A 63,730-nucleotide genomic window follows, 5' to 3' on the forward strand; every position below is an offset into this window, starting at 1 on the left:
TGAATGTCTATGCAATGTGTTCTCTTAGCCAGAGTTATAGATTTCTAAAAGACCTTAATACAATGAATTGGAACCTGTGAAGGAGCTTTACTCTAAAAGACCTCTTGAGGTTTCTGTGATCTTGCAAAGTTTGATACATTTTCCTCTGTATCTAACCTCGGCTGTGCCTGGTGATAAGGTTTCGATGTGGCAGTACCAAAGGATCTTTCCCCATATTAAACCGCTGCTGTCCCTGTCCTTGGACTATTGAACTGGACAATGTCGAGGAATATTTACTCTGCTTCTAAGCTCAATGTACCTTCCTTTTAAAAGTTTGATGTGATGTTGTCAAGGAAGGTTTAATCCGTATCTGGTCTCTGCTGTAGCTGACCTGGGTGTGTTTTATGACATTATGTAGAAGGCTGTTTCCCCTGTACCTAACACTAATTTAAATCTGCCTCCCGAATCTCTAAAGGAAGAGTCCAGAAGACGTTATGCGTAGAAGAGGGCTCATGCTCTTTCTGCCATCATTTTGTTTCAGCAGACTTTGTAGAGGGAGTTCCGCTCTATGTCTAGACAGTAAACTGTTCTGACAATGTTTGGTTTAGGTAGAATGGAGAAAGATTCTCTTTGTATGTAACTCATAATATTCCTGCCTTGCGAGTGTTTAATTTGGCAATGCAGAGGGAACGTTGTATTCTGCAGCTAACTCCATGTTACTCCTGTCCTGTAAGTTTTTGGTGGGACAGTCAGCCGTCTCTACAAACTTCCTGGGGATTGAACCAGTACCTTAATGTTACAGTAATTTTACCCTGTATCACCTTATATTACGAGGCCATGCTTTTGTTTATTTTTCACGAGACCCTAACTCTTTTTACACTGCACGTAGAAGTATATATTGCCTGTCTCTACCCATATTAAACTGGATGTTTTATCTGTTTATATTATGTTAGGCTCTGTCCCTGTTTATACTATACGTCACTATATTTCTGTTTATATTAAGCTGGACTTTGTCTCTGTTGGTATGAATATACACCTGTCTCTGCTTGTATCAAACTAGATGCAGTCTTATTTCTGCAATTGGCCGTGTCCATGTATACATTGCATTGGACATGGTCTCAGTTTTTCCTGCACTGGTCAATGCCAGTAATAATGAAAGTGGTTGGGGAAACACAATTCTCGGCGTCCTTCTGCAAGTGCAACGTCTATGAGGTTTTGGGCTCTGGAAAAGAAGAAGCAATATCTGAAATCTACTTTAGCTGGATGCGTTGAAAATGGATTCCAAGCCCTGTGTAGCATGCACTGTCAACAAGGAACGAAAAAAAAAGCAAAGAAAATTATAGCACAGGAAAATTATAGCACAGCCCTCCAAGACAGCACCAACCAAATACTGTCGATCCGATTCTGCCCGATTCTGGATCCTGCCTGATAGCAATGTTTTATCCCAACATATTATCTCTTCTTCTCTCAGAACTGTGGAATAATAGAGACGTAATTGGAACACAGACATAGTTAATTTCAGGAATAATACTGGCAAGGCCTAGTGAAATACATGCAGGGTCAGTATTAAATATTACATAACCAGAGAGACTGTCTACTGCAAATCTACTGAATTGATGTAACTTGTATGTGACTCGAAATAGTGTATATCATTAAACAGTAATTAATTAAACAATTCCCATCTCACAGGAAAGTTATGAAGCTTCTCTGACACCTTGTTGGAAACAATGATGACTCTCCAACGCACCAGGAATACTCTGTGAAGCCTCATCCAGACTCGAAACATTGGCTCTATTCTGTCTCCACAGATGTTGTAAGACCTGCTGCGATTTTCCAGCATTTTCTGTTTGTTTCCAGTACTTCATTCTTTAGAACAAAGAACAGCATCAGCCCGGGAAACAGGCACTTCGGCCCAACGAGCCCGTGCCGCCATCTTAACACCACCAGTCCCCCCTCCACCCATGACCCCTATCTAATGTTTTATGGCCATCCAGATTGAGGGAAACTAATTTAGGGACAATTTATTCCTGCCAATCAGCCTAACAGCACATCTTTGGGGTGTGGGAGGAAACCGGAGCACCCGGAGAAAACCCACGCAAGCACGGGGAGAATGTGCAAACTCCCACAGACACCGGCCCAAATCCATGTGTCTGCACAGCAAACAGTGATAGTCACTGAGCTGTCGTCTTGCCCAGTATCTGGTCCAGTTTAGGCACACACTAACGACATGAAGCACTAAACCAATCTCGAACAACCAAGAGCAGCCCGAGTACGACCCATCGCGTGTATGCCCCTCGTTGGACACAAGGCGGACCAACTTAAAACCTGTGAATGAAAAGAGAAAAAAAACATTATTGTTGTACCATATCCATTTACCTTATCAGGGACCCAACATACATAAGAATATAAGAACATAAGAAATAGGAGCAGGAGTAGGCCATCTAGCCCTTCGAGCCTGCCCCGCCATTCAATAAGATCATGGCTGATCTGTCGTGGCTCAATTTCACATTCCCGCCCTCTCCGCATAACCCTTAATCCCCTCGCTTATCAAAAACCCATCAACCCGCGTCTTAAAAATATTTAGCGAGGCAGCCTCCACCACCTCAACGGGCAGAGAATTCCAGAGATTCACCACCCTTTGAGTGAAGAAGTTTCTCCTCAACTCCGTTCTAAACCGCCCCCCCTTTATCTAGAGGCTGTGCCCCCTAGTCCTACTGTCCTTTCTAAGCGGGAAGAGTCTCTCCACTTCTGTCCTATCCATCCCATTCATCATCTTATACGTCTCAATGAGATCTCCCCTCATTCTTCTAAACTCTAACGAGTACAAGCCTAGTTTATTCAGCCTCTCCTCATAGCTCAACCCCCTCAACTCCGGCATCAGCCTAGTAAACCTCCTCTGCACTCCCTCCAAGGCCAAAATATCCTTGCGTAAGTGCGGCGACCAAAACTGCACACAGTACTCCAGCTGAGGCCATTTACAGTTCTTGTATCTCTTTAGTCTATCCCTCTGACACAATCTTATAGTGCTGTCCTTCTCTGGGTTTTCCAAAAGGCATCAATCATAGGACAGTTGCACCACAAATTTCACTTGGACGCACTCCACTTGTTTCCATCCAATGAATGCAGTGCAGTAGAACTGGCATTTGCCCATCTCCCGTTTTAACTGAACAATCATTTTCTTTCTTACTATAGAGCATTTAATGCATCAAATGCATCAATGCATTTAATGCATACAACATACAATTGAAATTTGCCTCATATGACATACTGATATTAACATTTATTGACATAATGTTAGCCTCTCTGTCACCAAAGAATAAAATCTGTCCCAGAATTCAGTGGGGAATGGAATTAATTCAGACTGAGGATAATGAACAGCTACCCAGCAGCCTCTGCGCTTCATTGACAAGTCATCACCTCATCATCACACAGAAAGTCCTGGGACGTAGCTGGAGTGTGTGATGGTTTTCAAAGTAATGATATAAATGAAGCTACCTGTACATCAGGTGAAATTACTGAATCTTGAAATTCCGATTTATTATTACACTGTTTTGGGAAGTAATGTCACACTTGTAGTTGCCCAGTGAGCCTCACAATATTTCTGTTACAACCTTGCTCACTTTTCACCCTGTTACCTTCACTAATTTGGGTGAGGCCATGTTGAGTGATTTGTTGCACGCGAAAGAACTACATGTTTCAAATATTACAACCCTCCCTCTTCAACCTAATCATGTTCTCTCTCTTTATATTGGATATGAAGGTTCAGCATCCACAGAGAAATGAACCATCTGAACCGCAGGAATGTCTCGTCCTTCAGTTCGTGAGGATCAGCTTGCAACCTCCCGATAAACTCGGGATGGATTTCACCCAGACACTCTGGAAGTATTGGAGGTATTAGATTGACACAAATAGAATAAAGGAGCTGATTCGATTTGAGAAATGATCATGCACAAATATGGAAATGTAGAACAGCATTTTCCAATGTTATTTATCCATGTATCCATCAATCCATTCATTGATTCCTCAATTAAAATATTCAGGCATCAAACTGTCATTCAGCCAAACATTATTCATTCAAATGTCATTCATTCCTGCATCAACACAATAATACGTTTATTGTTTGCGCAGATTGTGACATAATATTAATTTAATTGATCCAATGATCCAGAGGCCCAGGACGCTGTTGTAAGGACAGGGATTTAAATCGGAACATTGCAGCATTTCAACTGGTGGAATTTGATTTCAATTAATAAATCGGGAATGGATACTAATGGCGACCATTGGAACCTCTCTGATTTCCCAATGGAGGAAATCTATCATCGCTACTTGGTCTCACAAAAATGTCACTCCATGCGGACAGCGAAATAGCTGACTCTTCAATATAGTCAGTAGTGACCTGGAAAACTAAGCAATTCAAGGGAATTTGGGACAGGCAAGAAGTGCTACCCTTTCCAACCAAACGTCCCATGAAAAGGTAAATGGAAAGAAAATACAAACATACATGTTCATGTATCGTCTCTCTGACACACCTCTCAGTTTGCTTCTAATTCTTTCTATCCATCCATCACAATATCCTCATGTGTTGGAGAAGTCATTATTGTTTCTAACAGGGTACCAGAGAAGCTGCATAACTTTCCTTTCTATAGAGATGGGAAAAGAATCATCTAGATTTACAACTTTTAAAAATTAAAGTGCCTCCAATACTGTTGCTGGGTAGAGTTGTATATAAATAGGCCTTATTGATAATGTGAACGGTTTTAAGTTGTCTTGCAGCCAAGCCGTCAGTACTGAGGAAACTGATCTTTGATCTACTGCACAAACACCCCCAGATGCTTCCTGTCAATAATTTTGAGCATTTGACAGCAGCCTGGATTGCTGCCAAATACTGTGTGGGGCAGATTAGCGTGAAGCTGAATGGACAACATGGGATTCAGACATTTAAACAGTAAATGTTTCATTCCCACAAGACAGACACATTTAAAATCGTAATCATTCTAATCAAATATTTTATTCAATGTCCTGCTCATTATGTGAGTAAATAGTATCGCAAAACAATAAAGTGACCAGATGATTTTTCATTTGTATAAATTCCTAATAAATGTCATTTCAATAATTAAATCCTGTTTCTCCCCCAAATCGTGAAATGCGAGCGCGAGAGAAATGCTGATGGTCCCAATTCCCCAGTTAATTGAGATCAGAGCAATGGAAAAAATGCATCGAAATATTATTAAAATAATATCATAAAACTGACATGAACAGCGGGGATTCCTAAAATACTCTGGAAGTTCTGTATCTCATTTAAACAGCAGTGTCTCTTGTACCTGATTAGCACCGTGTTCTATTGTACAGTATAATCTGATTTCCATTCTTTAAGAGTTCCTCTCATGGCTGCCCACGAGTGGAGAAATGTTCATAACCTGATTCAATGGAAGATAAAACATTTATTCTTGTGATATTGTGCAATGTGCCGCAAAGCCCTGATATCCTGTATTCCCAATACCAGTGAATGTTAGCAAGCCGGTGGCCAATAGAGTGAGCTGTAATGATCTGGATACTGAAGGAGAACTTTAACGATCTCCGTGTCCGTTCCGATTCATTAACTTCTCGGTCAAAAGTCGATGTTAGGTTTATGTTTCTCTGTCAACTCGTTATTTAAGTATCAGGAGGACGGGAGTCCTATTATTTTCAAAGGATTACCTTCGAGATTGCGGAAGTTTGACAAATATAAGGAGTAATATTGGATCGTGTGAGAATTTCTTCTCATCTCCATTCCCAATTGTACAGTGATAGCCATCCACTCTGTAAATCAATCACTTTGCTCATCCCCACATTTAGTTACAGAAAACCATACCAATTCTTCTGAAAAATTATGCTTTATTATTGTCATGTGACAGAGACCCGGAATTGTTGCAAAATAGACTGACGGTCTCTTTATTTTCTGGTAATGTTATTTCATCATTTTTAGATTGGTCTTCTTGTTGGGAGCCTGGTAATAAAATCACCATATTTACAATGGAATTAGTTATTTAAATAAAGAAATGATGAACTATAATATCACCATCAGAAATAATGGGGAAAATACAATGAACAGATTCAGCCAAACGAATATCCTGTTACTAATAAAATGTCCATTTTAATATTAATCTATTGTAAACCTCTGAGTCCATTCTGTTGGGGGTGTGGAAGGTGGGACGTGGATCCAGGCGCCGCCTCCAGCAGGGAATCAACAGGCGGCGCCTGGAAAGCCGCCCCCTTCTTCCGGGTATTTAAATACCGCTCACTGGGACCGGAATCCAACAGTCCGGGAGTTGGTTTGTTCACTGAGTTCCTGACACAACCATTTCCCCCAAATCACCAGAAAGATGAGGTCGGCCATTTCTTTCAGTTTGTTGCTGACTTTCTTATCCGGTGAGTAGCTTTTTTTTGCATTATTGTCCAAATCTCTCACTGTTACTGACTCAATGTTAGTCTACGTCTAGAATGTTCCAGAGTCAGCAATCATTTCACTAAGATTCATCCTCTTTTTTTTTAATTTATTTTTACAGGTGTCCAGTCGGAGATTGTACTGACTCAGCCAGAGGCAGAGACCGGGCGTCCCGGAGGCTCCATGAGACTGACCTGTAAAACCAGCGGATTCAGTATTGGCAGCACTTATATGTACTGGGTCCGACAGGTTCCCGGACAGGGGCTGGAGTGGCTGCTGTGGTACTTTAGTTCATCCAGCAACAACTACACCCCAGCAATTAAGGATCGATTTACTGCGTCCAAAGAGACTTCAAACAACATCTTCTCTTTGGACATGACGAGGCTGAAGATCGAAGACACCGCCATCTATTACTGTGCAAAAGACCACAGCGAGAGGAACCAGGGATGGACCCGAACAAGAACAGCTCAAGAGGGAATTCAGCAACTTCCATTATAACCTGAAGGTCAGTATCTGTTTTAAATATAATAGTAACGACAGTGATCAGAATCAAAACACAAACTACTTCTGACAAACCTAACTTAGTGAAAATTAAACATTAAATCAGTAAAACACACAGACATAATGAGCCGAGATTTTCACTCTGTTTATATTTACTGTTTCTGCTGGATATATTGCTCGTTTTACTACTTCTGATACTTGGTGGAGGTGTTTCTAGATTGTGTTTTGTAAACAGCTGCATAAATTGTAAATTACATTAGGAATACGGGTCTATTTGAAGTAAATATTGAGCGGCAGTACTGAACAGAGAGTGAGTGCAGTTTTTGTGCGGGTGTGTGTCACTGTGATGCTACGGGGGTCACAGTGATGAGCACAGTGACATCCTCATACAAAAACCTCAGGGAAAGATATTGCACAAATTAGCAATCAGTACCACAGCAGGATTTTCAAAGTAAACGAGGCTTCAAAGAAATAATGTGTGGACGTAATATTAGTTTGTGATTAGGTATAAAACTCTTTCCATAAAATCGATATTGACCGACATGCTAAATCTACGCGGAGAGTTTAAAAGCAATCCGATACCCTTTCTAAATATAATGACCAGGTCAAGCTGAAATAACTCACTCATTCGCTCTTGGATGAGGCAGAATCAGATTTTTCACGGAGCAGTGAAATTAAATCTCTGTATTTTCCAGTTAGCAGATGGGCACAGTATTTGACACGCTGTGTCTCACTGTGATAACTGGGTGGCACAACAGTTACTGTCAATACAAAACCCCACAGCGCTAATTGACCGAGCCTGTTTTACAATTCAGCATTATTTACAGTGCTGTATTATTTATATCCCAGCACTACACAAATAGCGAGAATTAAGACGGAAAATTTATGATAACTATTTGATTATCAGCTAGTGTTTTCAATAACTTGATCATGTGATCCTCTGTGAAATATAAAACATTAAGGTTATTTATGTTGAGCGAACGGTATCCACCAGGGTAGTAAGAATGTCATGAAAAATGCAGTGATTTACTTTCTCTCTGGCTTGTGATTTTGTTTAAAAACTGATGGATTTCTGTCTATTTTGTGCAGGGCTGGTTATTGTATGACCCAGCCTAGAGAATGTGACACTGTGACGGCATGGGCTACTGGGGACAAGGGACCATGGTGACGGTGACTGCAGGTAAGAACCATGCATTTATTTAGTCAGTGTTTCATTTGAGCTTTTGTTTTATATTTTTCTCGACTTTATTAATTCACTTGTTCACTGAAATGTGGTTTGGTGGATTCTGTGCTGAAAAATCTTTACAACGTTTCAGGTGCTCCTGCTTAAATTGGGGTTACAGAATTCTACTGTTAATTGATAAGAGGTGAATTCAGTCTCTTGTTGTGATTTGGTGTTTATCTGCTGAGGACAGTGTGTGTGTCTGGGTTACATTAAATGCCTTCCTTTTGTTAAACAGTTCGGCGTTTCTGCAATGTTTAATCTCAGTGACATCTAGTGGCTGCGAGTTGCACCATCTACTCCACAAGTGTTAGAAATCGAACCCAGTCTGAGCAAAATGTGTTAAAGTTACTGCATTAATGTCATGAACATGTTCGGCTGAATCACAATGCTGGTTTTGTTATGTTATTGCTGTGCTCAGTTTAATTATTAATTACTTTGGTGATGGGCGGATTGGCTGGATTTTAAACTGAGATTTTCCGCCAATGTGAAATTTGATTCTGTTGAAACTGTTTGTAGAATTGAGCTGTTTCTGCATGAACCGGGGTTCAGTCCCTCAGTGATGTATTTTTCTGGTGAGGAGATTGTCTGTCTTAGTGACATTGAAGAAGTGAAATTTGTGAAATGGTTTGGCAATTCTGCATTATTCACACTCCGTCATACTGAGCTGTTAAACACTTTGTGATTGAATCCAGAGTCTGCGGGTTTTAAACTATTTAACGTGTGCCTACACAGAGAAATCAGGCAGGTTTTGTTGCATTTGTATTTTTTTCAATCGTAACTGATAATTGCTGGTTAAATCAAACCACCGTTTACGCCACTCGTCCAAAACACAGTTTGCCACTGCATTCCCAATTTGGGGTACGTGCAATGTTTTACCTGATGGCTGCAGGTAAATGTATAAATATGTTTGAAATCTTTTTGAAATATGACCCAATATGAATAGAATGTGGTAAAGTTTCAATGTTAATTTGTTGCACATATTTCACCTCCTCACAATGCTGTTGCTCTTATTCCAGATTTCTGTTTAGTTTAGTCATTCATATATTTGGTGACGAGTTAGTTTGCCGGATTGGATATTTTGATTTTCTTGCGATGATATTTTTGATTTCATTGAATGGCTACATTCAACGGATTCATTCCCTCATTGATTTGTTTTGGTGTGTTTCTGTTGAGGAGGTTCTGTGGTTCGGTCACAATGAATGTTTAAAATGTGCGAAATGGTTTGGTGTTTCGGCATTCTTTCTGCATTGTTTAAACTCGGTGGCACTGAAGTTACATGTTGTCTGGTTAACTGCAAAGAATCGATGAGTGTGAAAATCCTTGTAGGAGAAAAAGGCAGGTTTTGGAAAAAAATAAACATATTACAGCATTTTTTAATTAAATTTTAACTGCCGTTTACAAACTAAAATAAATCGTGACATACAACGTTCATTCGCACACCAAGTCGTTGCTGCATATACAGACTTCTCATTAACAATTTTAATCGTAAAATTAATATAAATTAAATATTTTTAAATCGGTAATATAATTCCATGTTCACCACAGATTGTTTTATATTAATATCATTATTCATTAATCCCTCCAAATAGTTGTACTGTACTTCGCACACAACTGACATGACCTTAAATGTTTTTAGGCTGGAAATATTTTGTGATAATTCAGGAAACTGTTTCAATGATAACAAGCTGTTTCCACAGCATTGCTGAGTTCATCAAGATACTTTGCATTAATTGTTATGTCCCAATGAAGTTCGTTTTCACGTAAATACGAATTTTAGAGAAGAAGACGTGGCTATTTGGCATTTTGGGTCCGATTATTACATTCTTTCTGTGGAGGCACAGCATTCCTTCCAATTCATTTGTAGTTGGATGACAAGGCAGTTACTTACTAATGTAATCTCAAAATTTTTGAAATGGTTTGGTGTTTCTCAATTGCTTCTGTATTTTTTCAGTACCGTGATCCTGAGCGGTTACACTTTTTTCCAGCTAAATTAACAAAAAAAAAGTTTAAAATATTATTTTCAGGATAAAACAAACAAGTATCAAAAAAATAAAATAAATGCACGCCAGGGCATTTTATTCATGTTAACTAATAGTTGCAGATTATAATAAAACATGAATTATAATTCTTACTGCGTCACTATATCTCTGTTAGGGACATTACACTACCGTGAACCTGTTACATTTGATGTGCTTATTTTCAGAAAAAAAGGATATATTTTATGCCCAATTTTCTAATTTAAGACAGAGAGGTACAGGTAGTTAAAAGTCGAAGGGGATTTTGAAATTAATATCAGTTTAATTTAAAATAAGTTATTAATTCTTTGTTGTAATTTGACAATTGACCACTTAGAATCCCACATTTTGAACAATCTTGACAGAGTGAACACAGTTTTCTGACAGGTGGAATTCGTTAACACTAAACAATGGTTCAATTAATGGTGTTTGAATTGTTGTAAGTGTCAATAGAAACTGGATAGAGATTGACAAGTTAGTACATGAAATTCAAAAAGATTAATTTATATACAAATATTATAATAATATTATAATAGTAATATTTGTTCTACGCTTAATCATAGCATCATGGCCCCATTACTGCTGAAAACAGAATAAATGTTGAATAAAGATGAATACATGACAGGATAGAAGAATCAATTCTATTGGAATATTATGTTTAATTCTTATTAATTATTATACTGAAGAAAAAGTCTCGACTTATTTTGTGCATCATGCTTCAATGTTGCAGAGGATTTGAATCAATTGTCCTCATTGAATTTTTCCGTGTTTAATTCAGATCTTCTTAAATTAATCAATATTTTCAGTCAGTAAATTATATGGATGATCCAAATTATTCAATCTAAGAAGCAGATTCATCGATCTCAAACTGCCAGGCCGTTACAGCAAATACAAATACAGAAGCATGCATTTTAACATGTTTGTAGGTTATAATAAGGCATTGGCAGTAAAAGTGGAAATGAAAAACATTACAACGTGATTCGATTTTAGCAAATTAATTACAGATGTTTGAATATTTCCATTCAGTAATTTGAAGTTTATTGTTTAAGATTTAATTGAAATCTAATTACTTCACAGTGTTCGAGTCAAAGGCAAGTTTTGAATGATTGAAAACTGATTTTATTACGGAGCACAAATCAGTAACAGGAGAACAAACCACCAATTAATAATAACAAAATATATTATTGGTGCTAATTAATTCAAAACAAAAAACCTTGAATATTGCACTGGTGTACAAAATACAATCCGTTTTAGAGAATACTTAATTGTATCAAAAATGAATTCAGAAACAAAACATTTCGTTACTCAGCTCTGCTCAGCTCGATAAAGTTTTTTGCCTTTATTCATGTGTTGACTACATTTAATGAAGAAATTAGTTCGTATCGTGTAATGATTTTCAAGGTTAATGTTTCCATGCTTGTTTAATTCTTATGATGTTATGGCATCTCTGTTAAAGACATTGAACTGTCCTGAAACAGATATTTTTGATTGCTCATTTTCAGCGAAATTACATCTTTATGAGAGGTGATACAGATAGAGATAAATAATTAAAAGTCAAGGGAATTTGTTTTTTTCAAATGACTATCAGTTTAATTTAAAATAGGTTATTTTTTTTTGTTGTTGTAAGTTGACTATTGATCAATGAGAATCCAAAAGTTTGAATGAAGTTTACAGATTGAACAGATCTTTCTGCTGGGAACTCGGCTGTTGCACCGTTTGTGTCTGTTCTGTTTCTGAGCGTGTGGTCACCGTGTTGGGGGCAGGAATCTGTCTGACTGGTTATAAACCTTCTGGCCCCTTCTGCTGTATTTCGGGGACTGAAATTTGATTTATTTCTTCAATACACTTGTATCTGTGAGAATTATGACTGTTTGGCTCGGCGTCTCAGAAATTAGATCCCGAAAGCATATGGTGTCCATCAGAGAAGCAGAAACTTCAGACTGTAGAGGGAGAATTGGGTGATTTTTAAGCAGTGATGTACCCGCCTTGGGAATGTTCGAATAACAAATGCAAAGTGAGATTTACTATGTCGTGTTCCGTACTACAGCAGCCGCTGAACTGTTTAGTATGACAACTGAAGGGTCAAATTCATTTACATCTTATTTTTAATCTTGTAAAGACATTTTAGAGTCATTTGCTCGGCCAGAATTTTTAATCTTCCCTAATTGTTCCTTGAGAAAGTGTTGATATGAAACATCCTTGAATAACAGCCGTCCATCTGCTGCAGACATTCGCCGTGCTGTTGGGCAGGAAGCTCCAGGATTTTGACCCTGCGACCAGGAATGAACCGAGATATTGTTTCAGGTCAGGATGGTGTGTGTTTTGGGGGGGAACTTACGGGTTGTAGTGTTTCAGATGTGGCTGCTGCCCTTGTCCCGTTGGGATGTGAAGGCAGCGGGTTTGGACAGTGTAATCTATGGAGCCTTGGTGAGTTGCTGCAGTGCATGTTGTATATAATACACACAGTGCTGACACTGCTTGTTAGTGATGGAGAGAGTGAATAGGGTGAATGAGGAGGTGGGTAAACTTGTGGATGGCTTTGCCCTGGATTGTGTCAGATTGCGTGAGGTTTTACAAGTTTCTCTCATCGAGGAAAGAGGAAATTATACAATTGTGACTGACTTGTGAAAGATTTAAATGTTTTTCAAACACTTGCCCCACAGTCCGCATTGTGCTCGCTTGTCACTCCCACTTACTGTGTGAGTGGGTGAGTATGTGTGGAGTGAGGGTGCTTTTCCAGACTGAATCAGCCAGATAGAGACTTACACACATCACACACTCTCACACACATAAATACACACATACAGACGCTCATATTCTCTCACAGATACATACGCACACTTACTTTCTCTCTCAAACGATATTTCACACACATTCTCTTTCTCTCACGGTCTACATACTCTGTCTCAAATACAAATACAGACACACTCTCGCTCTCTCAATCAGTCTCTCACATCTCATACACAAAAACACTCACGCACACACTTCCACACACATTCTCTCTAACGCACAGACACACACATACACACACATACACACAGGCATAGTCTCACGCTCTCGCACACGCACTCTCTCTCCCACACTCTGTCACACACACTCAAGTGGTCTCACATTTATTCGCACACATTCTCTCTCAATTCCTCTTGCACACACATCTATCTCTCTTTCTCTGTCTCTCTCTCACACACATATATTTCTATCCCTTTTGTACGCACTATTTCGCGCCTTTACATTCTTGCTCTCACACACTAGCTCTCTCACGAACACTGTCTCACAAACATAGACCGAGGCACACACTCTAGCTTATACAGCAAGATGGTAATGGTTGTTGGAGGTCAAACATCCAAGTTGAGATATCACTGCAAGAGTTCGGCAGGGGACTGTTCTGGGTCCAACAATCTTCTATTGCTTCATCAATGACACATTTCATCCAACGTGAGGTCAGAAGTAGGGATTTCCATGTGTTACACCGGACACAAAGACACAATCAATAAGGAGGGATCTGGCTGAGACTAAGTCCGCCTGGCTCCCCAATACTGGTGTAAACTTGGTGTTTGATTCCTGTGTGAGCCTAGTTTTGCTGGAAGCTTCCCTTCCAGCTCCCTCAGTCTGTCTATTTGTTCACTGATCCGTGTTTCTGAAAGAAAGGCCCCGACATTAAAGCAGCTGCCCGGTGATCTACACTGATTCCTGACTTTACACAGCCCTGTTACTGAAAGCTGATCAATGGAGAGAATCGGGAAAAGATCGATGGAGAGGGAGAGGAGGAGGTGGCTCACTGACTCTCTCACCCTCACCCACACTGACTCACTCACCCTCAATCTCTCATCCTCACTCAGAGAACTTCACTCACTCACCCTCACTCACCCACCTTCCCTCACTGACACACTCTCACTCACTCACTCTCACTCACTCACCCTCAATCTCTCATCCTCACTCAAATAACTTCACTCACTCATCTTATCTTACCTACCTTCTCTCGCTGACACACTCTCTCATTCAATCTCCCTCACTCACTCACCTTCACTAACCTTCACACATCCTCACTCACTCTCCCTCATTCTTTCAATCTTGCTTACCTACACTCATCCAACCACCTTCACTCACCTACCCTCTCTCACTCACTGTCATTTACTCACGCTCTCTTACCCTCACCCACACTTACTCACCCTCAATCGCTCATCGTCACTCAAAGAAGTTCGCTCACTTAAACTCTCTTACCCACCTTCCGTCACGCATACACCGTCACTCATCCACTCTCACTCATTTAATCACTCACCCTCACACACTCACATTCTCTCACCCACACTCACAAAATCTGTGTGGGGAAGGTCTGCAACGAGAGAGAAGAAAGATCTCAAGCGGCAGTTTGGTGTTTAAATGTGGGAGCTGCCCTGGGAGTGCAGAGAACTGAAGGGAGTCGCTGGGGGCTCGGGGCCAGGGACAATGACAAAGAGTCAGGGGGGAACAGGAGGCGAGGGAAAGGGCAGAGAGCCGGGGTGGGGGGAGGGCAGAGAGCCGGGGGAAACAGCAGAGAGCTGGGGGAAGGGCAGAGAGGCCGGGGAAAGGGCACTAGTGTGGAGATGCCGGGGTGAGTTTGGTGTGGGCACAGTAAGGATCTCACTGCACCACGTTAAAGTCCAACAGGCTTATTTGGAATCACAAGCTGTTGGAGCTCCCTCATCAGGTAAGTGGATGATATGAACGAAGAGAAAACTTCTTCATCACAAAGTGTTGTTTGAGAAATAAATGGTTGCTGCAATAATGGAGAAAAACTTTGCTGTTCACTGTTAATCCAGTGAATGACATGTCATTGTGAGAATAACAGAATGTGTTTTTTTTCCTTCCTAATTTGATAGAAGTGGAGACAGGGATATGAGTTTCTACAGAGATGACAATTCCCAAATGATAAAAGTAACATAATCTCAAAGGCGGAAGAAAGTTTTAATCCGGAAGTGTTAGGAAAGTCCATAATTTTAATCAATGTTCGAGATAGAAACATAGAAAATAGAAGCTGGACTAGACCATTCGGCCCATTGAGCCGACTCCGCCATTCACTTTGGTCAGAGCTCATCAATATCCTGATCACACCTACTACCCATATCCCTGCATCCCTTTAACACCAAGAGCTATATCTAATACAGAAACATATTTGTAACAGTATGTTTGATGACTTAATAAACGCAAATAAGAGTCTAACTTGTTCAATCGGCTATCCTTTCCCAGCGACACCGTCTCCGCCCACTCTCTACGGCCTGGTGTCCTCCTGTCAGCAACAGAACTCCGACGGCTCCATCACTTACGGCTGTTTGGCGATGGATTACCTTCCAGATGTTTCCAAAGTGACATGGAAGAAAAATGGGCAGCCGTTCACCACTGGGTTTAAGACGTACCCTTCAGTGAGAAACACGAAGGGAACCTACACCCTGAGCAGCCAGTTAACCATCAGCGACTCAGCGGGAGAATGTCCCAGAATAGACTGTGAGGTTCGACACATCAGCACAGTCAAGAGCGTTGAAATACCATGTAAGTGTTGTGGAGCTTGTGTAAAACAGAAACACTGTGGTTAATACGTAGGGCCTTGGTTATAACTCAGTTAAATAGATGTGCATAATCCAGACCCCTGGATTGTTCCGGCTAGTGTCTATTGACTGCAAATGAGTTGCTAATGTAGTCAAAAGTTTAATTGATCCACATCTTCTGGAAATGACGAATGTGCTTTTTTTCGGAAGGTCCTAAAGTTTTCCATCCAACCATTATCCTCACCGTGAGTTCGAGTGAAGAAATCTCAAGCAGCAAATTTGCAACCATCGTCTGTTCAATCATCGATTTCCAGCCAGGGTCACTGACGGTGAAGTGGCTGAAGAATGGGGAACCCGTGCATTCAGGAATTGTCACCTCTCCCGCCTGTCAAGTGAACGGGAACTTCTCGGCCAGCAGCCGGCTGACAGTCCCCGCTGGGGAATGGTTCAGCAAAGCGGTCTATACCTGCCAGGTCACTCATCAAGGATTCACTCAGAGTCAGAACATCAGCGCATTTCAGGGTAAGAGACTCAAACAGAAGACAAAATATATCATTCCGATATGAATTGGAATTAAGGATCTGTTAATTTTGGTTAAAAGCGTAGAACAACTATGTTATTGTCATGTAGTTTGCTGCATTAGGACAGTGCCTCGTTCAGAATTTCATCAGAAAAAAAACAATTTTTTGGTTATTCCTTCGTGAGATTTGCATTTATTTCCCAAACCTGAGGGCACTACAGTGTCAACCACGTTGCTGTGCATCTGCAGTCACATGCATGCCAGGCCAGATAAAGACAGCAGATTTACTTTTCTAAGGAGCATTTGTGAACTTGGAGGGGTTTTGCAACAATAGCTTCATGATATCCATTCGAACTTTTAATTATAGAACACAAATTCCAAACTTGCAGTGATGAGATTCGAATCTGTGTCCCCAGAAACTTGCTTTTCGTTACAAGTCCATTGACAACAGCATATGCCACTAACTCCCCTTAAAAGAGTGCCCTTTCCCGGTTTGAAGTAATACAATGAGCGAGGTGGCCTTGCTGTTAGCTTTTTCCTGAGACAGCTGGTAAGATTTGGAGAGACAGAAGGTTCGGATTGTTTCACACGTCACAGCACAGGGGTAAAATATTGGAAAGTGCATCCATCCTATTTATAAACCAACGGTCAGTACTTTTTCCCTGAGTTCAGGATGGTGTATTTGTTTGGGAATCCTGCAATGTTGAGTCATGAAAATTGTACCGCTGCAACAATACTTTAATAAAGGGAATAAGTTCATAGAACAAGTTGATTGTTCATCGCCTGTTGAAGCGGAAAGGTGATAGTTCGAGATTGAAGGTGACTTCGTCTTCTTCAGGCTGAAGAATGCTGTCCTGTTTCTGAAGGGTGAGCTTGAGTTGATTTTCATTTTTCATTCTCAGATCCTTCCCAGTGCCATGTTCCTACAGTGAAGATACAGCCACCACCAATACAACAGGTCTTACTGGAGGCGACCGCGACCTTAACCTGCATCATTTCTCATGCTCCTGATGGAGTTAACGTGTCCTGGATCGGAGAGAGGAAGTATTTGAAATCAGAGATTGCCGAAAACCCGGGAGTGGATCCTGACAGCGTGATCAGCAAATTAAACATCTCGACACAAGCCTGGCGGAGAGGTGCTGTGTTTGAGTGCATGGTGAGCCATCAGGATGTACCGACTCCTTTAAGAAAATCCATCCACAAGGAAACAGGTGAGCTGAGAGATTGAAAGAATAAATGTGTTACTGTGTCGAGTAATGGTCAATATTTAGCAGTCAATGCAATAATGGTCACCCCTGAGTAGAAACTCGATTAACTAAAGACTCTGGGCCTATAGAATTGTTATAGATATTGATATTGTTACGGGGAAATTTGATGTGTCGATGAATGAAAAGTCAACTGAAGGCGATGCTATTGGGTTTAGATCAAATAAGGAGGGGCGAGACTGATCTGGAACATAAAACACAGAAAACTAAAACAAAATGTAGATCAGTTGGGCCGAACAGCCTGATTCTGTGCTGTAAACTTTCGGAAATTCCCCAGTCCGCCCCCCTGAGTTATTTGAGAAAACAATTGCGTTCACCTCTCCTCCAAGCTGCAAATCAAAAATGGAAAATTTTACAATCGAAATTGCAGCATATTTTTTCTGATATCTAACCAGCCGCTTCATTGTCTCCAGAATTCTCTAGTGTATTGATATTTATTGTACATTTTCTGCAGATCCAAATCCGCAGGAACCGGTTGTCTCTGTCCTCCTGCTCTCGGCAGAAGAAGTCTCCGCTCAGAGTTTCGTCTCCCTCAGCTGCTTAGTGAGAGGTTTCTCCCCCCGAGAGATCTTCGTCAAGTGGACCGTCAACGACAAGCCGGTGAATCACAGGAACTACAGGAACACCGAGGTGGTGGCGGAGAACGGCGATAGCTCCTTCTTCATGTACAGCCTGTTATCCGTTGAAAAAGAGGAATGGTCCAGCGGCGCTTCTTACTCCTGTGTGGTGGGACATGAAGCCATCCCCTTGAAGTTCACCAACAGGACAGTTGACAAATCCAGCGGTAAACTCAGTTTTATGGACATTTCCCTTGCACTGAAGAAAATCGTTAAGCCATGTGATTGAGGATCAATCGTTTCCATTAAAAACTTCAACAAAAATAATAAAATATTTTCCCCTAACGATAAATGAAATACCCAATTGCTTAATTGGTTGTTTTTCAGTTTTACTTCCATTATATATCTTTGGTTTGACTCAGATGTTTCCAGTTTCGGGCTCAAGTTTTGTTGAACCAGTTCACCCTGCTCAGATAGACTCTGGGTTCGAGACAGGGTAGAGCCCATTCATCACAGGATTCTGCAAAATATCTTTACTGACTTTCCTCTCGTTGAGGAAAAATCCGACAATTTCAACACTTCTGACAAACAAGCACGACATTTAGATCTGGGTGTTCCTGCTTCTCTCATTGTCCATGTCTTTATCCATGGATACCAGCGTTAAGCTGCTGCACCGCACCCACTGGGAACTGAAGTGAGGGTCACACAGAAACATGTAGTACTAATCTCCCCATCAGAGAGAGGGAGGGTGAAATTGCTAACATACCGGATTCCTACTCACCCAAGAAGAGAGGGCAGAAGCAGTAGCTAACCCATGTACCACTACTTCCCCAATGAAAAGAGGAGGAAGGTTTAATCCATTGTACCTCCACTTCCTCAGTGGTTAGAACCATCAGGGGCATTGCTTCACCCGGTAGAGAGAGGGAAACTCTGAGTTCACTCTCCTACCTCTGCGTTTGGAAGTGAACGGCTATCTACTATAAGGACCCAACAGCACAAATTAGCTCCCGGTTTACTTGCTCCAGGTGCTGAAATATCATTATCTCAATCATTGTAATACGTATGTACTTGTGCAACATGATTTAAACATGATTCAATACTCTTGTTCCTGTTAGTCATGTTTTGGCACAGATTTCCCATGATACAAATTTAAACAAATAATAGAATCCTCACCGATTTTCACTTGTCTGTCCCGGGTTTCTGAGATCCATAAATGATTTATTCCATTCGAGCTCCTGATGTCACCGTGGCACTGACATAAAATAAATTCATGCAGCAAACACTGACGATATAGTCCATTATTCGTATTGTTCGGATCATGTTCAGTTAATGATTGCAGTAAAACTTGGAGCAACAGTTAAAAAGTACACAGACTGACAATACTGCACAGGAGTGCCATAATTATAAGCACACACATAGACGTGTGTGTGTGCGCGCTTACACACACACACACACACACTCACACACACACATCGACACAAATGCACAAATACACGCACAAATACACATACTCACACATATGCACACAAATACAGAAAGACACAAGTAAATACACCCAATCGCATGCAGATCCCCCCCACCCCCCACCACACACCCACCCACACACACACACACACACATACTGAAAAACGGACAAGCACATTCAAATACAAACACAAAAACACACAAATGCACAACACATATAAATGCATACACAAAAACACAGAGAAACATGCATGCATACAAATATGTATTCATACACCATAAGTACATGCAACATATGCACAAACAGACACAAACACGCACGCTCACGCAAATACACTCATGGGCAACACATACACGAAGAAAAATACACATACACAAATACGCACAGACACAAATACTGCCATGCACAAATGTATAGAGGCACACATACATTCATTCTGTCTCTCACCACACGCACACACACTTACACACCCAGACACACCCACACCCACATACGCACCCACACTTACACACACATATACACACACCCACACACACACACACTTACACACCCACACCCACACACACACATTTACACACACACATAGACATGCAAACACACAAGTACAACACACGCATAAACATATGCAAATAGGTGCACAGATCCAAACTCAAACAGATACATGTATATTCACATTATAGACAGAAGCACTTGCATGCAGATGCACATACATACACAAGCACTTACGTACACTCAGATTAATACATGTTATCAGATTTTCACACTGACAGGAATATAGATACAGAGACACGTAATGTTCTACACATTAACACTCAAACATGGAAAATACATATAAACACATTAACAGACTGCACATAGATGGCCAGACAGTCAAACTTTTACATGCAACATATTACCATGCTCAAATAGAACAGAACACCATAGCACACACTGCTGCACACGGAAACACAAACATCGTTATGAAGAACTATCAACACGGATATACAGACAGTAACATGTTAACAGACTCGCACACACAAAAAAAGATGGAGGAACAGACTCACACAGAATGGGAAGGAAACCACCCTCGTGTGACAGAAATTAACATATTAAAATAGGCATAAGCACATGCACACATTGTGCGTGACATTAGTAAATATGTATCGACTTCACACAATAAGAGGCATGCATCCACAATGTCAGCCGAATAAAATATACACAGACGCAGAAACACAACAACGCAAATCAACAAGCACAAACAAATGAACACGTTCATTAACCCTCATGCGCACACATTAACGCAGTGCCAAAGGTTAATGCAGACCACGAGATTCTCATGCATATGCACACAAACGCAAATTGCATCGATAAACACTTTGAGAAACTGAATTTAAGCTCACGATCTACTAAGCATTTCCACCATCAATGAGAAAAGATCGGAAATTACATCCCGGCTCTTAAACAGCAGCATTCACAGTTTACAGATCAGTAAACATCTGTGAAAACAAGCATTGATCAGTGAACGTTCCTCCATATCAGTGATAACATTCTTCAATGCTATGAAATGTTCAAAAATGAACTGACACTCAAGAAAACATCTTCAGTGCTTCTGACATGGACTGTCCAAGGAATGTAAAGATCAGCTGTGAAAATAATTACGGAGATCGGCTACTGAGTGTCCTGAACTTAATCGTAGATATATATCGAAAATTATACAGATGATATATTAACAGTTATGAAGGAGAACAGGGAAAGAAAAATAACAATAAGATTCCCTGGATCAATAAAGTAATCTAATTTCATTTCCTGGTCTCCATCCCCTAGACATCACCGATCACATCTGGATTGAAGGCAATGAGGATAATAACAGCAACATCTGGACAACCGCTTCCACATTCATAGTCCTGTTCTTCCTGAGCATTTTCTACAGCACTGCCGTCACTCTGGTGAAGGTGAGATGATTCAATTCACTCACATTTCAAACTGGCAGAATGGATTTGAAAATCTCTCAATGTTTCACTGATTAAAAACTCCAATATTAATCTACTGCATAGAACATAGAACACTACAGCACAAACAGGCCCTTCGGCCCACGAGTTGCGCCGATCACATCAACACCTATCTATAATCCCCAATCCCATAAAACCCCATATACTCATCCAGAAGTCTTTTAAAAGACCCCAGCGAGTTCGCCTCCACCACCACTGACGGCAGCCGATTCCATTCACTCACCACCCTCTGAGTGAAAAACTTACCCCTAACATCACTTCTGTATCATAAACATCTGCTCCAATATTGTATTTTTCTTTTACAGATCAAACAATGAGTTGAATTTTGAACGCAATAGACTTACCACAGATGATATCAAAATCTCTGGATGACACAGAAACAATATCTGCTGTCAGTGACTGTATCAGGAAAAAAATTCTCAGGTTGTCATTCTGAATCTGTAACTGAGGTAATGGTAGACATTATTTCAGTTTTCAGTGTGAAATATACGAAGCACTTTTGTTATAATGTAATTGTGGTTAATAGATTAAATACCATGTATAATTACGAAACTTTTTTCATTCCTCATTCATATCTGATAATTCCTCTTTCTATTAAGATCCTGTTTCCTCTTTCTGGTGTGTGTACCAGATGTACAAATATTGATGGATTCCCTGTGCACGTTTTCTGTTCTCAATGTGAAGCTCGATCGTTATGTTCACTTTTCTTGCTTAAAACAAATGTCGCTGTAAAATATTCTCTGAATTTTTAAAATAAATATTGAATGAAATTTTAACCAACTCTGGCTTGGATTAATTCCTTTCTCTTCAAAACCCATCAACTCTGCCCCATTTTCCCTATTATACGGTTTTCCCCTCTTTCCCAGGCAGGGATTTTTCCCAGTCATGTGTGGGATGTGGTTGAACTGAAGGCCCTTTAGTGAAAGAGCCACTCTGCCACCCAGTGACCTATCCGTTTAAATACACATTCATCGCTGCCTTTTCATGAGAAAATCCAGAGACGTGAGTGAATAATGCGGAGAACTGCGGCGATTTCACGCATAAACTGGTCTGTCACTGACCAGTTTCAGGTAATCCTAAACAGCAAAATGTCATCTTCATTCGAGGCCAATGCAGGACAGTGTGTGACAGAAGATAGTTTTCTATGCACTGCCTCTTAAAGCAACGCTATCAGTGTCGCTGTAGCGTGGGTTACCAGAGTGTATCTCTCTTTATATCGTCCGATGAAATACTTCCCAGACAGGCAAACCACAAGCTGGATAGAGGAAACATCCAGAACAGATATGCAAATCATGACATGAAATGAAGAAATTGAGGTGTATTTCACTTAAACACATCATCGATTACAAATTTCTAAATTATGACTAGTGTTGTGGGTAATTTGACAATTTGAGATTGTCTTTAACTGTAGACAATATAAAACTCACGAGACAGATATCTGTGTGTGAGGGGGTAACATTAATTGAAAATAAAAGCAAAATATACAGCTGCCTGGAGATCACCAAGAGGATTAAGTGGCTCTGGAATAGAGCGGCAGCACCTTCCCTATGAATCTAACTTGTACAATCAATAACAGATCAATTATAGATGTTCTTACCGATCATTCCCACCTCATATTAGATTAAAACCAATTACATTCTGTCAACATACATCAATAATAATTCCTGACACATTTCTCAGTCAATCGCATTTTACATCCCTGCGTAATGATATCTAATTCGTCCATTTAGTACCAATGCTGACTCCCATTTTGGTTGAACTCACTTCCCTCTGCTGTGTGGCTAAGAACTCTCATTTAGAGGTCAATGTGAAAATACCCGCTGACTCATTCGCAAAACTGGGCAAACACGTGATCCTGGGTCCCAGTACGATCTATTCTGTGTGTAAACATTGAATGCCCCCATTCATAAAGTTGCAAAATGTATTCCCTCGCCAGAAACTTTCAGATAATAATTTTGCTAACTACGAAGATTCCCAGGCCATTGGCTCTCAACTCTTCAATTTTACCATCACGTATTACAGTGACTTGCTTTTGGCTGAAATGAACAACAATTTATTCAATACATAAATTACATTTAAAATATGAGCATATATGTTTTATAATCATAACTGTTTATTTAATTCTCCTATTGCATCCACATATGTGTAAAGTATTTTCTTCATTACCTTATCATCATTGTTTCAAGATTTATTTTGTTTTTTTTTGTAGTGTCTTATGTGTTATGTCAAAAACATTGTCAATTGGTTAATAATTTCCCCCCCTTCAGTCGTATGTCAGATAAGCACATCATGGATTACAAATTTTCCAATTATGACTAGATTGGGATCTATGGAATTGACCACAGAGAAACAAAAACGCAGACGTTTCAGAAAGCTGGGACCCATTGGATACAAGTAACCACTTATTCTCCGAGACTGGGGCCTTCTGACAAAGATATTTCAGCTTCACATTCGGGTAAAACAAACACAGATAGACTTTTTTCTCTTATTGCTCCATGAGATAGGAAAAGACTCCACTGTCCAGAAAACACATTGACTGTCTGGCTGTAACCATTAAACATCCCCCACTGCCTTCTGTTTCTAGTATGCATTTCTCCCTGTTCAGATTCATTCTCCATGATACTAATGCCCAGAATTCACTGAACATCACCTTAGGGACCCTCTCTCTGTGTTCTGTTCTCTCTGATACCATCCACCTGAAATTATGGAAATCCCATGGGATCCGCCTCGTTCCCATCTGCAATTTAATGTGCAATACTGTTTTGTAGGTAACTTTTCTTCTGTTACTCCTCATATACCACATGTTAATTCTGAATGTTGCTCTATGAGATTGGTGCTGTCAATGGCTCTATCGTTCTGATGTTAGATGGCAATATTTATTGTCTTTGTAAGAATGGAAGACATTGTGGTGTTATCCTCTGTGTAAGCAAGTCGGGTTTCAAACTTGACTTCTGTAAACAACACGTTACTAGTCAGTATCTGGATCATATAATCAGGTTCAACCGAAAGCTAGAGGTGAAAGTGGAGAAAGGGAAAAGCAGAGCCTTCTTCAGTTCATTTCGTAACTTCGTTTAGGCTACAGCATAGATAAAAGAGCTTTTGCATGAACTGAGTAACTGGAGCATGAAGTGCAGGTCATTGACATCCAGGCTGGTGAAGTAGGCCTCACCCTTAAGTCGCACGGAGAGGAAATCTTCTGTCTTAACTGCTGATGACAGCGGCTGAGTGACAGAATCTCTACGGCCCATATTTGGATAAGTGTTGTCTTGGCCCGGAGGAGGTGGAGTCGTAAGAAAAGATTCTCCACTCCAGTGCAGTGGAGAAGTTGAAAAAAGAAAACATAAATAAAATCGCGTTAGAACTTATGATCTGAAATCTTTGAACTTAAGAACATATAAGAACATAAGAAATAGGAGCAGGAGTAGGCCAACCAGCCCTTCGAGACTGCCCCGCCATTCAGTAAGATCATGGCTGATCTGTCGTGGCTCAGTTCCACATTCCCGCCCTCTCCCCATAACCCTTAATCCCCTCTCTTATCAAAAACCCATCAACCCGCGTCTTAAAAATATTTAGCGAGGCAGCCTCCACCACTTCAACGGGCAGAGAATTCCAGAGATTCACCACCCTTTGAGTGAAGAAGTTCCTCCTCAACTCCGTTCTAAACCGCCTCCCCTTTATCTTGAGGCTGTGCCTCCGAGTCCTACTATCCTTTCTGAGTGGGAAGAGTCTCTCCACCTCTATCCTATCCATCCCATTCATCATCTTATACGTCTCAATGAGATCTCCCCTCATTCGTCTAAACTCTAACGAGTACAAGCCTAGTTTATTCAGCCTCTCCTCATAGCTCAACCCCCTCAACTCCGGCATCAGCCTAGTAAACCTCCTCTGCACTCACACACTTGAGTTCTGAAGGCTCACAGGTGGTAGAAATCTGCAATTTCTAGTTCCATGTCGCGGCCACCAGAGGGCAGGAGGATTCCGTGTTGGGTCCAATGTCGGGAGAATTACAGAGTCACTCGCACGGCCAGGAACAATATTGAGAGAATGTAATTAGAAGAACAAATGTTGAAACAGAAATATTACATTAGATTTGACAGTAATTTTTTTTTTCACGGAAGTATTATTATGAGTTGTTAAACTGTTGATTTGCTGAAACTATTCACGTTCATTGAGCTTGGCGCTCGGCATTCTTTGTGATGTATGGCGGGCAGTATGTGAGCTGCAGACGGAAAAGCGCCGCCCATTTCCAAACAGTCGAGTTAGTAACATTGGTGTTTTCAGTTACCAGTGTTTTCAGTCTTCAAATGTTGCGTTTTTTTTTCAACAAGTATATTTTGGTGAAGAATCCGAAAGTGTGGGCTGGTTGTTCTAGCGGTATGATTCTCACTTTGGGTTATTTTGGTCAAAGTGTGAGAGGGTTGAGCCCTTTCATGTTATTTCCCCATTGCCCAAATCGCAGAGTTTACTCATGTCATTCCAGTGCAGGCGGCAGGATTGTTTCACTTGGGGTTTGGTTTGTGAATCTGAGCACAAACTGCAGGTAATCCATCAGCACAACAAACCCGCTTGGAAAACATTTTCAAAAGGGCTGACTTGGAAGGAGACATTTATTTTGTCAACATTCACCTGTTCAAGGGACACCATAATTGTCCGTTTAGGCAGCTGGCCAAATGTTTCTTTTCATTCATTAACAAGATGAGATGTTGGTGTCACGGTTCAGGCCGGCATTTATTACCCATAACTTATTACCCTTTAGAAGATGGTGGTGAGCTGCCTTCTTGAATTGGTGCATTCGATTGTTATAGGTACACCCATAGTGCTGTTAGTGTTTGGTGGGAGTGGGGGGAGGGCGGCGTTTGCCGTTATCCAAGCACCTTGTCCCAGTGACAGAGAAAGAACAGCGACATTTTTCCAAGGCAGGATTCTGATCGCTTTGGAGAGGATGTTCCCCGTGGTAGCGGTATTGAGTTTGGAAAGTGTTATCTCTGGCGCACTTGGTGAAAGTGCTATCTAAGGCGTACTAATCAGGCAAGTGGGGAATATTCACTCAGACTCCCGACTTCTCCTTGGAAATGGTGGCCAGGTTCGAGGGAGTCAGGATGTGAATCATTCGCTGCAGGATTCCCAGCCTCTTATCAGCTCTGTCACTGCCCAAACTGATAAAATGTGTGTTGATTGAAAAATAGGAGCATTTCCTTCTCTGCGTAGTGTGCAGAGAATTTTCAACACTTTTTTTTCTGAATGCATACTGAGACTCATGTAAAATCTAATGGCATATGCAAGCAAAATATTGTGTTCAAGTAATATTCGATTGCCGACTCTCTGAGGGAGTGGTTAGGTCGTCTTACTGTTTTACTGTCACCTGATAAAGAAGCAGTGCTCCGAAAGCTCGTGATACTAAATAAAACTATGGACATTAACCTGGTGTTGTGAGACTTCTTACCGTCTTTAGCCAGCAGTTTGAATTCCAACAGAGCGGTTTAACACAGCAACTCAGTTCTATACCAATTAGGGATGATTGTAAATGAATAAAGACAATCTCAGTGGTGAAACTTTTGTTTACAAGCACTCGTCTTTGACAAAATTTCGGCCCAATTTCGAAGCATCCGACAATATGTAACAACTGGCATAAGCAGTTATGTGGGCCAGTGGCGCAATGGATAACGCGTCTGACTACAGCTCAGAAGATTCCAGGTTCGACTCCTGGCTGGCTCGAGGTTAAGCTTTCCGTAAAGGCCACAAATTCTACCTTATATTCAGTAAAATAAGTGTTCGATAATTTAGACGTATGCAGATGAGCTTTCATTAACATTGGGAATGGTAAGAAATATAGGAAATTTAAAACAAATGAAATCTAACAGGGAAGCAACATAACAACATCCGGTCGGGTGGGTTCCTGGAGAAAGTAAATGAGGGAAACAGAGAATTCACAGAATGATTCCACCAGAGATGAGGCGATTCCAAGGTTATTTGCACGATTCACATGCGTTGTTGGTGAAAGGGAACCAGAGGCCGTATTGTACATATATTTGAACAGAATCACAGTTATCAGGTTGGTCGGCTGGAAAATTGAACCTTATAAATCGAAACAGTGGAACATAGGAATTCGGAGCCGATGGAGGTAAATTTAGCCCTTTGGTCCGGCTCCACTATTCTATTAGATCATGGTTAACATCTCCTTGATCTGAAATCCACATCCTCACCTGCTCTCCACATCCCTTTAATGTATTTCCTTTATCAAAAATAAATCTCTCCCTTCTTGAAATTATGCAATGATTCAGACTCCACCGCGCTCTGGGGCAGCGAGTTCCACCAATGCACCATCATGTGCGAGAAGTAGTTCCTCCTCATCTCAGTTTTAAATCTACCGGCTGTCAAACTGTACACGTGACCTCTTGTTATAGATTGCCCCATCAGAAGAAAGTTTTGGTCTAGCTTTACTTTATAAACCCATGTAGAATTGTATATGCCTCGATCAGATTCCACCCTCACTTCTAAACTTCAGCAGTTTATGAGACCATTTCACCTCGCTATCAATTCCATGACCCAGCTCAATCCGTGTTGCCATTGGCTGAAAGGGGCAATAATGTTCCATCCAGACAGGGCATATTGAAATAGGAACGTGTCAGAAGTGAAAAAAGATCGAAGATGAAAATAAGAAGCAAAGGGATGTATGTTAAGTCAGTTTGAAAAACAGTGTTCACTGGTTTCCCTGGTAGTCCAGTGTTTTGTGTTCAGCACTCCCTCACTGATGTGTAGTTTCAATTCCCGCCGAAGAAAATAAGATTATTTGATGTCAGCAAACCATTAATAATGATCTGATTTACTCTCTGATCGAAAGCAGATCTAGTAGAATCAGCCGAGTGAGGTTTGCAAGATTCTATCAGAGCTGGAAATTTCACATGTGAAACGGTTCAAGAACAAACACAGAAAGAGAAGGTCAGTGATAGACTGCAAAATGCTAACGATTGAGATGTTGTTGCAAGGTAAAATGGTTTACACACTGAACAATAAAACTTTTCCCTCATTCTGCATTGAAAAGCATTTGGAAATAGTTCTGTCCGGTTTCGAACTGTCAGAAGCGAAAGTGGTTCTCACACTGGAGTGTTCGTGCATGCTTTCATTGGCCAAACACATGGATGGTGCTGAAGCAGAAGGTGTCATGTTGCGGGAGAAAGCTGTTTGTGATGACAGTGGTCTGGTGTGAGAAGTAAAGTAACAACAGCAGCTTGGATAAAGTAAATTCTAAAACACGCTGTAAGCTGCTGGTCTGGTGGTTAGAGTTTGACTTTTCCCTGCTGTTCGGATTACTGATCTGAAATTGAAAATTTATTGCTCCCATCCAAACTGTGAAAATAAATGTGAGTCATTGCCTGGATGAACATATAAAACATAATTTCGCCACGTGTCATTAAGTTCAGATCCTGAGCACATTCAACAGGCGATTCTCTTGTCATTTCTGGCAGGAAATTGGGGAGAGACAAGTTTAAAGATAGTTTAAATGATGCCGGCCCTTCACTGCATGTTACTGTGCGCAGCTCATCGTGTTCCTGATTTGAGATGATTTCTGTTTGTTACTAAGTTCAGACTTACCTGAATCAGTGAAGGAGCAAGCTCAATCCTCCTGATGGTCTTTTCAAACTCCATTGTTTTAATGAATTTCAGTAACATTATCTCAAATGACATTATTGTGATAGCTTTCCACGTGGTAGCGTGGCCGAGCGGTCTAAGGCGCTGGATTAAGGCTCTAGTCTCGTCGGAGGCGTGGGTTCGAATCCCACCGCTGCCAAAGTGGATTTGAGTTTTGGTCTCACAGCTCAGATTGAATGCAGGAATGTGTACTGTGTCGTTTTCGTCAAGAACAACGAACAGAAACATTACCAACTGAACAATTTGCTGGAGTAAAGCAGTGTGTGCAAGTGGCCCCTTTCGAGAGCACACACACAGTGAATTTCTGACTGCCGAGTTAAACACTCTGATGAAGGAGCAGCGCTCCAAAAGCTCGTAATTCAAATTGTTCTGTTTTACTTTAACCTGGTGTTGTGAGAATGCTTTCTGTACCCACTTCCATCCAACACTGGCGTCTCCACATCATGATATAATAACAGGATTACAAACAGTGAGACTGTATTAACTGATCAAGAATTAAGATGATGGACTTGCATTTTTTAACTAAAGCTGTACACTTCCCATCATTCCTCGTTCTAACCAGATATTTACAGAATTAACCCGGACCTTGTGATAACCACCACACTCCAGAAACACGGTGATGACTCAGGGCAAGCAGACCCGGTTTACTGGGGAAACAACTAGACTGGCTCCAGAAGCCTATCTTTTGCCCACAGCAATTGATATTACATTGTCTCTGCTGGTTCCTCCTCTCAAAATGAATAATGATGTTTCCCACTGCATTAAAGTTTTGGAATAACATGTTCGAGAAAAAAAAAACATGACGTTTAAAGCAAATCAGATCAACACCTGAAAATGATGCATAAACGAATGGGCTGAAATCATTGCTCTCTTAGATATTTGGGAGACGGAAGCTTCTACTTTACCAGACAGCCGAAATAGCTCAGTTGGGAGAGCGTTAGACTGAAGATCTAAAGGTCCCTGGTTCAATCCCGGGTTTCGGCAGGATCCCATTGCTGGTTTTCTCTGCAAATTGCATTGCATTTTGTCTCGCACTGTCTTCAAACATCAGTTCATACAAGCTGCAACAGACCAAATACCCATCGCAATTTCCACCCTGCCAGATGTTGTTATATTTCCACCTTGTTGGATTTCGCTTTTTAAAAAACTTCCTCTATTTCTAAACATTCCCAATGTTAATGAAAGGTGATGGAGGTGAAGGTTTATCTTTGTTTCCTTATGCACACATGCCATGTAACGTCCTGAGTTTTTCCAACCTCATCACATTTCAGTGCAGATGTCAGGTCCGCTTTTACATGGCAGTGAAAATACATTTAGTTTCATCCAAAACAATGTATATTTGCATTACCTCTTTCGATTCCTCCAGAAGGAGGTCATTCGGCCCATCGAGTCCGCACCCACAACAATCCCACCCACGCCCTATTCCTCGTAAACCCACATATTTACCTTTCTAATCCCTCTGACACTAGAATCAATTTAGCATGGCCAATCAAACTAAAACACGCATCTTTGAATCGGAAACGGGAACACCCGGAGGAAACCCACGGAGGCACGGGGAGAACGTGCAAACTCTGCACAGACGGTGACCCGAGGACCTGAGTCCCTGGCGCTGTGAGACATCAGTGCTAATCACTGTGCTACCGTGCTGCCCTTTCCACTGCATTCAATGTTACTGCAGTTCACTCCATTCAAAGTTTTAGCATCAATCTGTGATAAACCATCCTGTGGTGATTCTGCTGAATAACATTAAATTAGATTGTGAGGAAGGGTGTCGAAGTTTGCAGGGTGACTTGGACAGGTTGCAGAGCTGGGCCGCGAGGTGGCGGATGGAGTTTAATGCGGAGAAGTGTGAGGTAATCCATTTCGGTAGGAATAACAGATGTGTTGAGTATAGGGCTAACGGGGGGACTTTGAATAGAGTGGAGGAGCAGAGGGATCTAGGTGTATGTGTACATAGATCCCTGAAAGTTGGGAATCAAGTAGATAAGGTTGTTAAGAAGGCGTACGGTGTCTTGGCGTTTATTGGTAGGGGGATTGAATTTAGGAGTCGCAGCGTCATGTTGCAACTGTACACAACTCTGGTGCGGCCGCACTTGGAGTACTGTGTGCAGTTCTGGTCCCCACATTACAGGAAGGATGTGGAGGCTTTGGAGAGGGTGCAGAGGAGGTTTACCAGGATGTTGCCTGGTATGCAGGGGAGGTCCTATGAGGAGAGACGGAGGGATTTGGGGTTGTTTTCACTGGAAAGAAGGCGGCTAAGAGGGGATCTTATAGAAACATATAAGATGATTAGAGGTTTAGATAGGGTGGATGGTGATAGCCTGTTTCCTCGGATGGAGAAAGCTAGCACGAGGGGGCATGGCTTTAAATTAAGGGGGGGTAGTTATAGGACGGATGTCAGGGGCAGGTTCTTTACCCAGAGGGTGGTGAGAGACTGGAATGCCCTGCCTGCTGCAGTTGTAAATGCGCCTAGTTTGGGGGCGTTTAAGAGATTGGTGGATAGGTTTATGGACGAAAAGGGATTGGTTTAGATTAGTGGGTCAATGTTTTTTTTTAAAATAAGACTGGTCGGCGCAACATTGTGGGCCGAAGGGCCTGTTCCGCGCTGTAATGTTCTATGTTCTATGTTCTATCACCGTTAATGGACCATCCAACGTTGGACACCATTGATTTTAAACTTTGCTGCTTTTCTGGGTGAACTCCAGCTCTCCATTCCTCCCGCAATGTCACCGCTCAAACTGAGTCTTTCTCCTTCCCACATTGTTAAACTCACAGTTACTGGTTTCTGAGTGAAAACTGCCTCCACTTCACTGGAGGTGGGAAAGTTTACTATTTCATTTAAGTAAATGTTTTCTTATCATTGAATCAGAGATTTGGACCCAGATCTGCGAGATATTTGTGTCGGTAGAAACAACAAACTTTCCCCCATTAACAGCCAGATTTTAACCCGTATCAGCATTTTGTGTCATCAGCCCTCTCTCTTATTTTCTTTTTTGGTTCTTTACATGTGACTTTTCCAATTCAGACGCAAACAAGGAAATCTGCCGAATATTGATTCTGATAGTTGCAGACCGGGAAGTAACGCAGGATTGTTGTACAGCAATAAATCTACATTCCCTAACCGGGAATCGAACGCGGGCTGCGGCAGCGAGAGCGCTGAATCCTAACCACTAGACCACCAGGGAAGCTGGTATAAGCTCTTTAAAATGTTCATTTATCCATGAATCACCTGCTTTTTATTGTATTTCGGACTTCTTATTCACCAAATGCAAGTTTATCTTTCACATTGTAACGTTTATTTCACACACAAATGACTGTTTCAGCCAATGAAAGCAGTGATTCATGTTAGCTGGAACAGGAAATGGGCAGTGAGGTGAAATAGTCCCGCAAACTGCTTATGCGGCACTTTCAATTTCCAAAACCCACCAACCTCATCACTGTGGCTCCTGTGAAACTTGGAAGGTAAAACACGGCAGGCTTTCATCACGGAGGGTAACGGGGACAAGTCGTTAAGTCATAAGTGTTTGCAGATGGCACAAAGATGGCAGGATTGGCGGATAGCGAGGAGGATTATCAGGTGACACAGCAGGATATAGATAGGCTAGTATATTGGGCAGATAGATGACAGATGGAATTTAATCCTGATAAATGCGAGGTGATGCATTTTGGAAGGAATAATGTAGAGGGGAGTTACATGATAAAGGGTAGACCAATTAAGAGTATAAAAATGCAGAGGGACCTGGGAGTGCAAGTGCACAAGTCTCTGAAGGTGGAAACACAGGTGGAGAAAGTGGCAAAGAAAGCTTACAGAATGCTAACCTTTATAGAAAGGGGTATAGAGTATAAGAGCTGGTGTCTAATGCTACAGTTGTACAGAATGTTGGTTAGACAGCATTTGGAGTACTGTGTCCAGTTCTGGTCACCTTACTACCGGAAGGACGTGGAGACCCTGGAGAGAATGCAGAGGAGGTTTACCAGGATGATGCCTGGTTTGGAAGGACTGAGTTATGAGGAAAGATTGGGTAAACTGGGGCTGTTTTCCTTAGAAAGACGGAGATTAAGGGGGGGGGGGGGCGGGTCTGATAGAGGTGTATAAAATAATGAAGGGTATAGATAGAGTAAACAGAGGCAGGCTTTTTCCTAGATTGGAGACAAATATCACCAGGGGTCGCGAGCTAAGGGTGAGGGGGGAGATGTACAGTTTTGGATATTAGAGGGAGGTTTCTCACACAGAGGGTCGTGGGGATATGGAATGCACTACCAAGTAAGGTGGTGGAGGCAGGCACGCTGGACTTGTTTAAGGTTTACTTAGATAGGAACATGAGTGAAACGCGGATGGAGGGTTACAGGGGACGGTTTTAAATGAGGGTCAGAGCCTCGGGACATTACTGGAAATCTAATGCTACATGTGTTGATGTTTTGTCTCTTTTACTCCGCAGGTGTATCGGCCCACCTTGTTGTCTAACGAGGGGCATGAACACGGTGGGTCGTGTGTGGGCTGCTGTTGGATGTTTCGAGAGTGGCCTAGTACTTCGCGTCGAAGTGTGTGCTTAAAACTGGACCAGCAGATGGGCAACACAACAGCTCAGTGACTATCACTGCTAGCTGTGCAGATACATGGATTTGGGCCAGTGTCTGTGGGAGTTTGCATTCTCCCTGTGCTTGCGTGGGTTTTCTCTGGGTTCTCCAGTTTCCTCCCACACCCCAAAGATGTGCTGTTAGGCTGATTGGAGTAACAAATTGCCCCTAAATAATTCTCCCCTGAATTTGGTTTCCAATGGGGGTACCATAAGCATAGACACGGGTCAAGGGAGGTGTAGGAAAAATGCTTTGTTAAGATGGCGGCGCGGGCTCTGTCACATGTGATGCGATAGAAATCAATCGTCATTAAATAACGCTGCTAACACCAGATAACAGCACAGCCGGGAACAATTGACAGCTATTTTTTATGGGCACCCACGGACCCATTGCCAAGAGGCAACTGTTCGTTGTGAATGCTGATGGTGAGAAAGTAGTGAAATTGCGTCCCTGGGTGGTTCTCGAACCACCAACCTTTGGGCGGTTAATAGCCAAACGCTCTAACCAATTGCGCCACAAAGACTGAGACAGTTTTTGCTAAAGTCGTGGGTCAATGACCACAATTCTATTTCTGGCATCCTATTCCAGAACTGCAGCATGACAGCACTGTTTACAACTCTATACAAGTCTCTTTAGTTCCGTTGATCCCGCAGCACTGCTGTAGTGTGTTGGTTATTCCCTTTCTCCTATGAACGGGCAGGTAAAATAAATCCACGTCTCTTACCACAGGGAGAAATTCAACGGGAGGCAAAGGGACTGATCACCATTTTTATTATGGGATTGAAACATTCAGGCACATAAATTCGGTCCGTTACAGGAAAGTTCAGTAGATCCGCACTGAGTCTCGATTCCCTCATCTGTCTGAGCGGTTTTTCCTGTTTCTTAGTGATGAAAAACGATTTTAAAAAAATTCTTCTGTGAAATGTGTGCCATTTCCCCTAGTACACTTACAATATCACTTGTATCTGTCTTTTTGAGCGCACACTACTATCAGATATTTCAGATGGTGATTAACCATATTAATCTGCACCTATAAACCCATTAAATTCTGTTGTAGACTGAACGAGATGCGGATAAATGCTCGGTGTCAAAATCGAACTTCCCTGTCTTTTCGTCAAAATAACGTGTTTATAATTTCACAGAAAGTATTTGAGGGTGATATCAGATCAACGATAACGTGTTTAACATCGAACTTCGGTTCATGTTGAGCAACAAACTGAAATCAAACAATTTTCTCTTCCACCACACGAGAAAATTTATTGACTGTTTCTGCCCGGTTTCGAACCAGGGACCTTTCGCGTGTTAGGCGAACGTGATAACCACTACACTACAGAAACAGCTGACAATGTAACATAGCGAATCTGCCTGTCTGCAATGTTCAACTAGGCTGTGTTGCTGCAGGTTCCGATGGTGAGACTGAGAGCCCATGTCACTGAATTCAGGAAGATAACCGTTACTTTCAATCTGATTGTACAACTTATCCCCAACATCAACATTTAAAAGCGTTCGTCTGGCAAATATCTAAGGGGGCAATGATTTCTGCCCATGCATTAATGCATCTTTTTCATCTTTCTTCCAATAAACATCCGCATTTTGTATCATCAGCGCTTCGTAACCTGTCGCTCCCTTTTTTCTTTGTCCTTTAAATGTTACATTTCCAATTCAGATACTAAAGAGGAAATCTCCCTGATACTGATTCCGCCAGAACTGGTGCAGACCGGGAAGTAACGCAGGATTGTTGTACAGCAATAAATCTACATTCCCTAACCGGGAATCGAACCCGGGCCGCGGCAGTGAAAGCACCGAATCCTAACCACTAGACCACCAGGGAAACTGGTAAATGCTCTATAAAATATTAATTTATCCATGAACCACCTGCCTTTTGTTTTGTTTCTGTCTTTTTATTCACCAAATACAAGTTTCTCCTTCACATTGTCATGTTTATATCACACACAAGTGATATAAACTTGTGGCCACAGTGCAGAATCCAAACCACTGATCCAACAGGGAAGCTGGCAGTGACTTTCCCAATCAGCGGATCATCGTCATTTTAGCCTTTCTCTTCGTTCTCTTCCGTCACACAATAGGCAGGTTTCTCATTAAGAAAAACCGCACTCTGCTTATTTCCACACTTGACACCTGTCATCGAGCCCATGGTGGTGAAAACGATGGCGTTGCACCATTGGAACACCCGGGTTCCGCCATCACCAGCTCAGTGTTACCTTGTTACTCCGGGACCCGGCAGTCAGAGTGTTCTCCCACCCCCAGTAAGTCCCCAGAGTTCAGAAGCTGAGACATCTTCTTCAGAGCCTTCAGTGTATACTCGATGGAGACGAATATCACGCGAAGGCCACCTCCACGCCCCCACTACTTCCCTTCAAAAAACAGAGCAACAGGAAATTAAGAAACGACGAGCTTAAGGACAGTTTAAATGATGGTGTCCCTTCAGTGCAGCTCATTGTGTTTCTAAAGTGAGGTGATTTCTGTTTGTTACACAGTTCCGGCTGACCTGATTCAGAGAAGGATCAGGCTCAATCCTCCCGATGGCCTTTCCCAACTCCATTTCTTTAAACGAATTTCAGTAACATTTCCATTAAATAATATGATTCTGACGCGTGTCAATGTGGTTGTATGGCCGAGCGGTCTAAGGCTCCAGTCTCCGTGGAGGAGTGGGTTCGAATCCCAACGCGAGCGAAATGGATTTAAATTTTGATACTTACTGCTGTTGTATGATTGAATGCAGGAGTGTGTGTAGTGTCGTTTTCGTCATGTGATTCTTCTGTGAAATGTGCGCCTTTTCCTCTAGTTCACTTACAGTATTACTTGTATCTGACTGTTTGAGCACACACTACTATCAGAAATTTCTGATGGTGAATAACCATATTCGTCTGCACCTATAAACCCATTAAATTCTGTTGGAGACTGAACGAGATGCGAATAAATGCTCGGTGTCAAAATCGAACTTCCCCGTCAGTGCACCTTATTTCACAGAAAGTATTTCAGGATGAAATCAGAGAAATGATAACATGTCTTTAACACTGAGTTTCGGATAATGTGCAGCAACAAACTGAAACCAAATAATTTCCCTTCCCCGCCATAAGCAAGCTTAATGATTGTTTCTGCCCGGTTTTAAACCGGGGACCTTTCGCGTGTGAGGCGAACGTGATAACCACTACGCTACAGAAACAACTGCAAAACTAACGGAGCAAATCAGCCTGTCTGCAATGTTCAACTAGGCTGTGTTGCTGCAGGTTCCGATGGTTAGACTGAGAGCCCATGTCACTGAATTCAGGAAGATAACCGTTACTTTCAATCTGATTGTACAACTTATCCCCAACATCAACATTTAAAAGCGTTCGTCTCGCAAATATCTAAGGGATCAATGATTTTTACCCATTCATTAATGCATCATTTTCATCTTTCTTCGAATAATCTCAGCATTTGTATCATCAGCTCTTTGTAACCTGTCGCTCCTTTTTTTCTTTGTTCTTTAAATCTGACATTTCCAATTCAGATACTAAAGAGGAAATCTCTCTGATGCTGATTCCGACAGAACTGGTACAGACTGGGAAGTAACGCAGGATTGTTGTACAGCAAAAAATCTACATTCCCTAACCGGGAATCGAACCCGGGCCGCGGCGGTGAAAACGCCGAATCCTAACCACTGGACCAACAGGGAAGCTGACTAATTTTAACATATTAATTTATCCATGCGCCACCTGCCTTTTGTTTTATTTCTACACGGGGACACAATCTCAGGATAAGGAGCTGATGATTTCGGACTGAGATGTGGAGAAATTGCTTCACTCAAAGGCTCGTGAATCTTGGGAATTCTCTACTCCAGAGGGTTCTGATGTTCCATCATTGAACACATTTCAGTTTGGGTTTGACAGATTTATGATCTATCCAGGAATGAATGGAAGCAGGAATATGGAATTGGAACAAATGCTCAGCCACAAGCTCATTTTTCAATTTTTTTACATGTTTAAAGGTATAATGGAAGCATTTATATATATAATGATATATATATGTAATGGTGTACAGATATATATATGTGTATATGTATATATAATGTTATATGTTATATGTAATATGTTTGAAGTCAATCGTCATTAAATAATGTTGGTAATACCAGATAACAGTACAGCCGGAAACAATTCACAGCTATTTTTTATTGGCACCCACGGACCCATTGCCAACAGGCAACTGTTTACCCGTGAATGCTGATGGTGAGGAAATAGTAAAATTCCGTCCCTGGGTGGTCTCGAACCACCAACCTTTCGGTTAACAGCCGAACGCGCTGACCAATTGCGCCACAGAGACTGAGACAACCGCTAAATATATTCTAAACCAGTTTGGGACCAATGATCACGCAATCTGAAGTTTAATTTTTTTATTCATGCACTGGGCTTTGCTTCTATCAGGGCTACAATTAACCTTGTCTCATTTATGACTGTTCATGGCAGTGTTCACTACAATCACACATTTGGTGCAGTCTTGTACAGTAATGCACTAGGCCATGTCTCTTTATATACTGCGTTTGACTCATTTGAATCATTATTGCAATAGACTTTGCAACTGTGTACACTACATTACATGCCGCTTCATTTATTAATACATATAGACATGCCATGATAAATGCTACAAGTCATCGTCTCTGGACTATTATTACTTAGTCAAGAGTTCACTTACGTTACATTAGGCTCCATCTCAGATATTATTGTGCTCGGCTCTATGTCATGCACTACTGAACACACCCGTGTATCACTAATAAAGCAGACACTTTCTCACTAATTGTTTTTCTATCAAATGTGTCTAATAGATGGAATCGAACAAAGAGCGAGTGAGAAGAATAGATGGATATTAACTAAAAAGTGCAATATAATTGTGTGGATGAAATTGTGTTATAGATCAGAGTGAGTTAGGGCTCGAATTGTGCTGAAGTTAAAAATTATAACAAGGAACTATATTTACATATACACAGAACATATTATAGAGGCAGGGTTCGGCTGGATTTCTGAACGGACTAAGGAAAAAAATGAGGGCCGAGGAATGGAAAATCCAGCGAAAAAGAGACATGTGTCCAATTATGAGGAAATATTATTTGATAATGTCTGGATGATAAAATGGACAAATCTTTAAATCACTAAAATGTAAGGTTATGCAATAATTAGCTGGTAATCGACATCTTCACTAGCCGGAAGGTAAATATGAAGGCAAGTATTAAATTCATTATCCTTCGGCCAGATTTCCCTGTGAATCTTACTGACAGAGATATTAATGCCATTGCTTTACTGATTGTTCCCTTTCCATGGAAACAGGGAAATAAATTGTCCTCAAATATCTCCTCAAACCTGCTGCACTAACCTTGTGATAGAAATGATACATCACCGCCATCTGCTGGCGGACCACAGAGACTGCAGGCGCTGTGCTTGTGAGTCTGCGAACCGGTAACTGAAATATAAATATTGAACGATATTGTCCGAGATTGGAGCTTATAGAAGGATCTCGGCTGACGTATTCGCCCTTTTTATAACCAGGCACCGCAGATAAATCGTGTTCTTCATTTCCCATTGGGAGATAATGTCTGGAGATTGAAGTTGGGATGATTTGAAACTTCAAATTGTACATTCGATGCAGTTATCAGACGTTAATCAAATTCAGAATCTTAGTGGGTAAACATTGCTGCCCTCTGTAATTCGTTTATCAGACATTTTCACGGTTTAGTCTTAAAAAAGGCACAAAGAATCAGACATTTACAGGGACACACGCACACACACACACACACACACACACACACACACACACTCTCTCACACACACACACACACACACACACACACACAGGTATTGGAGCCCACAGAGATACAAGGGGGCATACACAGATTCAGGGACACATATAGATGCAGGGGCACACTAGATTCAGATACACCAAGATTCAGGCGCAGACATTTTGAGATCCTCGTAACTCGAAAGATACAAGGGCACACACAGAATCAGAGGTATATACAATGTCTCCGCTTGTACACTGCCAAATTCTCTCTCGTAGTTCCAGACTTTTCAATGAGTTGAAGCAGGCAACTGTTTACCCGTGAATGCTGATAGTGAGAAAAATAGCAAAATTCCGTCCCTGGGTGGTCTCGAACCACCAACCTTTCGGTTAAACAGCCGAACGCGCTGACCAATTGCGCCACAGAGACTGAGACACAGCAGTTAAATATATTCTAAACTAGTGTGTCAATGACCACAATTCTATTTCTGAAAACCTGTTCTAGAACTGCAACATGACCGCACTGTTTACAATTCTATACAAGTCTCTTTAGTTCTCTTGATCCTGCAGTACTGCTGTCGAGTGTTTCTCCTGTGAACGGGCAGGTAAAATACATCCATGTCTCTTATCACAGGCAGGAAGGGAACTAACCACCAGTAGCCCAAATTTCCAATACTTTCCACTCAATCATCATTAACACCATTCACAACTGCACCACCTTCCGAATATTGTGATCCATTTCCCTCAGGATTTACTTCCAGGAATTAATATTTCCATTGCTTTCCCCCAATTTTGGCAGCAGATTCGCTTCAATATACAGAGTGAACGGAGAAAGAAGACGCTTTGCATTGGCCGGGAATCGAACCCGGGCCTCCCGCGTGGCAGGCGAGAATTCTCCCACTGAACCACCAATGCTGCGCTTGCTACTACTACCCCCACATGCTCTCTCTTCACACTCAGCAGCATTGTAGTTTTCTTACTTTGTCCTCTCATTTCCCAAATGCCCACAAATGCTCTCACTCAAATCTCACACGCAACATCGCACAAGCCTCTCATGCTGTTCAACACCTTCCTTTCATTCACAACCGCATCTCAAACTTTCACCCTTCCTCCAAAACACAAACACTCTGCAACAGTCCCCTTCTCACACAGCCTCATTCTCCCAAATATGCCTCTGCTTTCTCCACATCAGTCCAAACACGCTCAAAACGTGTTCAAATCATTTGCACACTGCCTCTTACACTCAACTCATATCACGACAATACACATCATGCCATTCTGCAAATGCTTTAAGTTGCTTCATTTCTTCAAAGCTGGTACCCAGTGCGACACCAGGCCAAACTTCCACTTTCAAGACTTGATGGCACCTGTATAGGGTTACAAGTTAGCTCGGAATGAGTTAAAAAAATAGGGCTGAGGAGAGCTAGTAGGGGGCATGAGAAGTCCTTGGCAAGTCGGATAAAGGAAAACCGCAAAGCTTTTTACTCTTACGTTAAAAAATGCATTAAATCTTCATATATCGAGGCCAGTCTGCGACATCTGAAAGCAATGAATCCTAACCACGAGACCACCAGGATCCCATCTGCCTGATTCTCCCAGGTACTGATTACAGGAATGTGCACAGCGCCAATTGTCCGCACTCACACACTCCTTCCTGTCTGTTAAGGTTTGAAATTGTTTATATTTTTCACATTGGCTTCCAGTGTGATGAAAGCAGAGCTGTGATAAGCTGATGTTGTTCAGTGGATTTACTGCAGTAAAGTTTATGTCAGTTCGATGCAAACATTGGTGTTTGAATGTGGTCAGTTACAGTGAAATTTAATGCAGTGGAAAGTAGCCTACTCGCTTTTACAGGAGGAACCAGCAAGGGAAATATAAATATGAATAATTGTGCAACGGGACTGATATTTCTCTCTGTTCAAATTGGCACAAGTATAGATTCACGATTTTCAGCTTGTGCCCATGTGTTGGGTTCCGTGGTGTAATGGTGAGCACTGTGGACTCTGAATCCAGCGATCTGAGTTCAAATCTCGGTAGAACCTTGTTTTAATTTGCAAATACAGATGATGGGTTGACTGTCGAGCATTTGGTTTAAGTTTATCACCAAGTCCGAATCGAGAGGAGAATTTGCCAACCCGATCAACTGCTGTTACTCAATTCAAGGGCAATGCGGGATGATAGGAAATGAATAAAGACAATCTGAACAATGGACCTTTTCCTCACAAGTTAACGCAAACTTTTTGACAATGTTTCTGCCTGAAACTTTCGAAACGTCGAGCTAATATGTAACAACCATCCCACTTTCCCATGTGGGCCAGTGGCGCAATGGATAACGCGTCTGGCTACAGATCAGAAGTTTCTAGGTTCGACTCCTGGTTGGCTCAGTACAAACCTTTAAAAGGTGGTCTTAAATTCCTTGTTACTTTCGATGAAAAAGGTATTTAATAGCTTTATCCTTATTCAGACAAATGCTGGCAAGCATATTTTCAGCTTGTCTGGAGAAAGTAATGTTAAGAAATTGCTAATGAACAGTAACCGACTATTTTAAGTTATTTATTTCGAAAAAAAATCATTTAATAAGATTAGGATATTAAATAAATGCTAACCTCAAATACATTTTGGGCAAAATTCAACATGTCTTAGAGAATTTACACAATTTTGTGAAATTTTTCATAATATTCAGCATTTCTGACTTTGGAGAAAGCATTTCAAGCTGAGTTCAGTGCAAAGATAATATGACTGTAAAAGCGAGATTCTGACAATATTCAGCACCAAACTGAAATCATACAGACTTCCCTCACCCGAGCATGTTTCAGATGTTGATTAACTATGTTAGTCAGCACCTAAACCGATTAAATTGTCTTGTAGACTTGATGATTGCTGATATGTGCAGGAGTCAAAATAGGGAAGTTTCTTTCCTGGCAATGCATCAAACAATTTATCATTTCTTATTTGACACAAAGCATTTGAGGCCGAGGCCACAGCGAAGATACGATTGGTTTCACATCGACATTCAGGTAATGTTCAGCAACAAAATGCTCCGGCCGATGAAGGCATGCTTTAAGGTGCGAGGGGCAAGGTTTAAAGTGGATGGACATGCAGGATTTTTCGCATAGAGAGTAGTGGGTTCCTGGAACTCGCTGCTGGGGAGAGATAGTAGAAACGGATGCTGTTGTGACTTTTAAGTCAGCTGACGAGTACATGAATCGGATGGGAATAGAGGGATATGGTCTCGGAAGGATAGGGGGTTATAGTTAAGTCGGGCAGCATGGTCAGTGAAGGTTTGAAGGGCCGAAGGGCATGTCCCTGTGCTGTAATTTTCTTTGTTCTTTGTACTGCCTTTTTTCTTTACCCAAAACTGAGCTTCAGACTCTGTAGCTCTATATTTACATAAGAACATAAGTAATAGGAGCAGGAGTAGGCCATCTAGCCCTTCGAGCCTGCCCCGCCATTCAATAAGATCATGGCTGATCTGTCGTGTCTCAGTTCCACATTCCCGCCCTCTCCCCATAACCCTTAATCCCCTCGCTTATCAAAAACCCATCAACCCGTGTCTTAAAAATATTTAGCGAGGCAGCCTCCACCACTTCAACGGGCAGAGAATTCCAGAGATTCACCACCCTTTGAGTGAAGAAGTTCTTCCTCAATTCCGTTCTAAACCGCCCCCCCCCCACTTTATCTTGAGGCTGTGCCCCCTAGTCCTACTGTCCTTTCTGAGTGGGAAGAGTCTCTCCACCTCTATCCTATCCATCGCATTCATCATCTTATACGTCTCAATGAGATCTCCCCTCATTCTTCTAAACTCTAACGAGTACAAGCCTAGTTTATTCAGCCTCTCCTCATAGCTCAACCCCCTCAACTCCGGCATCGGCCTAGTAAACCTCCTCTGCACTCCCTCCAAGGCCAAAATATCCTTGCGTAAGTGCGGCGACCAAAACTGCACACAGTACTCCAGCTGCGGCCTCACCAATGCCCTATACAGTTGCAGCAAGACCTCCCTACTTTTATATTCAATCCCCCTCGCTATATTTAACGACTCCGTCTCTGACATCTTCTCCAGTCACACAACCCTGTGAGATGTCTGTGCTGATCTTATTGTGGCATCATGAGCGTTCCACATACAACATGACTTGTATCTATAAATTCTCATCTTGAACATTTCAATTGAAATTTCAAGGCAAGCAGAGCTTTTTGAGCAGAATGGTTCAGATTCCCACCATCTTTAATGCGAACAAGTTGTTTCTGATTTCACTACAGAGGTTGTTTATTAAACAATGACTGAACACAGGGGGTGAATGTGAGAAGCTGAAGTTTCCAGTTGAAGAGGTGCCCAGTGTCTCTGAGCAGCTGAACTGGGGAAGCCTTTGGGCAGAAACTGCGCTGCTGCTATTTCCCTTCCTGACCACCGGGGGTCGCTGTAACACGCCCGGGTGCTGCTCCGCCCAGTGTCACCTCTTGCCCACTCCGGCCCGGCCGCTGCTCGTTGGCGGAACATCCGGGTCCTGTAGAGAGGCGGAGCCAGCCGCGATATTGCAGTGACATCACCATCAGCCCCTCCCCCCGTCGAGGGAAAAGCGACGGTTCAGAAATGTGGAAAGTGAGAGAAATTCCCACCCGGAAATCCCGCCCGGAGCGGAATTAAAATTAAATAAAAAACATATTTTTATAAAGAGGCAGGTGGCGGAACCGCGCATGTGCTGTAGTATTTTCCCAGAGCGCACCGCGCGGGTGTGATTGAAAAATAGTCGCAATTAAAAAAAAGAAACGATTTTCCCGAATGGAGAAGGAACCGAAAGTCTGACGGGTGAGGATGTGAATAATAATCATCAAGATTCAAAATATTAAAAGATTCCAAGGTAACTGTCTGGGCGCATGTGCAGGAGGGGAATTCCCCCAGAGTGCCGCGCGCGAGATGCCGTCTCCCCTGGCAACGCAAGATGGACGCCGGTCGTCTCCCCTCGCAACGCAAGATGGCCGCCGGCCGTCTCCCCTGGCAACGAAAGATGGCCGCTGGCCGTCTCCCCTGGCAACGTAAGATGGCCGCTGGCGCAGATGAGTGTGGCGCAGGCGCAGTGAGGTCTGCCTGCAGCCCATTGTCCAGATTGCCCCCCAGTGGATGTGGTGGGGATGGTGCAGCAGATGGAGCAACAATCCCAGTTTCAATGGGGGGAGAGAAGCTGCAATGCTGCTCCCTGTTGTTCACTCCTCTCCCCAGTCTCAGCATTGCAGAGTGTTTAAACAAGAGGGTGCATTGTCACAGCAATACCTAGACCTGCAGTTTAAGTTTATTTATCAGTGTCACTAATAAGTCAGCATACATTAACACTGCAATGTTGCCACATTGCTGTTCGGAAACACTGACGGAGAATTTAGCATGGCCAATGCATCGGACTTTTGGACTGCTGGAGGAAACCCATGCAGACATGAAGAGAATGTGCAAACTCCACACAGACAGTGACACAAGCCGGGAATCGAATTTGGGGCCCTAGCGCTGAGAGGCAGCAATGCTAACCACCGTGCCACTGTGTTGCAACACTCTCCCCCAGATATCAAACCACCCCGCACCTCCACCGCCATTAAAATCATAAAATCCGGACAGTGCATCAAGTCTATGTCAACAGAGCATTTTACCCTATTCCCGTAACCCCACAATACTCTCTAATCCCCCCAACCTTCACATCTTTGGACATGAAGGGAGAATTTAGCATGGTCAATCCACCTAACCTGCCCATCTTTCAGACCCCACAGATATTCTGGTCACCCTATTATAGAAATGATATTACTAAACTAGAAAGATTGCAAAAAAGATTTACTAGGATGCTACTGGGACTTGATGGATTGAGTTATCAGGAGAAGCTGGATAGACTGTGACTTTTTTCACAGGAGCGTAGGAGGCTGAGGGGTGATCTTATAGAGTTCTGTAAAATAACGAGGGGCACAGATCAGCGAGATAGTCAGTATCTTTTCCCAAAGTTAGGGGAGTCTAAAACTAGAGGGCCTACGTTTAAGATGGGAGGGGAAAGATACAAAAGTATCCAGAGGAGCATTTTTTTTTCACACAGAGGGTGGTGAGTGTCTGGAACAAGCTGCCAGATGCAGTCATAGAGATGGGTACAATTTTGTCTTTTAAAATGCATTTAGACAGTTACATGGGTGTGATGGGTATAGAGGGATATGGGCCAAATACAGGCAATTGGGATTAGCTTAGGGGTTTTTAAAAAGGGCAGCATGGAGCAGTTGGGCTGAAGGGCCTATTTCCATGCTGTAAACCTCTATGACTCTATATGGGAGGAACATGAAAACCCCACACAGACAATGACCCGAGGCTGGAATTGAACACGGGTCCTTGGCACTAGGAGGCTGCAGTGCTAACCACTGTGCTAATGTGCTGCCACTCAGGCAAGTGTATTTGGAGGGAGCACAGGACAGGTGGGGGGTTGGGGGGGGGTGGTGATGATTTCTAGCTCACTTTGATGAGGGGAGGGCTGGAAATCAGTAAAAAAAATCAGCTTCGCATCAACATTTTCCGTCATTCCTGCTCTTGTTACTAATTAAAAACCAGCTCACTCCTCCATTCTGCCCATCAATAGGGCTAACAGAAAGCAGGGGAAAGGTTGTGGCACAGAAAGAGGCCATCCAGCCCATCATATCTTCACCAGCTTGGGAAATAAAGACTAGCCCTTCACTATAACCCCAGTTTCCAGCGATCCAGCCCCTAGCTCCCCTTTCTACAGGTTCCATCATTTCAGCCATAGATCTGTGTGCGAGGCAAGTGAGCCGAGAGATTTCTGAACCATCAGTTTAGGCAGCAAATTCCAGACACCCACCATCCCTTGAATGAGAACCCTTTGCCTAATGCCCCCTCTAATCCTTCCACCAATCACTTTATATCTGTGCAGCCCCCACTAACCCCCCTCCTACCTCCCCCATCCCCACCCACCCACAATAAGTTACCTCTCTCTGCTCAGGGGAAACAGGCCTTTTCTATCCGCCCTGTCTTGGCTCCCTCATAATTTTGGACACCTCAGTTCGATCTCCCTCAGCCTCCTCTGCTCTGAGGAAAACAAACCTTGCCAATCCAGTCTTTCCTCATCACCACAATTCTCCAGCCCTGGCAACACTTTTGTAAATCCAAATGGTTATCCAATCTGACTAAACTGTCTATTTAACATTGTCCCCTCGCCAACTGTGAACAACCACCAGATACTGGCACCACTGTGGCACACTGGTTTGCACTGCTGCCTCAAAGTGACTTGTTTCAATTCTGGCCTCGTGTGACTGTGTGGAGTTTGCATGTTCTCCCCATGTCTGCGTGGGTTTCCTCTGGGTGCTCCGGTTTCCTCCCACTGTTTAAAGATGTGTGGGATAGGTTGATTGGTCATGCTTTAGTGACAGGGGGAGTTGCAGGGTAAATGTGTGGGATACGGGGACAGGGCATGATGGGATTGTGGTTAGTGCAGACTTGATGGACCGAATGACCTCCCCCTGTACTGTAGGGATTTTACACACAAATGAGAAACAGAGACTTTGCAAATGTTGGGGTAATTATTCAGAAATCAATGGGATATTTGTTGACAAATCCGGTAAATCTCAATGATGGTCATTGTCCAAGTCTACATCAAAACAATGGTGCAGTCCAAGGTTAAAAGTCATTTATCCTGAAAGTGGACATTGTCACTGACTCCCAATATAACCGAGAGATGTAAACTCACACCACACCCTGATGTGGCGAAGGGGACCCCTCTCAGTTATTACAATCTGTGCCTTGTGTCAGTAATCTCTGCCCTAAACCTCTCTCAGTTATTACAATCTGGGCCTTGTATCAGAAATCGCTGCCCTAAATCTAACTCAGTTATTACAATCTGGGCCTTGTGTCAGTAATCTCTGCCTAAAAAAACCCTCTCAGTTATTACAATCTGGGCCTTGTGTCAGTAATCTCTGTCCTGAACCTCCCAGAGGGATTACAATCTGGGCCTTGTATCAGTAAACTCTGCCCTAAACCTCTCAGTTATTACAATCTGGGCCTTGTATCAGTAAACTCTGCTCTAAAATTCTCTCAGTTATTACAATCTGGGCCTTGTATCAGTAATCTCTGCCCTAAACCTCTCTCAATTCTTACAATCTGGGCCTTGTATCTGTAATCTCTGCCCTTAACCTCTCTTAGTTATTGCAGTCTGAGCCTAGTATCTGTAATCTCTGCCCTAAACCTCTCTCAGTTATTACAATCTAGACCTTAAGCAGAGGACACAGAGATTTAATATAATTGACAACAGTATTGAAGGGGGTGATAAGATTTTTTTTACACAATAATATGATCTGGAATGCACAACCCGATAGGTACTAGAAGCAGGTTTCATAGTAACTTTAAAAGGAAATTGGATCTAATACTGTGTGCACTAACATACTGCAATGTGACTCTTATTATGTGAACAAACACTGTTTATGTTACACTCAGAGTCAGTCAGTGTTTGCTGGGTTTTCTCTGTGCTCCATCTCCACTCTGATTGGACTGGAGCCTGTGTGTGTCATTGTTACACTGAGACTCTTATTATTGGACAAGCAGCAAGTCATCGTCACAATACAGGACTGATCGACGGCGGTATCGACCAATGGAAAGAGGGGGTGGTGCGTTCGGTCCTCCAACCAATAGAAGCGGACGGGGGCGGGGCCAGCTTTGTCTGGAGCATGCGCAGTGTGAGTAATGGCGATGGAAATCGGCTTTTGTTTTGGGCTGGGAAATCTGTTAGAAGTGATTGGCGGTACGGAGAGAGCAATGGATCGCCCAGGTGGGTGAAAACGCTGCGTAAGCATGTGGTGTAAGCAGCAAACCGCGGAAGAGAGCTTCCCGGACCCAGTTTGTACTGAGCAGGGCTGCAGCTCCTCAGGTTCGCTCCGGGTTAACGTTCGCCATCTTTATTGGGGGCAATATGCAGCAGTGCGCACGTGCCGTCGCCATGTTTGTAGAGGGCAATGATGTCATTGAGTGGGCGGAGCTTGTTCCCCTTTGTTCAGAATGGAAACAACTTGTCCATCAAACTGCATCAACCCTCTGAGTCCCAATGTCTTTTTGATGAGGCAGAGCGGTGACAGAGAAGGAAAAATAAAGGGAACTAAAAACAGAAAATGCTGGAAAATCTCAGCAGATCTGACAGCATCTGTGGAGAGAGAATAGAACACTCCACTCACATTGTCTGTACCTTTAAGACTTAATTACCTGTAAAAATTTGGATTCTAATCATTATTTTGTGAATTGAGTTTGTGTCTTTCTATGCCTTGTTTGTGGACAGAACTCCCACTCACCTGACGAAGGAGCAGCGCTCCCAAAGCTAGTGGATTTTGCTACCAAATAAATCCATTGGACTTTAATCTGGTGTACTGAGACTTCTTACTGGGTTTACCCCAGTCCAACACCGCCGTCTCCACTTCAGAGAGAATAGAACCAACGTTTCGAGACTGGATGACCCATAAAGCTTGTACATGTGTAAACAGAGCATGTAAACTTCGACACCACCATGTACCTTTGTACACCTCTGTCAATCTACTTTGCTCCAAGGAGAACAACCCCAATTTATCTAAAAAAAGGACAGTGCAAGAAGGTAAAAGTGAAGGTAAGAGTTTTATAAATTTTCTTAAATTTAATTGGTGCTCAAAATGTCAGTCTGTGGGGTTAAGTGCTGCACTTGTGAGATGTGGGAGATCTGTGATGCTTCCAGCATCTCGGATGACTATATCTACAGGAAATGCACCCACTTGCAGCTCCTTACGGCCAGCATGGATAGGTTGGAGCAACAGTTGGATGCACTTAGCAGAATGAAGATGGCGGAAAGTGTCATAGATAGGAGCTTTAGAAACTTGACCACAGCCAAGGTGCAGGCAGATAGATGGGTGACTGCTAGAAGGAGCAGGCAGTCAGCACAGGAATCCCCTGTGGTCACCTCCTTCTATAACAAGTACACCATTTTGGATACTGTTGGGGGGTTATAGCCTATCAGGGGATAAATACAGCAACCAGAGCACTGGCACAAAGGCTGCCTTTGTTATTTAGCAGGGAGGTACAAAGAGCACTAGAGCAATAGTTATAAGGGACTGTATAGTTAGGGGTGCAGATAGGTGCTTCTGTGGGCATGAAAGAGACTTCAGGATGTTATGTTGCCTCCCTGGTGTCAGGGTCCAGGAAGTCTCTAAAAGGCAGTAAACATTCTGAAGCGAGAGGGTGAACAACCAGTGGCCATGGTACATATTGGTACAAAGGTAGGAAGAGTGACGATGTCCTGCAACAGCAGTTAAGGGAGTTAGGGAGAAAGTTAAAAAGCAGGACCTCTTGGGTTGTAATCACAGGATTGCTCCCTGTGCCACCTATCCACTGTCATCTCTTGAAGTAACTCTCCCCAATCTATCAAGGCCAACTCACGTCTCATATCCTCATAGGTTTCTTAAGATTTAGCACCCTCATCTCCGAATCAACTACTTCATTCTCCAGCTTGATTTTAAAAAGTCTTATCATGATACAGTCGCTCATCCCCAAGAGGTCTCATACAGCTAGATTGGCAAAGATTCCCTTCTCATTACACAGTACCCAGCCTAAGCTGGCCTGCTCTCCAGTTGGTTCCTCCAGATATTGGTCAATTAAACCATCCTGTATACATTCCAGGAATTCTCTTCTACGGCATTGTGGCTAATTTGATTTGCTCAATCTATGTGCAAATTAAAATCATCCATGATCACCAATACTCCCTTATCACATGCATCTCTAATTTTGTGTTTGATGCCATTCCCAACATCACCACTGCAGTTTGGAGGTCCGTATCTGACATCCACTAATGTTTTTTGCCCTTCGGCGATGTGGGGGGCAGTGTAGAATTCTTCAATGAGCCCCTTGATTTTAGTTTACTACAATGTGTAGACTAGATTGAGGTGCCTTATATATAGTGAGAATTCACAATGTGCCAGTCTCACAACTTTGCTCCAAGTGGGCTGATACTCTTTGAGCCTGGGAGAGCACATTTCCACTGAAATGATCCACAAAAGCTGATGAAGGACATTTATTTAATCCTGGACAGTAAATAGTGTTTTTTCTACCACTACAGGTAGATCTAAAATAAATACATTTGTCTCTATTCCATTGAGTCTACAGCACAGGGCCAGGCCAGTCGGCTCAATCAGTCTGTGTCAGTGTTTATGCTCCACATGACCCTCCACCCACCTCTCTCCATCTCCTCCCATCAGCATATCCTTCTATTCCTTTCTCCCTCATGTATGTATCCAGCTTCCCCTTCAGTGTATTCATGCTGTTCACCTCAGTCACTCGCTGTGGTGATGAGTCTGTCATTCTCACCACTCGCTGGATAACGAACTTTCTCCTGTTAGAGCTTATTTATTAATCACAAGTAGGCTGACGTTAACACTGCGGAGAAGTTGTTATGGAAACCCCCTTGTCGTCCCAATCTGGCTGCTGGTCGGGTACACTGAGGGAGAATTTAGCATGGCTAATGCACCTAACCAGCACATCTTATTGGACTGTGAGAGCAAACTGGAGCACCTGGAGGAAACCCACGCAGACACGGGAAGAACATGCAAACTCCACACAACAGTGACCCAAGCCAGGAATCGAACCCAGGCCCCTGTGCTATGAGGCAGCAGTGCTAACCCACTGTGCTGCCCTAGAAATCACTACTGGATTATTGAACCCCTTCGTAATTGTAAGGTCAGGGCGGTGGGAACTCCAGCACGTGGACAAAGAACATAGAACATTATAGCGCAGTACAGGCACTTCGGCCCTCGATGGTTCCACTGGTTGGCGCAACAATCTAATGACCCTCTAACCAAAACTATTCCAATGTTATCCATATGCCTATCCACTGACCATTTGAACGCCCTTAAAGTTGGCGAGTCCACAACTGCTGCAGGCAGGGCATTCCACACCCTTACTACCCTCTGAGTAAAGAACCTACCTCTGATATCCGTCCTATAGTTACCAGCCATTTATTTAAAGCTATGACCCCTTGTGTTAGCCATCACCATCCGAGGTAAAAGGCTCACACTATCCACCCTATCTAATCCATTGATCATCTTGTATGCCTCATGGGACATGGGAGCCCCGCCCCCACCCATTACCCCCCTGCCAGGAGCCCCACCCCCACCCATTGTCCCCCTCCCCCTTCTGGGAGCCCCACCCCCACCCATAGTTCCCCTCGCCTCCCAGAAGCCCTGCCCCCACCCACTGTTCCCCTTCCCCTCCCCCTCTGGGGCCCTGCCCCCACTCATTGTTCCCCTCCCATCCTGAGAGACCCGCCCCCACCCATTGTTCCCCTCCACCTCCCCCCCCGGGACCCCCTCCCCCACCCATTGTTCCCCTTCCCCTCCCCCTCTGGAGCCCCGCCCCCACCCATTGTTCCCCTTCCCCTCCTCGAGCCAAGGTTTCTGGTCATGCGGCTGGTGGCTCCGCCCAGAGTGAGAAGCCGCTCGGTGATCTCCCCCCTCCACCCCGTCCCATGACTGCGCAAGTCCAAAGGAAGAAGGGAATCTGCACATGTGCGGGGCTGTGCCCAACCTCTGTGACCGGCAAGCTTAGATGTAGGCCAATAGGAGAGTTGGGGGACTGGAAAATCTCTGGTCCTCCAGCGAATCGAACTGCAGGCTTTGGGTGAACAAAGATTGATCCTCAGAAAACCTAGAACTTCCTCCTCTCTCTCACATCTCTGATTAAAGCACTCCCCCATTTCCATTTCTTCCTAATTTCTAGTCCTGTAATATATTACTGCAGCTACATTATTTATTTCCAGTCATAAACTCATTGAAGCACAGAAGAAGCTAATTCGGTAACCTTGAGGTGAGTCTGATGGGGGACACTGAGACTGTGGGACTGACAGTGAGCACCTTGAGGAGAGTGTGAGAGGGGGACACTGGCACACTGGGACAGGAAAACAGCACCTTGTGAGAGGGGGACACTGGGACACCGAGAGAGGCAAGCAACGCCTTGAGGAGAGTGTGAGAGGGGCGATCACTGGGACACCAGGGCAGAGAGTCAGCACCTTGGGGAGATTATGAGGGGAGGGCACTGGGATACTGTGACAGACAGTCAGCTCCTTGAGGAGAGTGTTCGAGGGGCTTACTGTGACACCAGGGCAGAGAGTTAGCACCTTGAGGAAAGTGTGACAGGGGGACACTGAGACAGACAGCCAGACCTCACCACCCCCCCCCCCCCCGCCCCGAAGCGTGTGGGGGTCACTGTGACAGTGGCATAGACAGTCAGCACCTTGAGGAAAGTGTGGGAGGTGTAAACTGGGGCAGACAGTCAGCACCTTGAGCAGAGTGGGAGAAGGGACACTGGGACAGACGCTCAGCACCTGGAGGAGAGTGTGAGAGGGGGAAACTGGGACAGACTGTCAGCACCTTGAGGAGACTGTGAGAGCGGGAAACTGGGACACGGGGACAGACGCTCAGCACCTGGAGGAGAGTGTGAGAGGGGCACAAAGAGGATTCAAGCCACAGGTGGAGTTATGCAGCACTGGAACTGGGACCGTTTGTTTATGTCCTGTGGTGCTGAGGATTCTCTTCAATATCGACTCAGTTGTCAGGGAACACAACTCTTTCTGCCAGACCATTGGATGATGGGTAATGTGGGCACTATCCTAACGCATAAGAACATAAGAAATGGGAGCAGGAGTAGGCCTTCGAGCCTGCCCTGCCATTCGACAAGATCATGGCTGATCTGAAGTGGATCAATTCCACTTTCCCTCTTTCTCCCCATAACCCTTAATTCCCTTGTCTATCAGAAATCTATCTACCCATGACTTAAATGTATTCAGCGAGGCAGCCTCCACCACTTCAATGGGCAGAGAATTCCAGAGATTCACCACCCTTTGAGTGAAGAAGTTCCTCCTCAACTCCGATCTAAACTGTCCTCCCCCCATTATTTTGAGGCTGTGCCCTCTAGTCCTGCTGTCCTTTCTAAGCGGGAAGAAACTCTCTACCTCTACCCTATCCATCCCCTTCATTATCTTATAAGATCCCCCCTCAGCCTTCTAAACTCCAATGAGTACAGACACAGTCTATTAAATCTCTCCTCATAGGTTAACCCCCTCATCTCTGGTATCAGCCTAGTGAACCGTCTCTGCACTCCCTCCAAGGCCAATATATCCTTCCACAAGTACGCCGATCAAAACTGCACACGGTATTCCTGTTGCGGCCTCACCAGTACCCTGTACAGCAACGCATCAAATATTGCTCAACTTCATGCAATGCACAAATTCCTGACTGATGGAGGGTGGTCCATTTTTAGAATTCAACACCTGCAGAATGTCTGGTGTCAAGAAAGAGGTGTGAAGTTTCTCCACTCCTCCTTGTGTTTGATTAACTCATCCTGTGTATGGCCATCCATTTTGAATGAGCATCTACCAATATCAGGAACACAGACCCCATGAACGGTCCGGCACTGTCCATGTGCAGTCACGTCTACGGCCAACCCAAGTGTAAAGAATAGTGACTGGTGACTGTTCTGCCCTTGTTGATATTGCCAACACTGACACACAAGCAAATATCTGTATCCATACCTGGCCACCAGACGTGGCAATTTGGAGGATCGTCAGTTTGCCACTCCTGGGTGGCCATGGTAAAGTTCGGCCAGGTTGGATGGTGTCTCAGGATGACACTCTTGAACCCCATAGGAGTATGCCATCTTCCACAGTCAGCTGTTCTCTGCCACTCCAATATGGATGCAATTCTGCTTTAACAGCCTTTTGGTTACCCCCATCAGCTCTTACTTCTTCAGTTTATTCAGGACTGGGTAAGTTTGCCTCCACAGCCGAATATTATTGGCTGCCGCTGGCAGAATTTTGAAAAAGTTCATGATTACTGTCTCTTCCATTGGGGATGCGACCAGTTGTCCGTTAATTGTAACCAGCTCAAGGTATCTGCCTTCGCGACTCGGCCTCCTAGTCACCCGTGTTCAGAGGACAATTAAGTGTCAACCACGTTGTTGTGGCCCTGGAGTCACGGTTAGGCCTGACCACGTAAGGACAACAGATTTCCTTTCCTGGGACATTGGTGTACCAGTTGGGGCTTTCCGACAATCAACAATGTTTTTATGGTCACCAGCGGATTCTAAACTCCAGATCTATTTATTCAAATTCCACCATCTGCTGTGACGAGATTGGAATCCGGGTGCCCAATACATTAGCTGAGTTTCTGTATTAATAGTCGAGTGATAAAACCACCTGTCCACATCCTGAGTGTGCACACCCTGAGTTCTGGTAACCAAGACACTCCATATTATATACATTTGCAGAGCTCCTGGAGTGGACAGCATTAACTGTCTCAATCAGGGAGCTCATATTCCAATAACTCCACCTGATGGTTATCGGTAAAGTCATTAAATATGTCTCTCTGTCACTTTCTGTGCTTCTCTCTCTCTCTCTCTCTCACTCTCACTCGCTCTGTCTTTTGTTCTTGTTGTTTCCATTATACTTATTCAGTCTCACTCTTTCCCATTCACTTCCGCTCTCTGTCTCTATATCTGTTTCTCTCTGCCTCTGGCTATTTCCCTTTGCCCCACTTTTTGTCTCCCATTTTCCCTTCCTCTCCCTTTCCCTCTTTTATTACAATCCCCAGTTTGTCTTCTTTGGTCTCTCTTTCTCCTTCCCTGTGTATCACCTTCACCATTTTCTCCACTCCCTATCCCTGTCTCTCTCGCTCTGTGAGAGTCTCTCTCTGTCTCTGTTCTTTCTCTCTCTCTGTCTGTTTCTTTCTCTGTACCTATTAGAAACTCTTTCAAACTCTGTTGTTCTCCATTTCTTTGTGCTTTTCCCTCTCTCTGCCAATATCTCTCTCTGTCACTCTCACTGTTGTTAATACTGACCCCTCTCTCTCTCTACCTGTAACTATTTCTGCTTCTGCAAGGGTGTTTTGTTGTTTACAATATGAATGCCCAACAGAAACAGTCATGGAACTTGTGGTTGCAGTTTCCTGTCAGGGTTTCTTGAGCTGAAGAATTGCAGTAAGGGGGTATTTCAGGAGATCTTTTAACTGCTGTCTGAAGTGAGTCTGTGTCACAGCGTAAATGGTAGTATTTGTGCAGCAACTTGTGAGTTGCAGCATGAAACCCAATTCCATAACAAAAAGATGTAACCTTACTGATTGATAGCCCAAATTATACATCCAAATCCATATAGTATAAACCATTAATGTCGACCATAAAAGGATGAAATTGGCTGAGATAACAAACAGTAAAATGATGGATTTTCTTCGACTCTCCATCTCTGGGTCACTAGGGTTCTCCCCACTGCTGTGAGCCCGGAGTCTCCTGCGGGCTCTGCTGCTCACTAAAATGTGTCTGACGGTGAGAGCATTGAGCAGCAGAATCAGGGCGAATGGGACACACGGGGTTAGAATGTTGTGGAGGAACTCGATTGTTCCCCAGACCGGAGATTCTACAAGTTCCCATGTGAAGTGACAAAACCAGGGATTGTTCGCCAACCCATATTGATTTAATAACATAAAATACCAGGAAATGTTCTTTAAAAAGCTCAGCACTGTCACTGTTCCCAGAACCACAGCCGCCGATTTCTCAGTGCAATATTTACTTTTCAGCTTGGGACAGCAAATGGCCACAAATCGATCAAAGGTGAAAGTGACGGTGAACCAGACAGAACAGTCAGTGGCTGCATAAAGCAGGACTGCGTGGGTGTTACACACGGGGAGCGACAGCAGGAAATAAAACTGTTCCCAATAAACAATGGGAATGTGTCTCAATATCAGGTCAAGGATAATGACCAGCAGATCCCCCGCTGACATGGCCACCAGGTAACAAGTGACACATTTGGACAAACCACAGTTTCTGCTCGTCAACGTCACAATTGTAATTATGTTCACTGTCAGGAAGGAAGTAAAGAATAAAATTAGACATGAATCAGGGGAATAAGTTACCATTTAAACTGCAGGTTCAACAATTTTTTGTAAAATGTACACACACACTGAATCAGATTTTTTTTTTAATGATCCAGCACATCTTTTGGAGTGTGAGAGGAAAGTGGAGCATCTGGAGGAAACCCACGCAGACATGGGGATAAGGTCCAAACTCAACACAAACAGTGACCCGAGCCTGGAATTGAACCCAGATTCCTGATGCTGTGAGTCAGCACTGCTAACCACTGTTATCGGACAGCAGAATTTAACACAGTTAAGGAAACGTCCCTGGCCTCTTAAACCGCTTTTGAGATCAATGACACACCTTATGGTTCAAACCTCAGAGATTCTAGACCATTAATAACCAATCAGACAAAAACGATTAACACACACTTAAAACAATTGCAGCAACACTCGAAAACATTGAAACAGGATGGCTGAAGTCAAATACTGTAAATAAAGGATTAGCATTTGAATCGTGTACTACACCGAAGGTCAGGTATAACTGTAGCCCGATGCAGCGGGTGTTTAGAATGCTTTCGGGACAGTCCGATTGTATGTCCTGACTGCACCTCCATCGACGTAAAAGAAAATAAAGCTGTGCCGTTATTGAACTTCACCCGTGGTTGTTTCACCCACTCGCACTAATACCACTGTGCCACTACCATGGTAGGTACAAATTGGAAAGAGTTTTCTGGGGGTCTTCAAAATTTACCCTCACTCAGCTCGAGGTAAATAGCCTTTCTACCTTGTGGGGGATTTGGAGTGTGAGAAGGCTGTGGGGGTAACTCTGACAGAAAATTCAGAGTGGAGTCCTGTAGGCAGTAATCTGTCACCTTTCAGATAGCTACTGACAAGCCCTGCAGCAGAGCTGGTACCAAACAGTGCTGGTTTCACCCTTTCCTCTGGACAGTACCAGCAGTTGGCAGAGAGAGATCCTAATGCCTCGACAGTTCAGAATCTCTATAATATTTACAAATGACTATACCTGTAGGAGAGACCACAGCATTGTGGCCACTGTTCGCACAACACTGGAAGAAATTGTAATCTCACACTCGAATGACACAGAGGGTTTGCTTTCAAAGCATCAGGGTTCAGTGTATAGCTACCGTTCATAGTGCCCAGTGTATTATTTTTGCTGCCCCACTATGACCTACTGGACCAGTGAAGCGCAGTGAGTCCTCTCTCAGTAGGAATCTATGCGCCAGGTAAAAAAAATACTCAAACCAAGGCTGCTACCAAAGGAAAACTAAGCAGCCTGCCTTAATGACTATTTTCCAGTGACACATTTGTCCAATATTATGTGATGCACCAGGAGGTTAGTTATGGCAAGAATCAGATCCAACCTCCCAGATTGCCTGGATCCAATACAGTTCACTGATCTCCGCAACAAGTCCACAGATGTAATTACCGTGTCCATACAGTCTGCACCTTTAAAATAAAACCCGAAGTCACTCGAGCTTTTCTCCCCTATTTTGTTTTCTGTGAATCTATGATCTGATGTAAGTTGGCCAGATGGTAGCAGGCACAGCACAATTCTCCATTGGAATAGGCTTTCTGGACAATTGACAAGTAAACCCTTAACTATCTGTGACTGAACACATTGACAAAGGAAGAGTGGTGGGCATGGTTTACATGGACTTCAGCAAGGCGTTTGATAAGGTCCCTCATGCGAGACTTCTTGAGAAGGTGAGAAGGCATGGGATCCAAGGGGCTTTGGCCTTGTGGATCCAGAACTGGCTTGCCTGCAGAAGGCAGAGAGTGGTTGTGGATGGGTCTTTTTCTGCATGGAGGTCGGTCACCAGTGGAGTGCCCCAGGGATCTGTTCTAGGACCCTTGCTGTTTGTCATTTTCATAAATGACCTGGATGAGGAAGTGGAGGGATGGGTTAGTAAGTGTGCCGACGATACGAAAGTTGGTGGTGTTGTGGATAGTCTGGAGGGATGTCAGAAGTTGCAACGTGACATAGATAGGATGCAAGGCTGGGTGGAGAAGTGGCAGATGGACTTCAACACGGATAAATATGTAGTGGTCCATTTTGGCAGGACCAACAGGATGCAGGAGTACAATATCAAGGGTAGCAGTCTTAGCTGGGTTGAAGAGCAGAAGGATCTTGGGGTCTGGGTCCATAGGACTCTTAAATAGGCCTCGCAGGTGGAGGATATGGTCAAGAAGGCGTACGGTGTACTTGCCTTCATTAATTGAGGGATTGAGTTTAGGAGTCAGGAGGTAATGCTGCAACTTTATAGGACCCTTGTCAGACCCCACTTGGAATACTGTGTGCAGTTCTGGTCGGCTTACTACAGGAAGGATGTGGAAGCTATTGAGAGGGTGCAGAGGAGATTTACAAGGATGTTGCCTGGATTGGGAGGCATGCCTTATGAAGATAGGTTGAGGGAGCTAGGTCTCTTCTCCGTGGAGAGACGAAGGTTGAGAGGCGACCTTATAGAAGTTTTGTAAAATGTCGAGAGGAATAGATAGGGTGGATTCTTGGAGGCTATTTCCCAGGGTTGAAATGGTTGATACGAGAGGACACAGGTTTAAGGTGCTGGGAAGCAAGTACAGAGGAGATGTTCGGGGTAAGTTTTTCACTCAGAGGGTGGTGAGTGAGTGGAATCGGCTGCCGTCAGTGGTGGTAGAGGTGAACTCGCTGGGGTCATTTAAAAGACTTCTGGATGAGTACATGGGACCTAATGGCATTGGAAGTTACAGATAGTTCTACGGCTTGGTAGGTATAGATGTGATCGGCACAACTTGTGGGCCGAAGGGCCTGTTTGTGCTGTAGTGTTCTATGTTCGATCAGGGGTACAGCAAGTACGATACTACCCAGCCCCCTCCCTCGCTTCCCATTCCCAAGCAGTGCTGCCCTCCCCTACGAACCACACCCCCAGTCCATGCTCTAATCCAGTAATATTCAAAGTTCTGTCTGTCTCCTTAAGTTCATCAAGTCCTAACGTCCACCGCTCTCTCCGATAATGAATTCAACAGATTCACCACCCATTGCGAGAAGTAATCTCTCCCCATGGCTGTCTGAAATCTAACTGCTTCAGGTGATCGGGTCCCACTTCTGGTTGTACTCCTGGTCAAGCACTGGTGGATCTGCCCTGAAGGCAGTTGTGTGTTTTTTTTTATATAATCCTAATGATCTATCAACAACCCTGGACTCAGATTGGCTTGAGGTTGGCCACAATAATAACTTCAAATAGGTCCCTTTTAGCTGTGTGTTTTATTTAAATACATCAGCTGGCACAATGCAAAACCATGATGTGGAGATGCCAGCGTTGGACTGGGGCAAGTACAGTAAGAATTCTCACAACACCAGGTTAAAGTCCAACAGGTTTATTTGGCAGCACAAGCTTTTGGAGAGCTGTCCCTTCATCGGGTGAGTGGAAGTTCTGTTCACAAACAGGGCATATAAAGATACAAACTCAATTTACAAAATAGTGGTTGGAATGTGAGTCTTTAGAGATAATCAAGTCTTAAAGGTACAGACAATGTGAGTGGAGAGATGGCCAAACACAGGTTAAAGAGATGTGTATTGTCTCCAGTCAGGGCAGTTAGTGAGATTTTGCAAACGCAGGTTGTCGATCACCAGGAGTATTCCAGTTGGGGAATACTTCAGCACTCATGGACACCCAACCTCTGATCTTCACGTATGCATTCTCCAAGGCGACCTTCATGACACACGACAGTGCAGATTCGCTGAACAGAGACTGATAGCCAAGTCCCTCACACCTGAGGATGGCCTCAACTGGGATCTTGTGTTGATGTCACATTATCTGTAACCCCCACGACTTGCCTGGGCTTGCAAAATCTAACTCACTGCCCTGGCTGGAGACAATACACACCTCTTTAACCTATGCTTAACCCTCTCTCCACTCACATTGTCTGTGTCTTTCAGACTTGCTTACCTGGAAAGACTCACATTCCAACCATTATTTTGTTAATTGAGTTTGTGTCTTTATATGTCCCATTTTTGAACATCGCTCTTCACACGCCTGAAGAAACAGCAAAATTCCAAAAGCTTATGGTACCAAATAAACCTGTTGGACTTTAACCTGGTGTTGTGAGACTTCGTGCTGTGCTGACCACAATGCAAAACCTGCTGTGCCGGTTACCAAAACAACCCCTATGTTTCTGGCCTCTGGAATAAGTGTTGCAACTTAGAGTTTCTGTGCATTCTGCAGTTTAAACATCTTAGCGTCAAAGAAAATAACATTTTTAAAGTGATCACACACTTTTCCCCGCTCCTACCGGTTTTGCAATTCTTTTTCATCTTCCTAAACATCTTTTACGTCTTTACAAACTCAACTTCACAACACAGGCATCATTAACGTAGTGATCCACGCTTTGTAGATGTGATAACTCAATAAGGACTCAGACCACAAGCAACAGTCGCAAACAGGACAGAGCAGACGGCAAGAGTGGCAGAGTTAAACGCGGGTTACATCATTCATAATCAGTGGAGAAACTTACCGGGGACACCAACAATAGCCAGGATTGGATAGTAAAAGTATCGAATCAGTTTCAGTACATATTCAACACGATGAATTGTAGGCAGCCAATCTAGAGAAAGCCTGTAAAGTATCGAGTATAAACTCCTCTCAATTGTTGTAACATTCAGATCTCTGCCCCTCAGATGCTGAACCATTATGGAAACGTCCAGATCTACCTTTCCTGGATTCAGGTCCATTGCAGAAAGCTTGCAATTTCTTTCTCCCAATGTTGATACCTTGACTCCCTCTCTGTGGAGCCTCTTATCACTGTGGCACTCCCAATGACACCGTGCATAACCCCTTTATGAAGCATGGATGGGAATGTTCCAGAGACACGATTAGTACTGGTTGAATTAATTCTGACATTAATTACAGTCACTGAACAAACAGGTTAATTTTTCCACCCAAAATCTTTTCTGTAAATGCATCACAAAGAGGTCTAGGTTTGCGTTCCTGACGGAAGGAATGTTGGTCTTGTCGGAAGGGCTGACCAGCATCTTTCAATCCTGCTGGGAGATGGAATTGTGACAAAAAAAATAGATTGCACAAAAGTCCCCCCAACCTGTCCGTAAAGGGAGAACATTTTAAACCTGGAAATGCGAAGTTGTCAGCATCGCATCAGTGAAAAATATTGGGGAATGTCTAAACCCAAAATCTTGGAGAAAATAACTTGTGACTACTAACACCATGGGTGGGTCCATTGTGATTTGTGGTTCCTATTAATGATTTGGATGAGAATTTAGGAGGCATGGTTAGTCAGTTTGTAGATGATACCAAGATTGGTGGCATAGTGGACAGTGAAAAAGTTTATCTCAAATTGTAACGGGATCTTGATCAATTGGACCAGTGGGTTGATGAATGGCACATGGGGTTTATTTGAGATAAATGCAAGATGATGCATTTGATAGATCGAACCAGAGCAGCACTTAGTTAATGCTAAGGTATTGGGGACAGTTAGAGAACAAAAAAAAACTGGGAGGATACAGGTTCATAGTTCCTTGAAAGTGGAGGCACAGGTGGACAGAGTTGTGAAGAAGGCATTTGGCATGCTTGGTTTCATTGGTCAAAACAGCGAATAAGTGAGTTGGGACTTCTTGTTGAAGTTGTACAAAAGATTGGTAAGGCCAAACTTGGAATGCTGTGTACAGTTCTGGTTACCCTATTATAGGAAGGATATTATTAAGCTACAAAGAGTTCAGAAAAGATTTACTAGGAGGGTATTGGGACTTGATTGTTTGTGTTTTAAGGAGAAAAGTGATAGACTGGAACTTTTTCCCGGCCGTGTAGAAAGCCTAGGGGTGATCTTATAGAGGTCTATAAAATAATGAGGGGCACAGATCAGCGAGATAGTCAATAACTTTTCCCACAGGTAAGGGAGTCTAAAACTAGAGGGAATAGGTCGAAGGCGAGAGGAGAAGATGCAAAAAGGTCTGGGTGGGCAATTGTTTCACACAGAGGTTACTGAGTGTGTGGAACAAGCTGCCAGAGGAAGTAGAGGTGGGTACAGTTTTGACTTTGGAAAAAAAACATTAAGACAGTTGGATGGATAAGATAGATGAAAATGGGTCAAATGCCGGCAATTGGGACTAGCTTAGCGGTGGATAAAAAAAGTCAGCATGGGCAAGTTGGGCCGAAGGGCCTGTTTCCATGCTGTAAACCTCAATGACTCTGTGATTTTCGGGCCATGTTTGTTCCAATGCTTGAAAATCCCGGCCTGAGGTCAACGGACTTTTATATGATCTGTGTCTCGCCTGCCATGAGAATCGTAATGGGCGGGATAGGACAATTCCATCCCGTGTTAATCAGGAGCAATCCGTGTTTATGTCATAGATTCATAGAATTCCAACCGTGCAGGAGGAAGTTATTTGGCCCATCGGGCCTGCACCAGTCCAAATGGGCCACAACAGTCCCAGCCAGACCCTATCCCATAACCCTCTGGTAATTTCCTTCCCTCTCAGACACCCACTCAGCCTCTTTCACTCTCAGACACCTCAATCAGCCCTGCCCACCCTCAGCACACTACCCACACCCGCCCCCCCACCCCCAGACTCCTCACTCACCCGCCCCAATCTCAAAACCCCACTTGACCCTGTCCCCTTCAGATCCCCACTCAGCCATCTCCTCCTCAGGCTCCTCACACAGCCGCCCACACCCTCAGAACCCCACTCACCCCCCTCTCCACTTAGACAGCCCACTCAGTTCCACTCCCACCTCAGACACTCCTGTCAACTCCCTCCCCCTACAAACCACTCGTTCCTCAGCCCCCCTTCAGGCCTGAGTCTTGGCAGTGTCCATGACACTGTCCACTTGTACTGACACCTGTATTTCACGTCTTGCTCCTGCACGGAGAGTTGAGGAGGTTTATCTGCCTCGTGAGTTTGATATTGTCTGTAGTTAAAGACAGTATTGGACTCTTCAAATTATCCCATAACACTAGTCACAATTTGGAAATTTGTCATCGATGATGTGCTCATGTGAAATACACCTCAGCCTCTTTGTTTCACCTCATGGTTTGCACCACTGCTCTGTATGTGTTCTCTATCTAGCTTGTGGTATGCCTGCCTTGAAATTGTTTCATCGGAAAATGTACAGAGAGATTCGTTCTGTTAATCCACGCTGCAGCGACTCTGATAGTCTTTTGAAGGGGGAGTGTAAAGGGAACTATTTCCTGCCTAGCACTGTCCTGCATCGGCCTCTAATGAAGCTGAGCCTTTGCTGTTTAGAATTATCTGAAACTCGTCAGTGACGGACTAGTTTATGAATGAAATCACCGATGTCTCCTCATTGTTCACTCATTCTGTCTCTGGCTTTTATCATAAAAAGGCAGAGATCAATGTGTTTTTACACGGGTGGATCACTGGGCGGCGCAGTGGC

The 63,730-nt window shown here is 43.2% G+C and overlaps 1 long non-coding RNA gene, 9 other non-coding genes and 1 gene segment (V, D, J or C); 5 read left to right on the forward strand and 6 right to left on the reverse strand.

Annotated features, from left to right (window-relative positions):
* Nucleotides 1-6,341: 6,341 nt before the first annotated feature.
* LOC145362359 (Ig heavy chain V region MOPC 21-like) lies at nucleotides 6,342-15,714 on the forward strand. The segment is given in 4 exon segments: nucleotides 6,342-6,387; nucleotides 6,525-6,824; nucleotides 8,034-8,084; nucleotides 15,371-15,714. Coding segments are annotated over 4 exon segments (741 nt in total).
* Nucleotides 15,715-27,103: 11,389 nt separating this feature from the next.
* Nucleotides 27,104-27,176, forward strand: trnac-aca (transfer RNA cysteine (anticodon ACA)). The gene has a single exon. It is a non-coding gene; the product is annotated as a tRNA-Cys (tRNA).
* A 1,992-nt stretch (nucleotides 27,177-29,168) lies between these two features.
* trnal-aag (transfer RNA leucine (anticodon AAG)) lies at nucleotides 29,169-29,250 on the forward strand. Its single transcript has one exon. It is a non-coding gene; the product is annotated as a tRNA-Leu (tRNA).
* Nucleotides 29,251-30,022: 772 nt separating this feature from the next.
* On the forward strand, nucleotides 30,023-30,095 carry trnaf-gaa (transfer RNA phenylalanine (anticodon GAA)). The gene has a single exon. It is a non-coding gene; the product is annotated as a tRNA-Phe (tRNA).
* Nucleotides 30,096-34,953: 4,858 nt separating this feature from the next.
* On the reverse strand, nucleotides 34,954-35,026 carry trnav-aac (transfer RNA valine (anticodon AAC)). Its single transcript has one exon. It is a non-coding gene; the product is annotated as a tRNA-Val (tRNA).
* A 422-nt stretch (nucleotides 35,027-35,448) lies between these two features.
* On the reverse strand, nucleotides 35,449-35,520 carry trnae-uuc (transfer RNA glutamic acid (anticodon UUC)). Its single transcript has one exon. It is a non-coding gene; the product is annotated as a tRNA-Glu (tRNA).
* A 1,283-nt stretch (nucleotides 35,521-36,803) lies between these two features.
* Nucleotides 36,804-36,876, reverse strand: trnav-cac (transfer RNA valine (anticodon CAC)). The gene has a single exon. It is a non-coding gene; the product is annotated as a tRNA-Val (tRNA).
* A 420-nt stretch (nucleotides 36,877-37,296) lies between these two features.
* Nucleotides 37,297-37,368, reverse strand: trnae-uuc (transfer RNA glutamic acid (anticodon UUC)). The gene has a single exon. It is a non-coding gene; the product is annotated as a tRNA-Glu (tRNA).
* Nucleotides 37,369-37,938: 570 nt separating this feature from the next.
* trnan-guu (transfer RNA asparagine (anticodon GUU)) lies at nucleotides 37,939-38,012 on the reverse strand. Its single transcript has one exon. It is a non-coding gene; the product is annotated as a tRNA-Asn (tRNA).
* A 2,290-nt stretch (nucleotides 38,013-40,302) lies between these two features.
* Nucleotides 40,303-40,373, reverse strand: trnag-gcc (transfer RNA glycine (anticodon GCC)). The gene has a single exon. It is a non-coding gene; the product is annotated as a tRNA-Gly (tRNA).
* Nucleotides 40,374-48,799: 8,426 nt separating this feature from the next.
* Nucleotides 48,800-56,974, forward strand: LOC145362554 (uncharacterized). The gene is made up of 2 exons (XR_013890004.1): nucleotides 48,800-49,066; nucleotides 56,046-56,974. It is a non-coding gene; the product is annotated as an uncharacterized LOC145362554 (long non-coding RNA).
* Nucleotides 56,975-63,730: the final 6,756 nt, after the last annotated feature.

The sequence above is a fragment of the Carcharhinus amblyrhynchos genome, unplaced genomic scaffold (genome assembly GCF_965287045.1).
Source record: "Carcharhinus amblyrhynchos unplaced genomic scaffold, sCarAmb.v2.hapA scaffold_38, whole genome shotgun sequence".
Lineage (NCBI taxonomy): Eukaryota > Metazoa > Chordata > Chondrichthyes > Carcharhiniformes > Carcharhinidae > Carcharhinus > Carcharhinus amblyrhynchos.